Source organism: Melitaea cinxia, chromosome 29 (assembly GCF_905220565.1).
Source record: "Melitaea cinxia chromosome 29, ilMelCinx1.1, whole genome shotgun sequence".
Lineage (NCBI taxonomy): Eukaryota > Metazoa > Arthropoda > Insecta > Lepidoptera > Nymphalidae > Melitaea > Melitaea cinxia.
Genome location: NC_059422.1, coordinates 2,193,950 through 2,266,038, shown reverse-complemented (window position 1 = coordinate 2,266,038; position 72,089 = coordinate 2,193,950). Strand labels below are relative to the sequence as shown.

The window sequence follows — 72,089 nt, the reverse complement described above, 5'->3', positions numbered from 1 at the left end:
ACAAAGCCAGTACTGCGGTCACCAACCCGCCTGCCCGGCGTGGTGACTATGGGCAAAACACATGAGTTCACGTTATTTTTGACGTAAACTTATGGAGGCCTATGTCCAGCAGTGGACTGTATAGGCTGTAATGATGATGATGATGATATAAATAACTTGAAACAGAACGATATATTCAACAGTCACAGGTCACTATGGTAATAAGGTGCATTGTTATCAAGAAAATAATTACACATTGGAATAGGAAGACTAATTGAATATGTATATTTAATTTAAATGACAAAATCATTAATGTTAATGATTGATGAAACCTCGATTGTTTGGAGTTTTGGGAAATTAACGTTTGTAGTGATGTCAATGAAAAATAAAAAATAAATATGCAAGTGTGTGTGTACTTATGTACACACGTAAGAAGTTATACTTCATTGGCTAGCTAACGTCACGTTGCTAACTTCTTCGGTGACTAGCTAACTTCAGGGTGTCGGTTTTTTTTGTGACAGTGTGCGCGCGCATCGTAGAAATTTACTCTCATCAGTTTTCCCTAACGCCCCAAAAGTAGTATTACTTAAAAAAAACCGACTTCAGTTTACGTCGACAAGTGTAGTGCAATACACATTATAAGGGATAACTCAAAAACCACTCGTCTGATTTCGATTAAATTCAGTGGGAGCACACACTCTATTATTTAAAAAATCATCAAGCTCGGTACACCCAATAAAAAGGTTACACGGTAAAGGTTTACACATAAAAACAACATACAGTCGAATTGAGAATCTCCTCCTTTTTTGAAGTTGGTTTAAAATGACAAAAAGTAATTAAAAAAGTAATACACGACAGACCTTATATTTAGTTATATTGTTCTGAGTATCTCACACACATTATGCAATAGATAAGTAGGTACATACAAATATGGCCGCCGGTGCCGACGGACACCAACAATACCGACTTCAATTATCAGTAAATATCAATTAACACCGACAAGTAATACAACGTAAGTAGACGAAAAAATAGTCAAGTAAATACGCATTATCAAAGATTACTCCAAAAGTTGTAATCAGATCTCGATGAAAATTTAAATGTGACCACATAACAAACATCGGCTTTCGATTAAATTAAAAATCATCGAAATCAGTACACCCAGTAAAAAGGGATCCCATCATCAGATCCTGGTTTCCTTATCATGGAACCAAACTTCCCTAGTTGTCCCATTGGGATATCTCCTTTCTAACAAAAAAAGCATTTTGAAAATCGGTTCATAAACGACGGAGTTATCCCCGAACATACGTACATAAAAAAGTATATATATATACAATATACACGGTCGAATTGAGTAACCTCCTCCTTTTTTTGAAGTAGGTTAAAAAAGTGGTAACATTTTTGTTTATGTAATAAATTTTGAAACTATTTAAAATAAACTTTAATTATTTAACAATGTCCATCCAATGTTTAATCTATTTAATTATCAAAACGTATTCTGCATGTGTCTACTTCCGTGGTAACCTGTAGCTATTATGGCGGCTCAAGATACAAGCGTAGCTTAGTTTGGGCCCACTAGCAAATACTGTATAAAAAATAGGTATATATAGATTTAAGATTTTTTTTTTCGTTAGCACTACTTAAAGTCATAAAATAAGATATAAGTTGAAAAAAATAATACACTCCTAAAGAATTTTTTGCTGAAACAATTACTACGAGTATATTCGTTGACTACTAAGTCATTTCAACATGTATCATAGTCAGTGTATTGATTCCATGATAATGTAGATCAAAATCAGTTCAGCTAATAAAAAATATATACATAAATAAATATATCTCATACGTTGCTGAAAACATGTGCATTATAGGCTAGTACATTGCTAAAAGTAGGTCTAGGCTGTAATGCATAGGAGTGAAACATTCTAGTAAGTAAAATATTCGACAAACTGAAAATAGAAGTACAAATTATTGATATAATTACTTCTGAATTTCAAGGTATGATCCACTATAATAATAAAATAACGTTTTAGACATAACACACTAACCTCTTTGCCTAAAAAACATAAAAATAAAATTGAATCCTATGTCATAGTCGACCCTTTTTTTAATTTACTGGGGAATGTATTGACGCACTTGCCCCGCTGTCAATATAAAGCCAACGGGAGTGTAGGTCTGCCTTACAGACTGAACGAGTCGGACTACCCATTAAAATAGACCTAGGTAATTCATGAGGTACTTGTCCCTTGTATATCTAAGATCGGCCCCCGAGCTCTGCGTGGGCCACGGAAGAGAAGGGTTTTGGTTACTGATACCCTCAGATCCAGCATTTTGATTCGGTCGGTTACCAGAATCGTTCCCATCGCCGACGTGACGAGAGTAATCTCATACTCACCCTACAGCTACCGTAAAAGAGGGCGTGACCGAACTAAATCTATTTAAAACTTACAAGCAAAAACGTCGTTACTCCACAAAAACTTCATACAGTTCTAATCTCTATTGCCAACGAAATAAAGCTCAAACAATTTCCTTTACAAGAATTTGCTAAGCTTCCAAATTCGAAATAGATCTTAGAACTGACCAAATATTATATTACAAATGAATTGGAACTCTATTTCATAACGTATAGAGGTTATATTTTAATGCAGTTTATTCGAATATTAAAAATGTTTTTAATAATATTAAAATGAGTCTTATCGTGTTAGTAACAGAGTTGTTTTTCGTGTGTATATTTCGAGTTAATAGTCGTCAATGCACTGTCAGAAGCAAAGACGATTATGCGATTGTCCTTTGACATTTGGATCAATGGAAATGAAAGATGGCCGCTTTATTGTTTGCTGTCTGACCGTAGGGTGAGTATGAAATTACGAATCATAAAAGTTATTACGATTTTAAGGCAAATTTTCAACAATTTCTTGAATTATGACACGTCGGTACTGTATACACCGAAACTGTTTTTTTTTTAATTTTTATTTAAAATAAAAGGATTGAAAAATTGGCTTATAAATGACCAGATTACGATAAACCTCTGCACGGTCGATACGCATTTGTTACACATGTGAGTAAAGACTACAAAACACTACAATTATTTTATAAAAAAATGCAATTGCAGTATGGCAATTTAAATAAAAAAAGTCATAAATGTGTAATGTAATGTTAATTATGTTAACAATAATATATAATAACCAACAAAAAGTAGAATAACCAATTTAAAAAAAAAACGTAAAAGAAAATTTTTATCTATCACGTTATCTTCCAGACAGCGTTATCTCTCAGATAAATATTTAAAAACTTTATCAGCAAGGGTTAAAATAGGTCTGAAATATCGTAAACTTTCGCCCCGCCCACAGATTAACGTTTTCAAATGGTACAGCTGCTGCGACTGCCCGTCACGCCCCGGCTCTGCCTGGCTTTATTGTGATTAATTGTTTGTTATACTTGTAACTGTTGTTTTTTTATACGACTAGTTCGGCAAACAAGCATACGGCTCACCTGATGGTAAGCGATTACCGTAGCCCATAGACGCCTGCAACACCAGAAGTATCGGGAATCTGTTGCCGACCCTACGCTGGACCCTCGCCAGGAGCACTGGATTTTTTGTTAATATTAAAAAATAAAAATACTCCACAAGAAAAGAAAGCCGCACTATAGTGCACCTTTTTATCTCAGATTTTAAGTTGTTTAAATCCTGGATAAATTAAATAAATTTAAACTAAAACAAAATATAGGAGTTGATATATACATAGTCTAGCCATAAATACTATTACAATAAAAAATAAACAATATATTAAATTTGAATTTGGAATCTGTCATTTTTATATGTTGTTCATTGTGTTTTCTCATTTTCGCGCCAATACATTGTAAAATATTTTTTGATATTAAAATGGAGTTGGGTGATAAGAGAACTGAATCGCTGTGATTGCATTACACAAAGTAGTTTATAGTAGTAGTATTTTTATATTAATGTATTGATTGAACTAACAAACTGTAAAAGTAATAAATGTTATGTGCAATTGAAAAAAAATGTTTTTGAAGTGAAATATCTTTAGGCGCATTAGAGTAAAATTTTTACGGATGAAACGGCAACATTTTTAACCGACTTCCAAAAAAGGAGGAGGTTCTCAATTCGACTGTATTTTTTTTTTTTTTTTTTTTATGTATGTTACACCAGAACTTTTGACCGGGTAGACCGATTTCGACAAATTTTGTTTCAATCGAAAGGTGGTGTGTGCCAATTGGTCCCATTTAAATTTATTTGAGATCTAACAACTACTTTTCGATATCTAAGATTTTATTTTTTTTGTGTTACCCACATTAGGAATTCTAAACATTTTTGAGTATCATATCAAAAATTGACCGCTCCAGCGGGGTTCGAACCCGCGCCTCCGACATACCGTGTCGGCGCTCTAGCCAATTAAGCTATGGAACGATGCACCCGCCCGAGCGAAATTTTCGATATGATAATTTTTAATTTCGGTTTAACTACTTTTCGAGTTATATCTAATAATGCGTTTTTACTTGACGCTTTTTTCGTCGACCTACGTTGTATTATACCGCATAACTTTCTATTGGATGTACCGATTTTGATAATTCTTTTTTAGTTGGAAAGGGGATATTCCTAGTTTGGTACCGTGATAAGGAAACCAGGATCTGATGATGGGATCCCAGAGAAATCGTGGGAAACTCTCGAAAATCCGTAATAACTTTTTATTGGGTGTACCGATTTTGATAATTTTTAATTTAATCGAAAGCTGATGTTTATCATGTGGTCACATATAAATTTTATCGAGATCTGATAAGTACTTTTTGAGTAATCATTGATAACGCGTAGTTGCTTGACTTTTTTTTCGTCGATCTACGTTGTATTACTTGTCGATGTAATTGAAGTCGGTTTTTTTTCGTTTGCGAGCAAACTCAATTATTTTCGATGGCGCTGGAACGGAAATCTAAAGCTAGATTAATATAAATCTTAGATTTGTATAAATGTAAACGAGACTTAAAAATTAGTTTGCCAAAAAAGTGTCACTTCTGACATGTACCTCCACTTTGTACGCACGCACTTTTTTTTCTTTGTAACAATATTTAGAGCAAGACTATGTATACCTAAATATATTTTTAGTAATACAGTTACAGTCGACAGTCAAGGTAGCCAAAGGTCACCTAAATTAGGCCACTTAACCATTATAATAATTATTAATAATATATAAAAATACAATTAAAATTATTAATGCGAATTTTAGCAACCAACCGATCAAACTCACTACCCTACGATAATTACCGGTGTCACTAACAAACTACAATGGACAAATCTGGAGGCGTGGCTGAACATTTGGCGATGCGACTTTAAGGGCGCGATAGGCATTAATTGTTAACAATAAGCCATTGTCGCTCGATTAACAGGCAACTGAGCAGATGGATGCATTTGTTAAAATTGTTATTTCATAATATCCCATAAGGAATTAAATAATAAGTATTAATTGTCGTACTAGTTTTGCAATTAGTTATATGACAAGCAATAAATAATACAAAAAAGGCTAAAAATTAGAAAATAAGAGTAATATAAGAATATAAATGAATTATGTCGACACCTCCAGGAAATAGTATACACTAACCAAATATTCGCATTCAGCCTGTAACATCCCACTGGTGGGTAAGCGTCTTTGTCCAAGTAGGAGAAGGATCGATACTTAATCCATCACGCTATTCCACTGTGGTAGGGTTGGCAGATATTTTCCCTACTATGAGTAACGATCGCTATCAGGTATTTATGATAACAACTGGGACCGACGGCTTAACATGATTTCCGAGGCACGGCGGGAAGACACATGAAGACAGACATCTAAACTGGAAAAAAAAATATTTCCTCGGCCTCCAAAAGTTCGCGACAAAAATGGCGTGAACTCATGTGTTTTGCTAAAAAATATTTTTACAAATACAAATATCCATCCCGAGCAGGAATCGAACCCGCAAACAATCAGTGTTTTAGGCAATTACCCGCAACTACACTATGACGAAAAAGCGTTACGACCCACTGATGGTAAGTGATTTTATCATAGTGTATAGACGCCTCTAATACTTACAATGCCAGAAGCATCTCAAGCACGACCTTACCCCAGCTCTTACCACAGTATATCTATGAAGCTCAGCCCCCTTAGCACAGGGACACAACACCACTTGAGAACAGTGGTATTTAAATACAACCACCTGTCAGGTTTGGGTTTCCAGTCGGATCCTTTAAATTTTGAAGAAGATATTTGCGTCCAAGCTCTACTTCTATAAATTCTTTTATACCGAAAAAAAAAATAATAATAAAAAGTGGACGAAAAAATTAACAAACGTACCATTCTCCATTACGATTTTCGAAGGTTCCCCTCGATTTCTCTGGGATGCCATCATCAGCTCTTGGTTTCCTTATCATAGTACTACCCTTGGGATATCTCCTTTCCAAAAAAAAGAATCATCAAAATCGGTTCATAAAAAAATAAAGTTATTTGCGAACACCCATAAAATAATATATACGGTCGAATTGGGAATCCTTATTCTGAAGTCGGTTAAAAACGTCAATTTTCGCCTATCTAAAATATTTATGATAATCTTAGTGATCATAAGTATTATTTGAATGATATAACTATGTGATGACGAAAGAATTATAATAACACCAATCTCCTTCATGTTTTCTCCATTCTACGTGACAGTGTCGAAAACATTCGTACTGTCTTGGCGCTATTGGAAGCCACTATCTAAGTAATGTATAAAAAAAGTGTGTGTGTCAGCTGCGACGCACGACTGGAGTTTACTCCTTCAGATCGACTGTCTAAATAGGCACAAAAAAGGCTTGCTTGTCTAAGAAAAAGATTAATACCATATCAAATGGTAAATAACGAATCAAATAACGCCATCTATCGGAACTCAATAGGGCTTAAAACAAAAACGTAACGAGGCCATTCGTTCAATAGATTTTGCTCGTCATATTTTTTTCATACCGGGGGCCTTATAAGAAAATCGAGGATTAACTCCAATAATTTAAAAAACCAAGTCATTAACATACCTCTTAATCATAAATATCAATTAATCAATATTAAAGTTAATTTAGGTACTACATTTTTAAAGCTCTTATTCCTAAAGCCTTGCCAAAGTGTGAACAAAAGCTATAATGTAATTCAATGGCAAGTAGTCAGTGGTTCGTGATGTTTACGCGTGCCGCTAAATCTATTTTCGTGTCATATTTGTGATGCTAATTTCGGTATGCGATGCTCTACAACGGCAGCGCTACGCCACTCAGTATTAGTTATGTAATATTTCGATAGAATAATTTTATCGATACAGTAATTGTATCGATAAACTATTAATGTCTAAATATGTGATCTCTTTCAATGTGAATTTTATTCTCTTTGTGTATACAAATTTGTACACAAATTTTATTATTACAACAAATATTATATTTAATATGGTTGATAAGCGAAGAGTTTCCACCAACACCCTTAGAAACTCTCGCTTGATTGTTGATTAATGGGTCGGATACAACACGCGGTACTGTTTAAAACGGTCCACAATAGGAGAGCTTCCTCAGCTTGGATATTTCAAAGGTTATAAACAAGCATACGGTGCACCTGTTAGTAGGTAAGCGAATACCGACGCCTATGGACACCTACAATACCAGAAGCATTGCAAGTGCGTTGCCGAACCTTGTCCTGACCCACCCCAGGAGCTCTCAACCTTACTCACATAGGAATACGATACTATTTGAGAGCATGGACATCAGCCTAGAATATCCCACTGCTGGGCATAGGCCTCTTTTCCCATGTAGGAGAAGGATCAGAGCTTAATCCACCACGCTGTTCCAGTGCGGGTTATATTATCATTGCCTGTTATTTTACTGTAATCTTCTGCAAGGTTGAAGTACATCCCCAGTTAATCAACTCCAGAGTTGGAACAGAGTATTTCCTACTGTGCCCTATCTCAATATTCATGTTTTAATTTTACATTATATAAATAGACAGCTTAGGTTTTATTTGTTTATATAATTTTTTCTGCACCTTCAAAAGTTTAAGTGTGGCGTTATGTAGCCCTCAAATTTTGTCTTTTCGTATTACTATTACATAACATCTATAGAAACTAATGTTTACGCGAATTTCACTCATTATAACGTAATAACTTTTTAACCGACTTCCAAAAAAGTAGGAGGTTCTCAATTCGACTGTATTTTTTTTTTATGTATGTTACATCAGAACTTTTGACCGTGTGGACCGATTTCGACAAATTTTTTTTTAATCGAAAGGTGGTGTGTGCCAATTGGTCCCATTTAAATTTATTTGAGATCTAACAACTACTTTTTGAGTTAAATCTAATAATGCGTTTTTCATCATTACAGCCTATACAGTCCACTGCTGGACATAGGCCTCCACAAGCCCACGCCAAAAATAACGTGAACTCATGTGTTTTGCCCATAGTCACCACGCTGGGCAGGCGGGTTGGTGACCGCAGGGCTGGCTTTGTCGCACCGAAGACGCTGCTGCCCGTCTTCGGCCTGTGTATTTCAAAGCCAACAGTTGGATGGTTATCCCGCCATCGGTCGGCTTCTTAAGTTCCAAGGTGGTTGTGGAACCTTGTTATCCCTTAGTCGCCTCTTACGACACCCACGGGAAGAGAGGGGGTGGCTAAATTCTTTAGTGCCGTAGCCACACAGCACAATGCGTTTTTACTTGACGCTTTTTTCGTCGACCTACGTTGTATTATACCGCATAACTTTCTACTGGATGTACCGATTTTGATAATTCTTTTTTTGTTTGAAAGGAGATATCCCAAATTTAGTACCATGATAAGGAAACCAGGATCTGATAATGGGATCCCAGAGAAATGGAGGGAAACTCTTGAAAATCCACAATAACTTTTTAGTGGGTGTACCGATTTTGATAATTCTTTTTTTGTTAGAAAGAAAATATCCTTAGTTTAGTACCATGATAAGGAAACCAGGATCTGATGATGGGATCCCAGAGAAATCGAGGGAACTTCTTGAAAATCCGCAATAACTTTTTACTGGGTGTACCGATTTTGATAATTTTTAATTTAATCGATAGCTGATGTTTGTCATGTGGTTACATATAAATTTTATTGAGATCTGATAACTACTTTTTGAGTAATCTTTAATAACGCGTAGTTACTTGACTATTTTTGCGTCGATCTACATTGTATTACTCGTCGATGTAATTGAAGTTGGTTTTTTTTTTCGTTTGCGAGCAAACACAATTATTTGAAATTTTATCGCGGGTAAGTATTTTAGATGCCCGAAGTATCGGATACTTTATAGGATACGGGAGGATTGAGGTATCAGATAAAAAAAGTACTAATAAATCAAATCTAAATAAAATCAATATAAATTATTGCATAACTCAAAAAATATTTATTTCTCGACAGTTCACATCACTATATCTTATATCAAACGGTGCATAAAATTCATACCGCTGTCTACCCTCAGAAATCTGACAACTTACCCCACCGGAGGGGTAGATCCACCCTTTAGAAGTACTTACATTTATACGTATAATCGTTTTGCAACTCTTAAAATACCGACTTATTAATTTTATATCACTAGTGAATTAAATTAATTGATTTTATAAGTTTTGTTTTTACTTAACTACGGATAAAGGTAAAAGATAGAATTTATTTATTTTTACTTTATGGCACAATTAAAATTACATTAAAGAAAATAAAAGACTACACGACTAAAATAAAATTTACGTAACGTAGCTCTCTCTCTCTATCTTCACTAACTTATATCTCCCTCTCAACTTCCGTTCATGTCACCTTATCACACTTTTCGTTTCACTCATGTTACGCATTCACCAGCTTACTGCCCAAGTCAAGCGAGCATAACGAAATTTTACTTCAAACAAATTTCTAACTTACAAAAGTGCTAAGGCGGTGGTCTTATCATTATATCGAACAACTTCTGTCAATAGAGAAAATATTATTGACAACATAAAGAGTAAAGTATAAGAACTAATTACTTAAACCGCATAAACAGTACTCGTATAGGGACGTCGGAAGTGAAAAGAATGTCGATATATCGATGTGTCGATATTTATAAAAATTGATATCGAATTTCGAGGAAAAAATTTCGATAAATCGATTTATCGGTTAAATTTTCAAAAGGTTATGCGTTTTTAAAATAACAGTGTATTTAGCTCAACATTGTGAATAGTAATTTTTATACTAAACTAGCTGACCCAGTCACGCGTTGTTGTGGTTCTAAGATAGGCTACTTAATGCTTTTATACGTAACAACTGACTGTTAAAGCTACATTTTTTCAATAAATATGTGTAAAATAAATAACACCAAGACTCGTTCTCACTAAAGAACTGCGCCTAAAAGCAAGTCAAACAAATGTATAACCACAAATATGTGCCTCAAAAGGGGATCACACAGCTAATCAGATGCTTAAAATGTTAACTTAAAATCGTTGTAATTCGTCAATCCTGAACTTTGTCACGGTAGTGACCCAATTTGCCACCTTTTAGTAAAAAAGGCTTTTCTGTAACCATAGATTTATGTACATAGATTAAAATAACATTCTATTAACATTCAATTTAAATTTGAATACGAGACTTGCCGCCAATATTTTAATTCAGTTTTTTTGTCGAGTGACGCCGGAGGGTTGTTTTTTTTTTAATTATAAATTAACACAAACTTATGCGTTATTGTTTCACTTTTTTTTTTCTTTTAAATCCGGCGGATTTGATATTTTTTCTATGACATTTTAGTAAAATGTGGCGCCAAGGTTTACGTGATCGAATTTTGTAATTTCGAATTGTAAATACCAAAGTGAAGTTAGAATGAAATATCGACTAAATATGAAAATGTATGTATTTACAATTATGTGTTTTACATATTTTACGCAATTAATATACGATCGAAAAAACTTAGTGGCTTCTAATTTTTATGTTTATATTATAAAAGTTACATATTATATTGTGATTATTGTTATTGCCACGTTTAATAAGCTATTACGAAAAGTTTTTCGACCATTTCCTTAAAGATTCTACATTGATTCTTGATAAAGTTGTTTCAGAGTCCAGACAACGACCAAAAGTCAGTCAATCAGTCGGTTCAGCTTATTACAGACCACTGTTGGACATAGGCCTCCAAAAGGTGGGCCCCCACATCCCATTTTTCCGCAATCCTTATCCAGCCCATACCAGCAATCTTATGTCGATCATCGGTTCAGCGGGCCGGAGGTCGTTCCACACTGCTTTTGCTAAAACGCGGTCTCCACTCCAGGAAACGTCTGCTCCAACGACCATCAGTGCTGCGACACAGGTGACCAGCCCACTGCCACACTATGATTTACAAACCACAATGTTTGTCTGGGTCGTAAACTAAATCATTTTTAATATATATGTATTATCTGTCAATTGAAGTAGAGCATAGTAAAGACAACAGTACAAAGTATTCACAGATACCCTCTTTAAAAAATATTATTTTCTGTATGTTTTACGATTGTTGCATTGTTTCGCCGCACATCGCTATACGATTTTAGTTGTAAAATTAATTTGATGTTCTGATATAAGTGAATATAGTATTCTTTTTTAGAATAAAGTTTTTTTTTAACCCCAAAAAAAACCCTTGCTCCAAATCTCGAGCAGCCCGACTGCGGAACTATTTTAATCTTACAGAAGATCACAGCAAAATAATACTATTCACAAGTAGGTAGTAAGTGTGTTCATTTGGTGAGTATGGTAGACTTTCTGGAGAGTGTTAGATGTTCAGGTCAGCAAAACGCTTTCATAAGCAACAGTAGCCGCTTACCATCAGGTAGGTCCGTAAAGTTGTTTGCCACCATGGCATATAAACATATAACACAGTTCCGCTACCACCTTGGAACTTAAAAAGCCGACCGGTGGCGGGATAACCATCTAACTGCTGGCTTTGAAATACACAGCCAGACAAAGCCAGTACTGCGGTCACCAACCCGCCTGCCCAGCATGGTGACTATGGGCAAAACACATGAGTTCACGTTATTTTTGGCGTAAACTTGTGGAGGCCTATGTCCAGTGGACTGTATAGGCTGTAATGATGATGATGATGATAGCATATAAAAACATTTTTCTTCACATTTATCTATCACTGACCACTGTAATTTAAGCTGACAAAATAACGTACTTTCGAAGTAGTTCGTATTCAAAACGAGGCACAATAAACAATAACAATTTAAATAACTCTGACAGAGCTAATAAAGCAATCAATATCATATTTATAATTCCACATGTGACCACTTGCTTTTGTTGCACCGCGTGCGTTGTACGGTGTACCGAGCATTTCTTTTAATATCTTTACGATGCCGACTCACGCGTTCGAGGAATAATCATGTTGTGAATTGCTTTGATTGATTTATGTAACTATGTTTTAAGCCCGATTTTGTCTATGCTGTTTGGTATTCTGTGTACGGGATTGAATTATTTTTTATAATTGTTTTATTTATTTATTAATATTTTATTGCACAATACATTAAAGAATTGTACAAAAGGCGGGCTTAATGCTAAAAGCATTCTCTACCAGCCAACCTCAGGACGAGCAAATGTTTGTAGGTGTGCAAAATTGAGTATTAGTAAAATTATATATATTATATATTATTATATTAAAACCAAATCATGTAAAAAGAGGACGGATTTTTAAAATAATTTTGGTGGATAGTATCTAATTGAATACTGGAAACTAAAACAGTAATAAATAATATGTTTGTCTATCTGTCTATTTAATTATTTTAAATGAAACTAGCCACGGCTTACAGCTTATTCTTAATGTAGGTAGTGTAGTATTTTATCTTACAGGGCTAATGAAAGGTGTGAGTGTCACACATGGTTTGGTCCAGATAAGGTATGATAGAAGTCATTTTCCGAACATTACAGAAGTACCTCGACCTTACAGAAGATTACAGCTAAATAATACTGCTCTCAATCAATGTTGCGTTCCTGTGGATGGTTACTGGGTAGTAAAATATATTTAAATTTTAATCTATTTTTATGTCATACATACCTATAGTACCTATTCATAATAAATAAAGAAATGAACGCTTCACACTCAACCCCGCCCTCCAGTAGTTTTGATTCACCTGATGGTAAGCGGTTACCGTAGCCTATAAACGCTAAATGCTAAACGCCTGCAACACCAGAAGCATCGAAACCACGTTGCTACTTCCAATCCCCCCAGCTCTGATCATCTTACTCACCAACAGGAACACAACGCTGCTTGAAAGCAGTATTATTTAGCTGTGATCTTCTGTAAGGTCGAGGTATTACCCCATTCTGGCTGCTCCATTTTTTGGGCAGGAAATTTCCTGCTGTGCCCTACCTCGGTTAATAAATAATAAAATTAATAATAGAGAGATTATTAAAAACGGCCGTTAATGTCTTTCGCTTAAATCTTGGATAGATACAACAATAGTTTATTCGAGTTTCATTGTCGGCAGCCATTTTAAATTTTATAGACGTGTCAAAACAATGCAATTCAATTTAGAAATATTCGTTTCGTCGACGGATGTCGGTTTTTGGCGCGAATCAAAGGTGTCTTAACTGTGTGTCACTCGAATGTAAAAATAGGGCTTACGTTGTTATACTTAGTGCTGTAATGTTTTTTAATTTTATTGTAATGGTGACGAAATTTATTTTATTTATTTTAACTTATTTTATACCTTAAAACAAGTTTAGTATTACATTAAAGAAATGTAATATTCGTGTGTAAATTATAATTTACTAGCGACCCGCCCCGGCTTCGCACGATTGTAAAAACTACCAGTATTCCTCTACTATATTATGCATGTATTATACACATAAACCTTCCTCTTCAATCACTCTATCTATAAAAAAAAAACGCATCAAAATCCGTTGCGTAGTTTTAAAGATTTAAGCATACATAGGGACAGAGAAAGCGACTTTGTTTTATACTATGTAGTGATTAGTTATTTTTTCTTTCTTCTATAATACAGTAATAATTGCAGAAAAAATCGAAACAACCAATATAAAACAAATCCCTACAAAAACTGGTATATTTCAAATGAAACAGCTTATTTTTTATTGTTCAAGACTTATCCTAAAAACCCAAGTAACCCCTATTTAAATGCAATTCAATTCTCCGTTATATGGGTCTTGCTGCGTCAAAATCTATTTAAAGTTAACCACTTTAGTTTTTTTTATATTAAAGACGATTTATAAACAGCCAAGTTGACACAATCTTGACAGGTAATAATCTATTTAAAGCAATTAGTACCTACAGTTTTTTTTTTATTTCAAGATAATTTCTAATCAGCCAGGTTGACACATAAATTCCAACGTACAATAATGATCTATTTAAAATGGCTACCATGTCGGTAGTCCATGTAATATGTAAATGCAATAATTGGAATCGCCTGTCGGTCTGTAACAAAGTGCACACGTAGAGAATGATTCCGTTGCAGCGATACAGCGATATTGATTCTTGGGATTTGGACTTTTATTATAAACGTGTGCTGCTTTGTCTTGGTTATTAATAATTTCTTGAATATTATAAAGTTAATTTAATAATTGACTCATTCATTTTTAAATAGCTTCGAAAAAAGGGGGAGGTTTTCAATTGTACCGATTTTGATGATTCTTTTTTTGTCGAAAGCTGGTGATTGTTATGTGGTCTAATTTAAATCTGATCAAGTCTTGACGGGTAATTTTTGACTCATTGCTAATAATGCTTATGTAATAGAAATACATATAATTAATAATTTTATTTGCTCGCAAAGGAAAAATCCTTTTTTTAATTTACATCGACAAGTAATATTACTTACGTCGGTAGGCAAAAAAAAATATGAATTAAATATGCATTATTGGGGGTGATGCGTACCCATCACATCTCCACATGTCAAGCACCAGCTTTCGATTTTAGAAAAACATACCTAGGAATTGAGAACCTCTTTCTTTTTAATATTGGTTAAAATTAATACTCAACCAATTTTGTTATTAAGTAAACACATCACATAATAAGTACCTAATAAAGATAAATTTTACGACATTTTTGGGTGTTTTACGATGTGTAGACAATAAAATTTTCGCTACCGTCCCATCTGCGTGTAATAAAATACTCATTTGGTAAGTGTTACCAGTACCGCTTTTAATTTTATTTTCATAATTTAATACGTTTTTCTAAGTGGCTTGTAATATTTTTATTTTTGGTAAAATATTTTATAGAAATTTTTGCGATTAGCCTCATTATTAATTCAATAAAAATGAATTAAAAATTATATTTTTATTAAGCTTTTATTACCCGTAAATGGGTTCCCTTGCGATACCAAAAAAGTAAAGTAAAAAGTAAAGTTAGTAATAGTATGTAGTCATAAATGCTTTTTTACTATTTAAATGTTTTTTTACTTCGGAAAAATTATTTATTTTCGTATAAATTTTTAAAATTAAAAATATAAAAATTATAAAGAGGTAAAGTTTCTAACTTTGTTTGTAAGGGGTAATCTTTGCAAATATACTAATCCGATCATGAAAATTCTTTCACTAACAGAAAGCTACACTATTCAGGAGTGATATAGGCTATATTTTATTGTTGTTGAACAAAAAATTCAGTGAAAAATAATAGTATATTTAAATCAAGTCGAAGAAATATGAGCGAGTTAAAAATTACTATATATTTGCATTACAAAAATAATTAGCACCCAACAAAGTGGTTAGTAATATAATAAATCTAAAAAACTTTTATTTACCTATATGTATATTTATGACGTTTTAATTTTTTATTATCACATCTTGGTAATATGAAAACAAGCAATAACCCAAAAAAAAAACAATGATGTCACCCAAAACTTCCCGCAAATAACTGTCAATATGACATTTCAACTTTTTTTAATTGCATTTGTCGCTCGCATGCGGCTCGCGTCCGTCGGCGGTATAAAGGAGCACCCACACGTGCAGCGTATGATAATGTATGCGTGCTTAATTGTCATCATCGTCATTGCATGCCGGCCTTTTGTGGCTCTGTGACCGTTTAATGGTTTATTATTTTCTTATTTTATTAGAATGTTATTATTGATTTTTCAATTTCATTATTTTTTTGTACATTTCCTCTTGATATATATTCGGGTTTGCTGCATCAGCCGATTCCCAGAACTAACCTAAAAAAATTATACGACGACTACGACTAAGGGATAGCACAGTTCCACTACCACCTTGAAACTTAAAAAGCCGATCGTTGCGCGATGACGGGATAACCATTCAACTGTTTTGGCTTTGATATCCAGGCAGAATATCGGTAGCAGCGTCTTCGGTGCGACAAAGCCAGCCCTGCGGTCACCAATCCGCCTGCCTAGCGTGGTGACTATGGGCAACAAAACATGAGTTCGTGCCATTTTTGAACGAACTTGTAGAGGTCTATGTCCAGCAATGGGCTGCAATAGGCTGAAGTGATGAAACATATTGATATAAAATATTGTTCATATACATGTTGTATTAATTTTGCGAGTTTTAATCACTGGTGTGACATTATCATGAGTGCACGTGACGCGTCCGTGATAGTTTAATTGTTTTAATTAAATATTGTTTGAAATGTTTAATATAACATTTTAATTTTTAAATATCATGGTAACCGTTCACACTTTATTTTTATTTACTCGGTAATATTGAATATGATACTTATTTAAATATATGCACTACCTAATGTGGAATTTGCGTGATAGGTACCTACTAAAACGGGTATCTAAATCGTAAGGAAATTTTTTAATATAAACACTTTGACTCCAAATAGACATTTCAATTTGAACTTTATTACAAGTAAAATAAAAAAGTTTGACGTCGAGAAGTGGGCGCAGGCACAGGTCAGATAGTAAGTTATTATTTTCTAGAATATCCACGTCAATCCGCCTCTTTCGTGACTTCTTCTATTGTCTAAATCATTCATGCTACATTAATAGTATTGGAAGCCAGTAAACCAAACTAATGAATTTGATAACCAAAAATATCGATTTCAATTACATCGAAATGTCATACAACGTAAGTGGACGAAAAAATAATCGAGTAAATTAATGACTTGCTTGTAATTGTGTTTTTTTTTTTCAAAGTGAAATAAAGAATATATGTAGATATATGTAAATACGAGCTATCAAAGATTACTCAAAAAGTTGTCATCAAATTTCGATTAAATTTTAATGAGACTACAAGTTAAGCGTCAGCTTTCGATTAAAACAAGAATCATCAAAATCGGTACCTATACGCAGTGAAAAGTTATGCGGTATACAAAATGCAATCCGATTCGAGAACTTCCTCCTTTTTTGAAAGTCGATTAAAAGCTTTAAAAAATAACTGAAAACCGGTTCTATCTAGATCAATGCAGTACATACCGATACAAACAAGTTCTAGAACAGATTAATTATATGTAGATACGTATTTTGTCTAGCCTGTTTGTTGAAGGCACTGGCCTTGCTTTTCGCTCCAAGTTTGAAGGTTTAATTATTTAATTAATTTAATATAAGAAAAATTATATCAATATTTCTGTCAGCTGTTACCTTAAAGACAAGCGTTATATTACCTTAGTAACAGACCACCACGTGTATATGTTAGGCACATAGAACACATATATTAGTTAGTATGTCCTCTTCAACCTTATAATTGTATTTTAATAAGTGATAAACAATTCAATATACCGATACTTCGGTTATCCTGATAGATTTCGTGAGCCGCGTGCCTTCACGCGTGTAGGGTCGGCAAAACAGTATTTATTTTATTTGGAAAGAAAACATTATATTTTCTTATATTAATTATAATATATTATAGGTATGCTGTGTGGTTACGGCATCAAAGAATATAGCCACCCCCTCTCTACAACTACTACCTTGGAACTTAAAAAGCCGACCGATGGCGGGATAACCTGGCTTTGAAATACACCGGCTGAAGACGGGCAGCAGCGTCATCGGTGCGACAAAGCCAGCCCTGCGGTCACCAACCCGCCTGCCCAGCGTGGTGACTATGGGCAAAACACATTTGACTTCACGCCATTTTTGGCGTGAACTTGTGGAGACCATGTCCAGTAGTGGACTGCGAAAGGCTGCTGTGATGTGCGATGATAGGTATGCCAATACAAATGTATTATTATTATTTTTTTATTAATGTATACTCAATAACGTAGAGAGAAATAAACCCAAGTGAATATTATACTTATGGACTTGAAAAAAAATCATTCAAAACAATATTTCTAAACCACGTGTCACAATTAAAATCTATATAATCTATATACTAACATGAAAAAGCCATAAAAAGAATACAAAGTCCCCGACTCCCTGTCTGTTATTAGTCGTATCTATATTTAGAATATTATTATGTATAATAGATACCTAGCCACCAAACAAACCGACGCATTGGCGCAACGGTCACAGTACTGGTTTGTGGCTGTCGCGCTGGCGGTTGCGGGTTCGATCCCCGCACATGGCTAACATTTGTATTGGCCATACAGATGTTTGCCGTGGTCTGGGTGTTTGTGCAGTCCTTGTGGGTGTTACCACCGTACCTCGTAGAGCGCGTTAAGCCGTCAGTCCCGGTTGTTATCACACAGTTACACCTGATAGCGATCGCTACTCATAGTAGGGAATATATCCGCCAAACCGCATTGGAGCAGCGTGGTGGAATAAGTTCTGATCCTTCTCATTGATGATGATCTCTTCTTGTATTATAATATTAATGACTACTTAAATGACCATATATGACATGGTTTTTCCTGTTTATTAATTCATTTTTTTTTTCTTTATCCTATTGACATGAATTGTTTTGTTTTTTGACATTTTATAAATTAAAATGAACTATTTATGTTACATTTAAAAAAAAATTGCACACCGAAAATCGGTAGAATATGTTGGCTAACTATGTAATTTGACAACTTGTATACCATATTCTTGCAAAATAAATAAATTATTATTATTATAAATTATTATTATTATACTGAATGTCACTCCGCCCGCCCAATACATAATAGATACATATATTATAATAACTACTTATATAAATAATATAGTAAATTATTATTATTATTATTATTATTCTCCTACATGGGGAAAGAGGCCTATGCCCAGCTGTGGGATATTACAGACTGAAGCAGCGCCACATAAATCCTTCTTCGTATTTATATATATAATCGACCTACATTTATAAATATTGTTCTTCTATCGATACCACCGCGTAGGCGTCCGGTTACCTCTCCGCAGCGTGAACAAATCTCTTTATTATGATAATCATCATTGTCTATGGCGACGGATGTTATGTATTAATTACATATTTCGGATATTAAGTAATCAATACTAAGACTATAATCGTTTTAATGAAGATACATTTAGAGTCATGTTTAATAAAAAAAATACAACTGTCAATTTGATTGTAGATAATAAATATTTGATGTTTTGAAACAATGAAGTATAGATACTTTTTCTTTTTAATTTTGTGTTATCTGCTTTAACATGTTACTGCGTTGTAATAATATTAATAACAAAAACAAAAAAGTATGTTCTAATTTGTTGTCCATTTCTTTCTTTTTTAACCGACTTCAAAAAAGAAGGATGTTACTCAATTCGACTGTGTGTATATATATAATTATACATACATACATATATATAATGTATGTTCGGGGATAACTTCGTCGTTTATGAACCGATTTTATAATTCTTTTTTTTTTTTTTCTGGAAAGGAGATATCCCTAGTGTGGTACAAAACGAAGAAGACGAAGAAGGAAACTAGGATCTGATGATGGAATCCCAGAGAAATCGAGCGAAACCCTCAAAAATCGTAGTGACGACTAGTTCGTTTGTTAATTAGTTTCGTCTACTTACGTGTATTACTTGTCGATGTATTACTTGTCTTGCTCAAAAACCGTAAAAAAAAAACCGACCTCAATTATGAGGTCGGTTTTTTTTTACCGTTTTTGAGCAAGCACAAATTATATTAGTACGCTTTTTACAAAGTACTATTTTTATATGGATAATTTACTATTTTTTAATCACTAGAGCTAAAAAATAAGTACAGATTGCATTTTATAGTAAGGGCTCAATCGATGCAAATTATAGCTTACTATTTTAAAATAGTTTAATGTTTTCTATCAAACAACTATAACTGCATTTATTTACATCTGATGAACAAAATGACCATAAACAAAATCGAAATTATATTTAATTATATATAATACCCTTATAAATAGCGTCGTTTAAAGTACGTAATAAAGTACTTGAATAGAAGTTTCTAGAATCATAGCCACCGTAGTAATGTAACTATTTTCCTCTATGTTGTGACGTCATTATAATTCTAGTAATAAAAAAATGGGGCATTAAACAGTTATTCGTGTTTTACCCACTACATAGGGAACTCTAAAACAATTGGCTTCATTAATAGAATGCCAATTACAAAAACAATTAACTACCAAATGCATTGTTATGACAAATTAGTTTGAAACAATGTCCGCCATTTACGGCGCCAAATAAATTCAAAATGGCCGACAATTACCTGTCATTTAGCGATCTGAATAATTTCGTCTACACTCGTCAACAACTAAGTAATGCAAATAAATAAACGCGCAACTATATTCCTTAATATATTTACGTAAATATTATAATTGTTTGTAAGGTAGTTTTTTTAAGGTGATCGCTAGGATGTGTGGTGATTGTATGCAAAAATAATTTGTGCATCACTAAACGACGATCATACAAATTGCATTTTAAATGTGATTCAATCTGTTTCTAAGAACTAATTTAACTGTTAACGGATATTTTTATTACTGTCCGTCCATATGTCATGTTTTCTATGAGTCATGGCTTATTCCTGTTGAACCTTTCATTGTTTTGATTTTCTATTGTGAGATACTTTGTTAGCAGTGTCACGTTTTTAGACATTTGCGTTTTCTCTAGAATAGGTCGTAGTTTGATGCTTCATAGCTCTATAGTGTAATGGTAGGTAAAGAAAAAGACTAAGAATAAGAAATAAATAATAAACAGTTTTGATACTTATGTGGGTTGGCCACATAAACGGGAAAACTATTCATAAAGTATCCCTACACCTGTATATTTGTTGCAGCATTGCGTAAAATCTCGTGTATGCTTCATCCTTCATCTTGATACGACATCTAATCCCGAGCAGCCCGACTGGTGAAGTACCCCGACCATTCAAAATATCACAGCTAAACACTACTGCTCTCACCCAGTGTTGTGATCCTTGTGTGAGTAAGGTGACCAAAACTGGTGACAGTTTACAGACAGGGGGGTAGGGTCAGGCAAACACTCTTGCAATGCTACGGTAAACGCTTACTATTTATTGATGTATTAGGTTGAGCAGCGGCTGTTTACATTTATTCATAAAATATAATATTGAAAAAAAAGTACACTACAACAGATACTCTTGTTACACACGTCGCCGGTGACGGTGGGGTTAGTGCGTAAAGGCACTTCCCAGCGTCAAAAAAAAAACGATCCACGGTAATCTCTCACTATCACTCTTTTGACTAGCCCGTTGGCGCAGTTTGTAGCGACCCTGCTCTCTGCTCCGGGGGTTGTGGTTTCGATTCCCGCCCAGAGTCTGGGTGTAATATATACATATATATATATATATTTATTTACGTATTATTTGTATGTATGTTTATCTAAAAAAAATAGGTATATGATAAGTATTTTGCTATATCATTTGGCTGTTACCTACAACAAAAGCCTTGCTTACCGTAGGAACAGACAACCGTGTGTGTCTTTGTGTGTTGTAGATCTTATACTATTAAACAAACAATTCTTGTATATATATATATAATCTGAATCTCCCTACCCCTTATAGCTCAGCGGTATGAAAACAAATGTGGGCCGATTCTCAGACCAACCCGATATGCACACAAAATTTCATAAAAATCGGCCCAGCCGTTTCAGAGTAGTATTTTAATCGTAACTCACATTATGACATGAGAATTTTATATATCAGATAAGGAATAACTCAAAAATTACTCGTTAGGTAGATGTCGATCGAATTTGAATGGGACAACGCGACAAACACCAAGCTTTCGATTAAAGAAATCATCAAAATCGGTACACCCAGTACGTGAAAAGATACGTATGAGGTAACATACATGAAAAAAAACAGTCGAATTAAGAACCTTCAGTAAAAAAATCTCAGTATTCCTATCATCAGTTACTCTACGCTACCGTCAATTGTCTACCAGTCCACGTGTAACGCCTCGTTTCTAATGAATCGATCGTAAATCAACTTAATTGTGCCGCGGAACCGAATGCCACGACCAGCTATCAGTTTTAATACCATTTTTAGTAGTCAACGTCATTGAATACGAATGCTATGATTGTAAAGCCAGGTTCCTAGTATATTTTTAAAAAAAATGGGTCGTTAAGACCGAATATGACCGGAACTGTCTACACCTCATCATGTCACCGTCTGTCAGATAAATTAATTGGACTAATTCATAGTACATACTGCCAATTTATTTAAGTTTATTTTATGTAAATTTAATACTGTATTTCACACAACATATGTACTAATCAGATCAGCCATTAGAAAATAACTAAACTTATTCTAAATACGACTTTAATTTTCTGTTGTTAACTGAGATTCAGAAATTACATAGGATTAGCAAGTTGAAGTGTCAATCGGCTGGGAACATGTGTCGCAAGACCGATGGTCGTTGGAGCAGACGTTTTCTGGAGTGGAGACTGCGTCTTGGCAAACGTAGTGTGGGACGTCGACGATCTATGTAAGATTGCCGGCGTAGGCTGGATGAGGCTTACGAAAAATCGGTCTAACGCGAACTTTTGAGGGCCTATGTCCAGCTGTGAACTGCGATAGGCTGAAGTGTGCTGGTGTGGGATACATTTATAGACTAAAACTTTCTCTTTTGCTCAAAATATGGAGCAGCTCGACTGGGGTAGTACCTCGATCTTACAGTAGATCACAGCTAAATAATACTGTTTTCAAGCAGTGTTGTGTTTCTGTGGTGAGCAAGGTGACCAGAACTTTTGGGGGGATTGGGGGTAGGGTCGACAAGCAACGCGTTGCGATGCTTGTAGTTTTGCAGGCGTCTATAGACTAACGGCCGAACCCAATATTCAATCTATCTCTGGTTATGTCCTACTAGAGACAGAAATATCTATCTATCATTCATTTTACTGACCCAATAAACTTGTCGACGATAGGCAATCTTATCCTTCAAAGCTGTCTATCGACGAGAGGGAGGATAGCTTACTAGAGATAACAGTTCGTATGAAAATGACAGTGTAAGCGTCCCAATAATAATAGAGTTCTATCTGTCAGTAACGTTGGTTATCTTTAGTAACAACAATATCCGATCTATAGTTTTCGGGGGATAACTAAGATTTATTAATTGAAAAAGTATTTTCTTTGTTTAAAATAAAATTAATTTCGAGTGAAAAATAATGGCAGACTCAAGTTCAAGTAGCAGTTCAAGTGATATTGCTCTTTTGCAACAATTAATTGAATAAAAATAATATGTTTCTTGTGAAATAATACTTACTTTACTCATCTTGTGAATAAAACAAACAATTTGGTGAATGATTGTACCTATAATTTGCAATTATTTGTATAATTTGAATTTTGATTTGTAAAAAAATTATACAAATTCAAACGAAACGACGATTCAATAAAGCGTAATGGCGTCGTAGCGTCTTTTCGTGTCGTGTTAAAACGTTCCGTTACTAGATTTACCATGGATTCCATATTAAAATAATATCATTTATTATAAATTAAAAAGTCTGTGTAAAAATTAATTTGTCCATATTTTTATAAAACAAGATTACTTTAATATGAATAAAATTTGTATGACAAATTTAAATACTACAAAACATCTGTGTAACATAACTGAGGCCGTCTGTAACGCTGTGTATACTGGAATGTAAGGAAGAGCTCAGGTAGCCGGTCTATCTACAGCTAACTGGAGATAGTAGTCCCCTATGCGAATTATTGGGACAACTACAAAGGATAGATAGTTAGTTATTAGCAGTCGATGATAACTACCTATCTCTATCTTTAGATTGAATATTGGGTTCGGCCGTATATCTATATTAAATGAGCCGTACGCTTGTTTGTTGACCCAGTTGTATAAAAAAAACTATCAGTAACTTATATGCCAGATAAACCTTATCAGCTACTGGCGAAACCAGACTTAAGTGTGCTAAATAATAGACCCGAATTTTCAAACTTGGGAATCGAACCCAATATTAAGTTCTAAGTATCTCATTACGATTCAACCTTCGTACGAATCGGAAGCAATGATCGATTTTAATACCGATTCAAAACGATTACATCACCGGTTATTATGTAGAAATTTAAATACTAGCGTTAGCACATGACTTCACTTAAAGAAATTTGTTAAAAAAACTGTATTTTGATTCGTGCATTTTGCAAATGCTTAAGTTACGTGCGTGTGCAAAAAAGCATGTCTGCGATTTGTGCGATGTCCCACAATATTTCTTTCTCTTAATCATTTTTAGCTGATTTGAAAAACGGAGGCGGCTCTAAATTTGGTTATACTTTTTGTGTGTGTTACCTCATAACTTTATACTAGATGTACCGATTTTAGTGATGATTTTTTAATCGAAAACCAGTGGTTTTCATGTGGCCTTTGATTTTTATTTGAATAAGTGAAATTGACCGTAAAGATTTTTTTTATCCATATATACAGCCCTCACGGAAAAGGATTAAATACGGCCCACCCGATAACGCTACGGAAACAATCTTGAATAAATCGCTATAGTCTGGGCGTTTGTGTTGGTTTTGTTTTTTTTTTTTTTTTTTTTTTATAATATATATACACATCCACGGGCTTATTAACCCATGTCCTTTTTTATCCTAAAAACATGCAATTTTTATTTTTATTTTTTTTTTTTCTATTTCAAGGTAGGCGTTACTCAGCAACATCGCTGTTCAAGTCAGACTATGTTTTTAATGTCTCCAAAAGAGACGTGAGTCCACCGACCGGTTCTTAATCTAATGTTTGACCCTTTTTTTTTTTTTTTCTTTTTGTATTATTATTATTTTCTTATCATACTATACTTATATCTAGCTTAATCTTACGTTATTTACATGCGTAATAATCGTTTTCTTAAAAATATATATATTTTTTTAATATTATCTATGTTACTACCAACTTACTCCTCCCAAGCAAAGCAACCTATTCGAATTTTATTTTGACATCTCGAGAATACTCTCAACGACGGCGGTGTCTCTATTATGAATCGCCATCTTGAGACTATGCTCGAGGATGTCTTTTTCCGTAGCCTCCGCCGCCCTCCCGACGAAACGACAGATCGCGTCATCTCTGTAGTCGGTGTAGTAGACACAGGCCTTGGTGTGTCTAGTCACCGCGACTATCGCGTGCGAAACGCTGTCATGTATTCGCAGCCTCCCACTCCTCGTCTGGATGACGATGACACTCTCACTCGTCTGGCCCTGCGCCTCGTGGATAGTCAAGACACGCGACCCCTCCCCTTTCCCGTATCCCCGGTCCACCAGCAACTTCTTCTCTTCCTGCGTGAAGACCAGGTATAGGGTCCAGTTCTGTCTTGCAGAGATTCGCGCGCCCGTGAAGCTTTCCACGCGCAGGGAACGTATTATTGGACTTGAGCTATAAATATCATTGTAGACCTCGCTGATGGCGAAGGCGACATCCTTGGGGTTTCGGTGCGTACAAGACAGCTCCCACGATATGCCTGTTATCAGGGTTGGTCTGCTGTACCGCGTCTTGAACAGGTTTTCCCTGTCGATGTACGGCAGCTGGTTGATATCTCCGATGAGGACCACCTTCTTGGCCCCTGATAGTCGGGCTGCCATCACTATGGCCCCGAAGTGGTTCATGAGGGCTTCATCTACCGTAAGACAGCTGATTTTTGCGCCCCCTCGAAAACCATTGACCAGTACGGAGGCCATAGTGCGCACCTTAGATTTGGCTTTAACGCCATAGCGGTGTGCCAGCTTCTCCTTAAGTTCTTTGGCAGCCTCGACTGTGGTCGTGATGACGACTTCCTCGTCCTCATCGAATTCCCCGACTATGCGAGTTGTCTTGCCACATCCTGGAACCCCATTTATCCATTCCAGTGATGGTAGCCCCCAGACCACGGAAGAAGCATCGGCGTCACGGTCCCCCGTGATGGTTAGAGCCATCCGGAGTATCCGATCATCCAGCATTACTCTCGTGCATCTGGCCACTACCACCACCGGGTCCCCTGGTGGTGTATTGAAGATCTGAGGCTCTTGTTCCTGCCCCTCAGACTCGACTGCGCTCACGAAGCCTGCTGTGATGTTATATGCAGCCATATACCTCCCCGACATATTTCCTTTGAGTATCTGTCGAGTGTCGTTGTTGTAAATGGCTGCTTCGGCTTCTTCGAGTTCCACCTCCAGTAACTTTAGGTTGTTGTACTGGTAGGTCTGCATGATCTTATTGCATGTGGCCAGGTTCACCTCTCGGTTTGCCATTGTTATGGCCAGGAACTCGGTAAGTGCATTTTGCGCGTGTTCAGACGGCGTGGACGCTGGTCGAAGTCTTGGTGGTGTTACTTGCCCCATATCGGCCCTTGTTCGATCAGTTGGTAGCGCCTCCGGGTACTTCGAACTTTCGTCCTCGGTGAACCTTTTCAACGCCTTAATTTGCCGCTCTCTTGTATCAACTTGATTGGGGGACAAGTGGGGCGGTTTTTTGCCTCGTTTTGGGGAGATCGTCGATTGGATAAACTTCGCCATCGACATCAGACTCGGTTTCGGTGTGGCTTTTGTCAGATTGCTTAACTCAGCCTTTTGGGCCTCGACCTGTTTCTGTAGGCGCTCCGATCCGCTGGGTTGGTTTTGTGTTTGTTCTGAACGCAAACACACCCGTGGAGAAATTTTCATCCTTATATGATTGTGGACTAGGAATTTGAGTTTATGTGGATAGATAGAATTCAACATCCTATTTAGAGCCGTTGAATGTAAAACGTTATAATTTATTATTACTTTTGCTCGACTGAAAAACATCAAACAAAATGAACGAAAGTACGATAATACGAAGCATTTGTAACAACGACTTATTTCGTACATTCACAGCAACGCAAGTATTCAATAGATGAGTCATGTGTAAATATTGACTGATTTCTCACGATTGTTCGTGATGTATGATCTAATAGGAAAATTAAACCCACAATGAGAGATTTCTTAATATTTTCCTAGTATTAGAACTATCGTGATGTCCATATTGATTAAATTACACGAAATCGGATGTTTTTAATGTCCATAATCTAGCCCCTCATTATATCTTTTTACTCTCTTACGGCTTACATTAAATATAATTTCATGTCATGACATTTCTTCGTGTGTTTACTTTTGTATGGATGTATTTTTTTTAATATTTTCTTTGTAGTATGTATATATGTATATATATATATATATATATATATATATAAGTATATCTCTGTATTTATATCAGTATGTTTATTTTCCTTGTACTGTTTTATAGTCCTACCTTAACACTTACTTTTTACTATTTTTACGCCTTAAGGTTGACTGCTAGATAAGGCTGTACGTCCTTAAGTCCGCCTTTTGCGCAACCTGTTATTCTCGATGTGTTGTTAAGTTGTTTTTTTTTTTGAGTTGTGTAATAAAGTTTAAATAAGTAAATAAATAAATAACCTCTTGAATCAAATCTTAAATGTAAATGAAAATTAATCACCGAAATGTGGTGAAGTTAAAATCAAAATAAAATCTACTTCTAATAGGCTTCAGAAGCAATTGTTAACCATCATTTTACAAATAAAAATTGTATGTGCTTAAATTAATTATATATTGTTTTCTAATGCTTACGCGAATTTCACTCATTTTAAGGCGTCAACTCGTAATCCACACAACACACTATGTGATGACACACATAATATATCTGCCTAATACCTATCTAATTATCTAATGATTATAATAAATATAATGATATTAAGTTATAAAAAACATTATTAGATATATATTATACATATTGAAACATCGACAAACACGCTGTACTTTATATATAATACTCGTATAAATTTATTGAACAATAATAAAAAATTGATCCATAGCTGTGACTATTGTAAGCGCGCCATTCCATCGGTCCAAATACAACAATGTAACTATATATACTTATAAATATTATAGAGGGAAACCTGTTATTGGCCTTATTTTTTTTTTGTAATTTGGTTATAGTATGTATTAACTGAAACGCTGTTGGTTTTCTTAATAAATAAATAAATAATGAAACCACTTTTGCGAGGACTGGTTCTCCCGCGACCATAGTTGCTGTAAAGTATCCGAAACGTCGGACATGTAAAAAAACTAATAAACTGCGATAAAATCCGAAAAAGTTGTTAATAAATTAATTATAGTTAGTTTGACTAGCCCGTTGGCGCAGTTTGTAGTGACCCTGCTTTCTGCTCCGAGGGTTGTGGGTTCGATTCCAACCCCGAGTCTGGGTGTAATATATATACATATTTATTTATATGTGTATATATGTATTATTTATAAGTATGTTTATCGAAAAAAAAAATGTAGCTATATACCAGTTGGCTGTTACCTACAACACAAGCATTAAGTTGCTTACTTTAGGAACAGACGACCGGGTGTGTATTGTGTAGATACTTATTATTATTATTCTTATTATTATTATTAATAGTTAAAAGTGAAGCTACTACCAGAAGTATCTTTACAGAGTAGCTCGTATATACGTATATTTTTTTTTTCTTGTCAAAAGTGGTCCAAGGTCATTTAGATCACTGACGAATATATTTTGAGTCATCTCTAAATATACCTACTTGACTTTTTTTTCGTCTACGTTGTATTACTGGACGATGTAATTGAAGTAATTTTTTTTTGTTTGTTTGCAAAAAGACAATTTTTTTTCTCGGATGTCAGACAAAAATGTTTTAATATAGAAATAAATTATTTTCATAACGAATGTACTGATTGCGCAGGAAATTTGCAGTTAAATGCCATATTTGCTGTAAATATTAATATTCGCATTTATTATTGCCATGCTCAGCTGTATTATTATAATTAATATTAATTGTTTGTTACGCAAACACACAATGCTTTATGAATTATTTTTGCTGAAAATGTCAATTGCAAGATCACACTTTCTTATACATCGGTGCTTTAATAAATGTTAAAAATATTAAAATTTATTATATTCATTCTTTTTGTTTCGAATCAAAATAAAAGAATACTAACTGCCACTAAAAATAGTAATTAAAATTAAAAATATCACAAAAAAGTATATCGACTATTGACAATATAAAATAGAATTTACAACCGGAAGTAAAAGCAATTACATTATTTAGGATTACATAACTGAGACCTTAATCCGGCGATGACTCGCTAGAAATAAAACAATACCTGGCCATAGACAACCGCCAAATTTCCAAACAAACGCTCGACAGGTACGATATCATCTCAAAAACAAAAGATGTCTATGGTAAGGAGAAAAAGGTTTGTTTGTCTGTCTGTTTGTTGATTTATTTTTTAGTTGTGTCTTTTTACACAATTGATATTAGGGTTTAATAAACAGATTAAATAAATCGAAAAATAATACTAATACGAAATTTACTGAAAATAGCTTTTTTGAAAAAAAAAACTAAGAATTATTATAAAACAAAATTAATGAATGATGATTATATCATCATTAAATCATCATTTTTAAAATACTGTAGAGATTAGTTTTCATGGATTTTCAAAAAAAATAATTAAAACTTATTTTTTACAAATCAGTTACTCGCTAAAGTTACAAGTAAACCCGTCATCCACAATATAGTCGCTATTAAAGAGGAAAGTGACAAAACAATATGTAAATATCATTATTATTGGTGCAACGTCATCAAAGCAATTTGTTCTGGGCCCGCCATTATCTATTGGAACACGAGATGAGTAGAGTCGACTGCTTTACTTTTAAAATGTAAACCTGGCCACTTTTTGTTTTATTTTTCTTTCTATTAAACAAACATTGACCTAAAAAAAACTTAAAAAAAGAAATTTTGCAAGTATATACATTTCGGTTTCATTTTTATTTTTATGGATATAGAATGTAACTTAAAAATTAAATAAACGGCTAAAACAAAGAAATGAAATTTATTGAATTAGAATTAAAAGTTTAATAATCTTTTCTATTTACTGAATAGTTAAATATTGAATATTACTTTTGACTAACCCTTTGACGCAGTTTGTAGTGACCTAATTTTCTGTTCTGGGGTTTTGGGTTCGATTTTCACCTCTAGTCTAGGTGAAATATATATATTTACTTATTTATGAATTAGTTATATGTAAATTTTATTGAAAAAAAATTATGTAGCTATACCAGTCGACTGTTATATATAACACAAGCATTAGGTTTACTTTAGGAACAGACGACTGTGTGTGTATGTTGTAGATATTTTTTTTATATTTATGTAATTGCTAATTTTATGATAAAACACATTTTTAAACAGTATCTAAAGTTATTGATACTGCAACGAAGAATCCTCTTTTCTGTTGTATCAATATCTTCCTTGAAGTATTCTATAATCGGTGGTAATTTCTCTTTTGACGATGAATTATTAAAACTAAGATAATTTTAATTCGTAAAATAACAATAAGTAAGTGCGTTTGAATTAAAATAACTAGTTTCAAATTTCGATTTTGATTTTAACATAAAACTTATTTGTATTTAGTCCTATTTGCGTATTGTTACATTTCTTTACATTATTATTTTTCTACAAGTTATTTTAATCAAACTGGTAATTCTTAAGTAAAAAAATTTGCATAAAAAATATTAATATTCATACAAATATATTATGAAGAAAATTAAGATCCAAAAAAGGTTTTACCAATTATCAAAAAAAAAAAAACAAAAAAAACTGTCAAATAAAATAAATCTGCCCCTGTCTCTGTCATCGATTTACATTTCGAAATTGTATCGTCATAGACAATAATGATGGTATCTATGGCGTTTAGCATAAACAAGTTGGCTCGCAATGATCTATTAGACAATGACCACGCCTGGCCTCACTCGGGAAGAGTTAATACAACAAACTACGCCTCGCGGCTTCACGCGCGTAATTTACGATCCCGTGGGAATATCGGGATTTAAAGTATAATAAGTATTATTTTAGCTCTTTAGCTATCTACGGTCCAGGGCCGGTTCTACCATATGGCTTTTTAGGCTTCAGCCCCCTTTCAGGGCCCCGTGAATTCAAAGCTAACTCAAGCTAAAGTCAAAAATAGACGATAATGCAAAAGAATCCATAATTTTATCAAATTAAAGAGATTGAATGGTTGGCAGCTCTGCGAATCCTACGATTAATCAAACCCATTCAATTCATTTAATTCAAGTCTACATTCAGGTGTTGGTACTTCGAACTGACAGTTAAAATGTTCGGCTGCCATTACACATTCATCTCAATCGTGGTAAAATTAAATGGGCCTACTAAGTAGTATTTATTTATTTATTTATTTAATATTATGTTTCACTCCGGGTTTCCAGCTATCTACATACCAAGTTTTATTTCAATCAGCTTAGAGGTTTTTGTCGTGAAAAAGTTCCAGACCCCGTCTTCACAAAACATATGCATTTGTAATGATCGGTCTGAGATTTTTTTATACTTATGCATAGAAATATGCATAAGTATAAAAAAATCTGGTCTCATCAAACTGGTAATTGGTTGCTGCTGGTGTCCCCCAGTGTGGTGTGCTCTCCCCTCTCTTATTTTCTATATTTATTAATTCCATTTGTAATATTATAACTTCTCTCTATCACCTCTATGCAGACGATCTCCAAATATACTCTCATTCTACTGTAAGTGACTTGCCTCAATGTGTTTCTCGTATAAATGGTGATCTACTTGCCATTACCACATGGAGTAAAGCTTACGGATTAGTAGTAAATCCAACCAAAACTAAGACTATAATTATAGGAAGTTCTAAATTAATTAGCCGTATAAATCGATCTCAACTACCTCCTGTAATTTTTAATGGTATTGTAATTCCATATAGTGAAAGTGTGTAGAATCTTGGCGTTATTTTTGATCAACATCTATCATGGGGCCCACAGATTTGTGAAGTCAGTCGTAAAGTTTTTGCTTCGGCTGGATCTCTTCGCAGGCTGCGTAATCTACTTCCAATTCCCACCAAAATTGCTCTTGCAAATAGTCTTCTATTACCAATTCTGGACTACGCAGACACATGTTATCTTGACATTACTGAAGAGCAGATTAATAAACTTGAGCGAATCCAGAATTTATGTATACGATTCGTATTTGGACTTCGTAAATATGATCATATCTCTGAATTCCGTAAAAAACTTAAGTGGCTCCCTATTCGCTTTCGCAGGAATACGCATATTCTTAACTTACTTTACTCTATTCTATTTAACCCTGTTGCACCTGCTTATCTAAAGCAACGATTTAAATTTCTTAGTGATATCCATGAACGCAGTCTTCGTTCTGAGAATACCTTACTTCTTGAAATTCCCCCTCACTCCTCTTCCTTTTATTCTAAATCTTTCACTGTTCAAGCTTCTCGACTTTGAAATTCTTTACCCTTGCATATTAGATGTGTACAATCGCTTTCTATTTTTAAAAAGGCTGTCAAGAAGCATTATCTTGATATTCAACGTGAATAAAATTATATATATATATACATATGTATGTATGTTTGTATGTATGTGTTTGTGTATGTATATGTTTATGTATATATGTATGTATATGTGTATGTATGTATGTATGTATGTATGTATGTACGTATGTATGTATTTATGTATATGTTTATGTATGTATGTATGTAAATAAGTAAATATATTCAAACGTTTATGTCTCAATTTGTACACCTAGACTGACACAATACCATCTCCTCTGCCCCTAGGTTGCCTGGAAGAGATCGCTTTTTAGCGATAAGGCCGCCCTTTGTGCCTGATGATACTCTGTTTAAGTTCATAATATGTATTATTTCTGTTTTGGTGTACAATAAAGTGTATTGTTATGTTGTTATGTTATGTTATTTCATAAATTTAATTTTTTTTGTACTGTCGCGGTTTTATGACAGTTGCAACAGAGCCATCTAGTGACGAATAGATTTTTTCAAGGTCACATGAAAAATCATAGACAAAAAATCTTATATACAAAATAAATGCCAATATACTGAAAATCTATTTTAATCAATAAAAAAAATCAATTTAATTACACTTATGTTTAGTTAAATATTTCGAAGTATTTTTATTTTTTATAATTTAAGTAATACACAAATGCGGTCGCTATGTGATAATCTGATAAGACATTTTAAAAATAAACACGTCAGTCAGTACAAATTGTCAAAATTCGTTGTGTCATGTCATCGTAATATTTTTGTAGCGGTGAGCAAGCATAAAATTACTAAAAAAATTGCAAAATAAGTGCGTGAAGTTTAGAATTACGACCGAAAAAGTGGAATAAGCACATCCAAAATGAATTGGTTCGGCGGAAGTATGGCCGAGGCGGTCACACTTTCGAAACAGAAAAATGCCATTTTCGTGGTATTTGTCGAAGGTAATGTATGTTTAGAGTTAATTTAGTTACTAATAGATATTCATTATAGTTAAAATGTTCACACTACTTGGTAAATGTCTTGTAATAAAATTAATAATTACGTCACAAATCTTATTTATTTAATAACAACAAACGGAGCTAATTCTTATTTTATCAATATTTCATGAACTTATTAATTTCCAAAAATAAGTGTAGTCCCATAACGTCTGTAACGACTTAGGCCATATAAACATACCACACAACAAGTGAAAGTCACAAAGGTTAAGGCACATACATTTTTGAAACGTTTGTTTAACACTAAGGGCCTGTTTCACCACTTGTAGATAACGCTATTTGACGGAAGACAGTATCCGACAGTAAAAAGTTTTTATACATTATTCTTTCTTACCATCGAATTCTAGTATATTTGAGATTTATTTCTATTCACATATGTTAAACTTAAAATTGCAGTTTATAAATTGTGGTGAAACTGAGTTAGGGCACAGCCGGGAATTTCCTGCTCAAAATATGGAGCAGCAGACTGGGGTAGTACCTCGACCTTACAGACGATCAAAGCCTAATAATACTGTTTTCAAGCAGTGTTGTGTTCCAGTTAGTGAGTAAGGTGACCAAAGCTCCTTGGGGGGTATTGGGGATAGGGTTGGCAACACGCTTGCTATGCTTCTGGTGTGGCAGAAGTCTACGCTACAGTAAACGCTTACCATCAAGTGTGCCGCACGCTTGTTTGCTGACTTAGTTATATAAAAAGAAAAAACCTGTCCTGCTGCCCTATTCAACCCACTGTCAAAGTCTATTTGTATCGTCATCTGTTAAATGGTGTTATCCACAACTGGTATACTCTAATCATTGTAGAGTAGGATTACATAGCGACTAAATAATTTAGAAAATTTATCAAGTTAGTAAGTAAGTTGAAATAAAATGAAAACCTGTAATTTAATAATTTAATAACTTAAAGAAAATTTTAAAAGCAGTCCTTAGACTATTCGCTATAACCTGTGTTAAAAAAAAACTTACATAGTTTGATCAGACATTATTCAAATAAATGGAAAATATCCATATACAACAATCCAAACTATTCACTTCTAATTTTAAATTCTATTATTATTGATTAAATAAATACAAATAAAGAAATTTTATTTTATTTTAAAATATATGCAAATGCCAAAACATATTGTATCAGTTAATTTCATTACTGATATAAGCATGTGCTAGTCAAATGACAAAACTATCAAAAACTATTAATCCGATGAGGAGTTTTCAAGATATTCATTAGTATTACGACGTATTGGCGCATCGGTCACAGCAGTGGCTGTTGAGCTGGAGGTTGTTGATTCGATCCCCGCTCACGACAGACATTTGTATTGGCCATATAGATGTTTGTCGTGATCTGTGCGTTTGTGCTTTGTTATTGTGTGTATGGTTCTAATACAGGAGTAAATCTTAGTGGGGGCCATTGAGTGTGAAGCGTTTATTTATTACTATTTCACTATTCTGTCTGTTTGTTTGTCTGGGTGTTGTGTGTCTGGGTGTTTGTGCAGTCCTTGTGGGTCTCCCCACCGTGCCTCGGAGAGCACGTTAAGCCGTCGGTCCCGGTTATTATCATGTAAAGCTGATAGCGATCGTTACTCATAGTAGGGAATATATCCGCCAACCCGCATTGGAGCAGCGTGGTGGATTAAGCTCTGATCCTTCTCCTACATGGGGAAAGAGGCCTATGTAGTGGGATATTACAGGCTGAAGCGTATTAATATTTTACTGATGAAAGTATTTTTCAAACTCGATATAATAGTTTTTGAATTTAGACATTATAAAAATCCTAATTCCACCATGCTGCCCGCATCTGTCTACCCGCAGTAGACTTGGTGGCTATGCCATCTCCTACATGAACGAAGTGCAGGATTAATTGTGAAATATTGAAAAATACAAAAATATAAATATTTTTTCTTTATAATACATCGTATATAAGTAATAAACCAGTTAGTGACAATTTGTTGACTAATTCTACTTTATGTCTGCCTTTTTTTTTAATTAATATAAAAATTCCCACAATAGTAATAATTCCCACACAACGCAACTGAAACTTAAGATTTGTATGTTTCTATTTAATCTAAATTAAGATTACAGAAGTGTCTGGCAATGTTTCGTGACCGTCATTGTTCTGTGTATGTTGTCTGTATACATAAATAATTTATAAATTTTAAATAAATAGCCTTTAAAATTTCAACGTAAAAATAAAACTCATGGAAAGCCAAGTTATGATTAATAATAAATTTAGATGAAAAAATCGAAATTCAAATAAAAAATAACATTATTCAAATAGGCTTCAAAAGCATCTTCTGCCGCGGGGAGCACGTAGCTGTCCGTTCCGGTTGTTATCACAGCACCTGATAGCGATCGTTACTCATAGTAGGGAATATACTTGCCAACCCGCAGTAAAGATCTGTCTCCTACACGGAGAATGAGGCCTATGCCCAGCAGTGGGATGTTACAGACTGAATTAATAAATCATTATTCATAATAATTACAGGAGACAACGATCTCTCAAAGGAGCTAGCAACGACTATAGATGACGGTGTGGTGATGAAGAGACTTGCTGATCCGACCAACTTCCTGGCAGTGAAACTCAAGAGCGGCTCGGATAATTACACATTCTTTGCCCAAATCTGTATCCTTTTTAAAAAATATATTTATAGACTCAGTACTTCATTTTATAAGTCTGGACGGTCTAGCTGTAGTTAGAGATTGCTCTTTTTTTTTTTTTGAAGATGTTAGACTTATCTTAGGGCCGTCGCAAACTGGAAGACTTGTTACCGCGACAAGACGCGGCGTTGTCGTTTGCATCTGGCGTCTTGTAGTGACAAGTAGCGAGCGCTCGCGACTAGCTTGTAAATGTCTCATTTCTGGGTTATCGTATTCGTATTTATAATTAAATCCCACAAAGAATTTTACAAAGGTTTCAACATAAATTCAAAGTGTTTATTGTAAAGAAATTAATAGATAAATCGTATTATTCGGTGCAGGATTACATAGTTGATATAGGTGTGTGGACTTAGTGGCGCTGAATTTGATGCAAGATATTACTAATTTTGTACTAAAACAATTTATATATTATTTTCAAAAGAGTAACTGCGGACTTTCTTGCCGATTCTTCTGAATCTACATTCCGAATCGGTGGTAGCTTTACTTTTAACAATAATAATCACTTTAAAATTTTAATTTGTAAAATGACGATTCGAAAGTGCTTTTGAAGCCTATTTGAATAAGGTTATTAGTTATTATTAGACTCTGACGCCAAATGTGTGGAGCTTTGGACAAAATATATATAAGTTGTCGGCCGCCTGTCGTCGCGTCTACCCTGTGGAATAACTCCGATATAAAATGTTAAGTTCCATTGGGGATCCTGATAAATATATCTGGATCGAAAAGTGCCCAGATTAAAATTGTATTTTAACGTATTAAATTTGAATAAAGTATTTGAAACCCTATTTCAAACACACAATAGTTTACAATAACTTGCCGTCAAATATCGTTTTTTATTTGGATCTATCTAGAACTTTCAGCGGGATAGTCGCCGAGCTGTCGCTGTCGCGTGTCGTATAGTGTGCGCCCTACATTTAATAATAATAATAATAATAAATACTCTTTATTGTACACTACAAAGAAATGTTACAAAAAGGGATACATACGAAGAAAGATGTACAAAGGCGGTCTTATCGCTAAGAGCGATTTCTTCCAGACAACCTTAGGGTATAGGACAGGGCATATAAAATGAGAAGCGGTAGGGAAGTGTACAAATAGTTGATAAAGAATTGGCAAGGAGTTTACAAGCTATATGATATAAAAATAAGTAAATATACTACATATAATACATATATATATACATATAATACACATATAATACACATATATATATATCCACATAATTATACATTTACATAAACACTACATATACATAACTTCATACATACACCATATATACTACATACACAAATACTACATAATATATTGCGAAGATGATATTTAACAATTATTTAGGGACAAAAAATGAGCCTTTAGATATTTTTTAAAACAGAATAGAGATTGAGCTTGCCTAATAGAAAGAGGAAGATTGTTCCAAAGCTGTACAGCTTTAACAGAGAAAGAGTTTGAATAAAAGGAAGTAGTATGGGAAGGAGTTTTGAGTATTAAGGTTGAAGATGACCTGAGTGAACGCTCATGAGTGTCACAGAGAAACTCGAAGCGATTTTTTAGGTAAAGAGGAGTATCTGGATGGAAAAGCACACAATAAAGCAAAGAGAGGATGTGAGTATTCCTGCGAGAGCGGATAGGCAGCCACTTGAGTTGATTACGAAAATCGGATACATGGTCATATTTGCGAAGACCAAATATAAACCGTATGCAGAGATTCTGGAGGCGCTCAAGCTTATTTAGCTGCTCCTCCTTAAGATCTAGGTAACAAATATCAGCATAGTCAAGAATTGGTAGTAGGAGTGACTGTGCTAACGCAATTTTGGTAGACAAAGGAAGGAAGTATTGAAGCCGGCGGAGGGATCCGATAGCTGCGAATAACTTGCGACTTAACTCACTTAGTTGATGTGTCCACGAGAGGTGACTGTCAAATATTACACCAAGGTTTTTTACTTTTTCGCTGTAATTAATCACAGTGTTATTAAAAATGACGGGTGGTATAAGTATACATTTAGAAGTTTTAATTTAATAATTGTTATAATACTTCAATGAAGGTTACAGTATTATACATTAAACATTATATGGGCTAGTCTCGAAATAAAAATTTTTATTATTATTATTATATATTATATTATTACTAGATAACCTTGCGAATTTTGTGCCGCATAATTTTTTTTTCGTGAACATAATAATTATAAGGTGGGTGACCCAAATAAAGCCTACCTTAATTTTTTTATTACCTAACTAGCGGGTTTATTATAATAATGCACTGGCAATTTGAAATACTCATATTTATTAATTAAACTTTATAATAAATGAAACAAAATTGCTTTAGAAACAAAAATCACACTTTTGTGAACACAAATAACTAAAATGTCACTTTGGCCTTTTTGGGAACCCTGTGTCTTAATAAAGCCTTAATAAAAACAAGTAAGCAATCAACTTCTTAATCATTATTAATTAAATATTAAATATAAATCTAATAAAATATTAAATCTAATGAGATCCAATTAATTGCTTTTGGTAATTTTAAATCAGATTTAACAAGTTTCTCATCATGTAAAAGTATTATGTTAAGCAGCCTTTTTCACCTTTTTTTTTAAACAATCTCCTGAACAGTAAAATATTTTATCGGCGGGTGTGAGTCCAACACACACCTCATGATACCAAACGCTACAAGTAAGACATTGTCGCATATCGTCAACTCGATCTTCTTTACAAGCTGGACAGTACCAAGAAGGTTTATTATCTGTGTTAATTTTTATCATGGATGAAGTACCAGGAACATTTTCTACTTTTGACGACGGTACTGTAATCTGTGATGTTGAATTCGTAGTATTGTCACCAAACAAATCTTTTGTTACCTCTTGAGCCCTGTAATTCAGAGACTTCTTGCGTGGAGCAGTCGCTAAAACTTTAAACTTAGGAGTTGGTAAAAATGCATGAATCTCACACGTGGTCGATTGATTGTCTACCTTATGTGGAGTTCCAGCATTCGGATTGTTTTTTGAGAGCAAGGACAGTGGCAAATTCTCAGTATCTGTGCCTGACCCATCTGAATCTTCCACATTTGTAGTTGAAATGTCTTGTTCCCCCGATTCATCAGATAAGACAGTAATATTCTCACTGTTTGTAGGATTTGGAAGTTCTGACAACGCAGAAGGTGCAAACGCTTCTTCAGGAATAGCATCTGGGTTATATGGATATAACCCTGTAGCGCGAAACCCGTTCGAGATATTGGTAATAGTCATACATTTCGGCCATACTTGTGAGAAAATGACATTGAAGCTTGTCTTGTTAAGAGTTCTTTCTGGATGCTGACTGACATATTTAATCAACTCTTGGTCCCAATGGTGCTCATATGAGCGATAAACAGATTTATCCATGGGCTGTAACTCGTGTGTGGTATTTGACGGAAGACAATATAAAGTAATGCCACATTTTTCAGCTTCCTTGACAATAGTAAAGTCCAGGTGGCATTTTGCTCCATCAAATATGAGGACACATGGCCCTGATGTTCTGTATTTATGCAAATGATTAATAAATTCTATGAAAGTTCCTGTCGTCATACTTCCTTTTGGCGTCATCTTCACCAGAGAGCCTGGAGGTAAATTGTCTTGGAATTCTGGCTTTAGTCTCTTGCCCTTGAACAATATCATTGGCGGAATAGCTGATCCTATAGCATTTCCGCAGCCTACCACAGTCACACTTTCAGCATGCTCATTCGCTATTTGATGTACTCTTTTTCTCCCTTTGGCTGTTAGAACTTCCTGCTGATGATGCAAAGATATGCGACAATTTTTTTCATCGACGTTGTAAATGCTTTCAGGTTTATGTTCAATTCCAAGTCTGTCCAGCACACTTTTGTACTTGGAAAAGTGATCGCCAACGATATCTTTATTTAATTTTTGAGCACGAGCTGGATTCATCATCTGTGCTTTACGACGTGCTAATTCAGGGTGTCGTTTGAGAAATAGCCTCAACCATTTCTTCCCCGCGGCATTTTTGGCATCATTGAAAGTGTTTGGAATTTTCTTAATTTTACAGAATGAAAAAGCCTGTACGCGTAACATCTTTGAAGTCATCGGCACTCCAACATAGCCAACCGTATGATTCTTCTGACAAGTCCAGCTTCTTGTTCTGTAGTCAATATAGCCGATCGACCTAGCTTTCGTGTAGTCGAACCACTCGCTAGATGGTTGCGTAGGGTTCTTCTTGGGATGTTGTATCTAGCTGCAGCAGCATACGTAGATAAAATACCCCTTTCTACCATTTTAACAGCATTTTCCATCTGTTGCGAAGTCCATTGAGCCCTTTTTTTCCTTGTGGTAGAAACTGGTGATTCGTTTTCCATGATATTACTGAAAACAAGGGTTTACTATTTTACTGTGATACTTTTCTAACTGACAGAAATCATTGTCCTAATAAGGCGTATACCTATGCCATTATAAGGCCTAGATATTTTATTTGTAGGCTTTATTAGGGCATTGCACATTGTCAAATAAAACAACAATTATATAGAATATACCGTAATTACAGCTTTTTCATTTATGTGAGAAGATGGCTACACGTATTATAATTATCTTATAGATTAAACACAGCAATCGTGCACAAATAAAAATAAAAATACTTACTGTTTACTCTACCAGAATTTTATAACAACAAGCGTGCGCTCCGCGTCGTGTTTGTTTTCGACTGCAGGTTCCAACACGTTCGCGGCACGGGCCACTTGCTGTGCTTGTGTGCGTTAGTTAATGTACACGCACACTTTTACAAACATTGGCGGCCATTTGAAATCGTGAAGCGCGAAATTTAAAAAATAGGCTTTATTAGGACATAGGCTTTATTTGGGTCACCAACCTTATATATATATATATATATATATATATATATCAAAATAAAATATAGCCTATGTTTAAAGTTGGACAAAGTTACATATCTGTGCAAAATTTTATTAAAATCGGTTAAGTAGTTTAGGAGTTCATCGCGTACAAACGACGTGACGCGTAATTTATATAAAGATTTATCCGCCAACCCGCATTACAGCAGCGTGGTGAATTAAGCTCTGATCCTTCTCCTATATGGGAAAAGAGGTCTATGCCCAGCGGTGGGATATTACATAATGAGCATGATGATGTTCATACATCATGGCTGAAGCGTTATAATATTTACTTTACTGTCTGCACTGCTGAAAAATAATCTTATTAAGACAACCTTTTAAAATTAAGTAGTTATTGTTATACATACATGTTATATAATACAACTAATAAAATAAGCATTTATAGTAAATATGTATGTGCATATAACATTGAATGTCCTTAACACACTACAAGATCAATTTGTACCTGTTCCATCACTGTTCTTCATCGGGAGGAACGGTACCCCATTAGAAGTTGTTTGTGCCGGGATTGAGCCACAAAACTTGGCTACCAGAATCGATAGAATCTTACAGGAACACAGTAAGTTTTATTACCTTCTATTATTTTGTTTTGAAATACTAAGAACAAATGACCTTTGCTAACATATATCAGTAATTATAGAAATATATAAACTTCTAAAATATAATATATTTTGTTTTTTTTTTTTTTTTTTTTTGTATCACTAGGTCGGCAAACAACCATACGGCTCACCTGATGGTAAGAGATTACCGTAGCTTATAGAAGCCTGTAACACAAGAAGCATCGCAAGCGCGCTGCTGACTCAATCCCTAATCCCCCCCAGGAGCTCTGTACTATTAATCATTAAACATAGTTAGTAGAAGTAGTCTAGAACTAATTTTAATTAATTTTGCCATTTAATTCAAATGTTGCCACCTTAAGTATACAGACCGCTTGATAGTAAGCTGTTACCCTAGCTTGTAAATGGCCGCATCGTCAAGAGTATTGCAAGTTAATGACCTTATTTAATTAAACATAAAAAAACTGAATTGCTTTATATTATGAATAATCTAGCTGACCCAGCAAACTGTTTCGCCATATATGTATGTATTAAAGTGAATTAATCCCCCCCCCCCTTCCTGTAACTTAGGGATATGAAAAGTAGATGTTGGCCGATTCTCAAACCTATCCGATGTGCACGCAAAATTTCATAGAACTTTGTCCAGCCGTTTCGGAGAAGTATTGTTAGTGACATAGTGACATAGTGACACAAGAATTGTATATATAGATGAGTTCATTGATATTTGTTGATTGGTCATTTATCAAACAATATTTTACTTATTTAATACTTTATTCCATACTTTAAAAATTACATAAAAGAAAATAACTAACTTAAGAGCGCTAAGGCTGACTCATCAACAATCCTCTATAACAGATGGTGGTAACATGACGACATAACATAACAAACAACATGACATGACATTTTTTTTATTCCTTAAAAAAATAATAGGTTTTGTCAAACAGTGACCATGTCACCTCAATCGTTCTTAACTAAATTAACATCGTCTCCTTAAATATATTAGGCCTAATTTATAAACATTTCTAGCCTCTTCAGAAGTTAGTGAAGCTAAGATACTGTTGAATACCACATTATTTAAATTATATTCTGGGTACTGCATAAAAAATAAACTTCTTTCAGTTTCGATTTGCACACATTTCATTAAAACATGATATGTATCCTCTGTGCTGTGTGGCTACGGTACTAAAGAATATAGCCACCCCCTCTCTTCTCGTGGGTGTCGTAAGAGGCGACTGAGGGATAACACAGTTCCACTACCACCTTGGAATTTAAAAAGCCGAACGGTGGCGGGATAACCGTCCAACTGCTGGCTTTGAAATACACAGGCCGAAAACGGGCAGCAGCGTCTTCGGTACGACAAAGCCAGCCCTGCGGTCACCAACCCGCCTGCTCAGCGTGGTGACTATGGGCAAAGCACATGAGTTCACGTTATTTTTGGCGTAAACTTGTGGAGACCTATGTCCAGCAGTGAACTGTATAGGCTGTAATGATGATGATGACGATGATGCATCCTCTTCTCTGTCGCAATCTTACATGACATTTATAAACCTAACTTTTATTTTTCAGGGAAAGAAAGCCCAAACACTTCAGTAGAGCCATCAACATCATCGAGCAATGTAAAAGATCAAACGGCAAACTTCTTACAGTTTGAATCGACAGCGACTAAGGCTCAAGAATCTGAACCGGTCCCGAGCAGTTCTGATGTCTCAAAATCGCCAGAAAAACCTCAAAGTCCAGAAATATCAAAATCTGCTCTGTCAGAGGAATCAGGTAGTGTATATAAGGTTTAAAACTATTTGCTTAAACATTGAGTTGAAAACTACAAGAAAAAAACAAGTCTGCTTAAGGCCACACGGCTGAAGTAAAATTTCTTTAGCTCCATCTAACTTATATCTCCCTCTCAACTTCCGTTCGCCTCGCCGATCACACTTTTCGAGTGTAGTCGTCTCCTAGTCGTTTGTAACGATGAACAATTTGATTTTGAACTTTATTTTTCGACTAGCTGCCGATCTTCGAAAACCAATATATATATATATTTTCTGGTATATTTTATATATGAAATTTTCCTTTATAGAAACAAAAATAAATCTAATTAGCTGCATGTATATAACACTTCGCCAATTAATTTTAATTCATCATGATATCTGATATTATTATAATGCATATAAGCTGCAGCCGCCACCTCGTTCGTGATTGTACATTTTGACTTTCATCCATCATAGTTTTACGTTTTGGCACCTTTTGAGTATTGAATAAGGGAAGAAATTTAGTGTTTTTTTTTTTGTCAGTCTTACTATTGTTTTATTAGCACTGAAATAAAAATAATTTATTTTCAGAATCCGGCCCAGCTGCAAAGATAGCGAAGACAGAACACAACGAAATGACTAAGTCGGGGGTGGAGTATGAAGTAGTTTGTGAAGGAGACGTCTGCGTCCGGCGCCCTAAGGGGGCCCAACCGGGACCCAGTGGGGCTAGCCCTGCCAGCCCTGTCGCTCAAGTATGTTATATCGCCTAGCTATTGTCTTAAATATTGAAGTTCTAGTTAACTAGTTGCCGGTAAAGATTATCTGATAAGTAGTACTACTCCTACAGTAGTTGTAGGTGACTAAGGCTTTACAAACGGGGGATTTACATATTCTGGGCTTGTTTACTATTTATCCCTCATCAGGGCTTGTTTAATATTTATCCCTCCTAAGGGCTTGTTTACTGTTTCTTCTGGAAACTTTTAGGAGATAGATTAACTACAAAAGTACTTTTTCTTATATAACTACTAGCTGACTCGGCAAACGTTATCTTGCCGCTAAACGCTATTTAAAAATAGGGTTTGGTGGTAGAAGGGTGAAAATTTAGGGTTGTATGTATCTTTCAACGCCAAATCATAATAAAGAATAAATAATTTATCTAAAAATTAAAAAAAAATTTTTGGTGTGGACTACCCTTAACATTTAGGGGGATGAAAAATAGATGTTGTTCGATTCTCAGACCTACCCAACATGCACACAAAATATCATGAGAATTGGTCAAGCCGTTTCGGAGGAGTTTAACTACAAACACCGCGACACGAGAATTTTATATATTAGATTTTAACAATTATTTTTGTCCTATAGCAACCGCCAGCGGCAACAGAAAGCTCGTCCAGCACAGAAGAGAAGATCGAAAAAGCGAAGGAGCTGATAGAAATAAGAAGGAGAGAGAAGGCGGATAAAGAGAAAGAGGTAGGGTATAACTTCCATGCAGCGCATTGTTATATAGAGCCTAGATGTTACAACTAACTAAATAAATAGGCTTTATTACAACATATATACTATGTCAGGAATTACTATATAGAAGGATTTGATTAGCTTGGAATAAATATATATTTTTACAGTTATCTAACCGACTCGGTGGACTTCCGCCATATTTTTACCGCCAATAATGAATAGTAAAAAAAGAAGTATCTACATTTATGCAGTCCTTCGGGAGTTGTGCGCGTACATACATTTTCGACAATTCAATTTTATTTTTATTATATATTTCTTCATATAAATTTATTCGACTATAATTTTGGTTTTGGTAATTTTTAGAGAGTGTAGCTGTATGATCGATTCAACCTGTAATATCCCACTGCTGGGACTCTTTCTCCATGTAGGAGAAAGATTGGAGCCACCACGCTCTCCACTGCGGGGTGTGCATATGTTCCCTGCAATGAGTAACGATCGCTATCAGGTATTTATGATGATAACCGGGACCGACGGCTTAACGGAATGGTAAGGAATTTCAAAAAGCGAGACATCGAAACCGGAAATAAATATTTGTACAGTTACAAATATCCATCCAGAGCTGGAATCGAATCCGCAAACCGTCGGTGTCTTAGGCGTCCACTCATAATTATCACCATCATTCCAGCCTATACAGTCCACTGCTGGACATAGGCCTCCAAAAGTTTACGCCAAAAATAACGTGAACTCATGTGTGTTGCCCATAGTCATCACGCTGGGCAGGCGGGTTGGTGACCGCAGGGCTGGCTTTGTCGCACCGAAGACGCTGCTGCCCGTCTTCGGTCTGTGTATTTCAAAGCTAGCAGTTGGATGGTTATCCCGCGACCGGTCGGCTTTTTAAGTTCCAAGGTGGTAGTGGAACTGTGTTATCCCTTAGTCGCCTCTTACGACACCCACGGGAAGAGAGGGGGTGGCTGTATTCTTTAGTACCGTAGCCACACAGTACTCGCTCGCACTACTACAATATAGTGCGTTCAACGAGTCGAGATACCAAACGTAAACAAACCAAATGCGAGGTCATTCAACTATGCAGGGTTTTGTAACCTTTTTTTTACTTACATAAATTTTTTAAATGTAAAATATATTTATATTTTGATAATTACTAAATTAAATATAATTAGGTATATAAGATTGGATACATACATACATATAATCACGCCTCTTTCCCGTAGGGGTAGGCAGAGACCACTTCTTTCCACTTGCTACGATCCTTACATACTTGTTTCGCTTCATCCACTTTCATTATTCCCTTCATACATGCTCGTCGGTTTAGGGTACTCTTGACCTGGCCTTTTTTCAAGACGTCCCCGATTTGGTCTTGAAATGTCCGCCTAGGTCTACCCCTTCCAACACTTCCACTCACACTCGCCTTATACACTTTTTTCGTCAGTCGTTCTTCATTCATTCTCTCGACATGACCAAACCATCTCAGCATACCTTTCTCAATTTTTGTCACTACATCTTCTTTCAGACCACACCGTTTCTTTATCTCACTATTTCTCATCCTGTCACTCAGTTTAACTCCTATCATACTTCTTAACGCTCTCATCTCAACTGCATTTATTCTGCTTTCATGTCTCTTCTGCCATACCCAACTTTCGCTTCCGTACATGAGTGTCGGAAGCAACACCCCCTCATGCACAGCCAAACGAGCCTTTTTAGATACCTTCCGACTGCTCATAAAGGAGTTCAAAGCTCCGTTCACCATGTTTCCTGCATTCACTCTTCTTTCAATATCACTCTCACACTTTCCATCTCTTGTAAACTTCGAACCCAGATACACAAACTCTTTCACCTGTTCAATTTGTTCATCTCCAATCACGATATTACAGTCTGTCACAACCTCATCTCTTTCAAACACCATCACTTTCGTCTTCTTTACATTCATCTTCATTCCCTTTCTAACAAAAGCTCCACTCATAGCAGTTACCATCTCCTGCAACTCCTCGGCCGAGGACGCAAGTAGTACTTGGTCATCAGCATAGAGAAGACATTTGACGAGTAACTCACCCATTCTCAACCCACTTTCATTCTCTTTTAACTCTGTCAAGCAATTGTCCATGAACAAGTTAAACAGCCACGGTGACGCTACACATCCCTGTCTAACACCTTTTTCGATATTAAACCATTCAGTGTATGCCCCGTTTATCCTCACACAAGCACTAGAATCCCTATAAAGAGATTGTAGTGCTCGCATGAGTGCGCCGCTCAAACCGTACACGGACAATGCTGACCACAATTCATTCCTCACCACTCTATCATAGGCCTTTTCCAAATCCACGAACGCGCAATAGACCTTTTTGTTTTTTGCTAAAAACTTTTCGGCTATGCACCGCAAGGAAAAGACCTGATCCGTACATCCCATTCCCTTTCTAAATCCCGCTTGTGCATCCCATACTTTTTCATCTGTTTCATTCACAACCCTTTCAATCAACACTTTCGCATACAATTTACCGACGACGCTGAGAAGGCTTATACCGCGGTAATTTATGCAGTCCTGCCGTGACCCTTTTCCCTTATACAACGGCACGATTACGGCTTTGCACCAGTCTTCCGGTACTTGCCCATTTCGCCAGCACAAATTGAAAAGGCAGTACAGCTGGCTAGCCACTATACCCTGTCCAGCCCTCAGCATCTCGACGGTGATCCTGTCATACCCTGCAGCCTTACCTAATCTCATACTTTTCAGCGCTTTCACTATTTCATCCATGCTTATCTCACTTTCATCGACATTTATACTACTCTCAATGGAAGGTGCCGGATGTTGTACCTGCACTTCCTCTCTTTCAAACACACTTTCAAAATACTCTTTCCATCTCTTTAACACACATTCTTCTCCATTTATAACGCTCCCATCTTGACTCCTGATTGTGCTCAGCTCCGAGGGAGAAATTTTTCCTCTGGCTGTTTTGATGGATTTCCAGAAAAACTTAATGTTTGACTGAAAATCTTCAGTGAGCCTCCTATCAAAATCATCCTTTCGTTCTTCTTTCTTTCTAGACACCACTTCTTTCGCTACTGATTTCAATCTTTTATACTTCGTTCTTGCTTCCTTTACCTCGTCATCCGTTGCCTTTTGAACCTTTTGGTTAGCTTTTGTTGCTAACCAATCCAACCACGCTTTCTTCTTTTCTTGCACAGCCTTTTGTACATCTTTATCCATCCACACATTATAGTTCTTTCTTCCTTTCCTTCTTTTAGCTACCCCGCACACCTCAATAGCACTATTCACGACCCCTTTCTTAAAAGTCTCCCACAAATTCTCAATCACACCTATCTCTTCTATGCCTTTAAAACTTTCTTTCAGTTTCTCTACATACTCATCTTTCTTTTCTTTTCCTTGTAGGTTTTCCACTTTTATTCTGGCTAAAACACTCGTAGGCTCGGCCCCTCGGTGGCGCCATCGTTTAAAGAGGCCACGTATTCGGGCTATGACCAGGAAGTGGTCTGTGTCGAGACCAACACCGCGGTATGCCCGAGTGTCAAGCACTTTCTTTCTCAGTCTTTCATCCACAATTACAAAATCAATCATACTTCTAGACTCACCCTCATCTCTTGTATACAAATGGATCTTTTTGTGTTCAAACATTGTGTTGACCACGCAAAGATTCCATTCCAAGCATACTTCAAGCAGACTTCTCCCATTGTCATTCACTCTTTGGTCCCCAAACGTACCCAGAACTCTTTCATACCCATCACGCTTTACTCCAACCCACCCATTAAAGTCCCCTAACATTACGATCCGTTCATTTTCTCCGCATTTATTCAAGACCTCTCTCATGCTATCCCAAAATTCCTCTCTCTCTTGTTGGTCTTTTAATGACCCACCTACGCGCAGATCCGTCGGTGCATAGACCCCAAGGATAAACAAGCGAGTGAGTCCGACTTTCAACCTAATCCAGAGGAGTCTTGGGCTTACACATTCATGCTCCATCACACATTCAACCATTCGAGAGGAAAGGATCACACCAACTCCCTGACAGGCTCGGCTGGTTTGGGGGACTCCCGACCAGTATGCCGTGTAGGGTCCATGTACCGTGGTGTCACACCCTTTCCTCTTGGTTTCATTCACGCACAAAATATCTATGAATCTTTCATCCATCATCTGACATACTTCATCTACCTTACCATCCATTCCTCCTCTTACATTCAACGTAGCAAAGCGGCTCTCCATGGGCCGCTTTTCGCCCCCGCGAGAAACGAGACGTGATGGGTGGCGAACCACACCGCCGCCATTTTTATGAATAAAATTTTTTCGGTTATCCATTGCGTTCCCACGAGTAGCTAGGGAAAAGTTTGTCCACCCTGGCAGAGCCCCGCATGTCAGGGTAAGGCTGGCCTTATTCTGGGTCGCCCGGTCCCAGGGCAATATGGCACGCTTACGACTAGGCTTGCCCCTAGCCATGCATCCATCCGCGCGGCAGACGTTGGATTGGCGGGGAGGGTAGGAATAGGGAAAGGGATACTTCTTAAATAATTACTATCGAAGTATAAAAATCATCCCGAGCGCTTCAGGACACGGAATGAAATAAAAATAAATAATACAAAATCAAAGGGTCGTCTGCGATCCGATTGTTTTCAAGGCCAGTTAAAATATCGTTCGACAACAACAAACAAGATAGAAAGAGATAGACTATAGTTTGTTTGCTCCGTCGTCGCTACGAAAAAAATGATGGGCTTTGTTTACGTTTGGTATCTCTTTTCGTTAAACAGACTTTTGAGGAGTTGTTGTAGCTGTAAAATTAGATATATACCAGAAAGTACCTTCTAACCGTCAATTGAACCTCGTAATATTATTTAAGTTAGCGTTAGGAATTTCAATTTTTTTTTGATCAGCTGTGAAATTTGATATATTTCAATAAGTCCTATTTTCTGTCGGTCTAATTAAATATTTTTATCTCGTAGCTGGAGAGACAGAAAGAGTTAGAACGCAGAGCGGTCGGGCAAGGAGTCGCGGAGTTGAAGCGGTGGCAAGCTGAACAGGAGATGAAACAGATTCAGGTACTGGGCTGGGATATCCCACTATTGGGCAATAATCCTTCTCCTGGGCAAAGATTCCTCCATTGGGATAAAGGATAACAAATTGGTCTTGTAGCCGTATTGTGGATTTTTTGCTTGGCATAAGTGTGTGAAGTTAAATTTACTGGCGCAGTTTGTAGTGAGACTGCTTTCTGATCTGGAGGTTGCGGGTTTGACTCTCGCCCCGAATCTGGGTGTACTATAGCTATTTTTGAGTGAGCTGGTGAATGCGTGACCAGTGCATTACGAAAAGTGTAATCGGGCGAGGCGAACGAAAGTTGAGATGGAGATATATGTTAGTGAAGATAGAAAAAAAGAGGGTTACGTTTCGTATATTACTGTAGGGGCAAGAGAGAAAGGTGCGAGCACACATTTTCTTTCTCTCTTTCTCATAATTTGAATTATTAAATATATACCTACATAGATATCGATGGAGATATAAAGTTTTACTTCAATTGTGTGGTCTAAAAGCTAACTCGTTTTTTATGTGTTTATTGAAAAAAAAAAAATGTAACAACTATTCCCTATAACACAAGTATTAAGTTGTCTACCTTTTTTATTTGACGCCAAATCTTCAACTTGGGAGATAAGGAGAGAGGAGATTAGGACTATTCCTCTCGTACTTCCGTTCCGCATACTTGACTTTCCTTACATCCACGGTATTCATGTCATTTTGGATTTTATTGACTTTTTATTGTTATAAAGTTTATTCATATAGAAAAAAAAAACAAAGAAAGACCAAAAAAGATTTAGAACAGACGACCGCGTGTATATTTCAAAGATATATATATAAAAATATATATATATAAATATAACTAAGTCGGCAAACAAACGTAAGGCTCACCTGATGGTGAGCGATTACCGTAGCTTATAGACGCCTGCAACACCAGAAGCATCGCAAACGCGTTGCCGACCCTACCCCCAATTCACCAACACAACACTGCTTGAAAGCAATATTATTTAGCTGTGATCTTCTGTAAGGTCGAGGTACTACCCCACTCGGGCTGCTCCATTTATTTAACAGGAAATTTATTTCGTTTTAACTTTTTATATCGCAGGAAGAAAGGAAACGCGAGAGAATGGAGAATAATCTGGCAAGACAGCGCATATTGGATCAGATAGCGCAGGACCGGGCCGAGAGGAGAGCCCGGGAACAACCGCCAGCTCCCTCACCCGTGACTGCGCCAGTGACAGGTCAGTACCTGGGTACCTGTGTGAAATACCTTCGCAAGGGGGGTGTATAATATGGTATGTATGTATAATTTTATATTCTATTGTAATTTATATAACAACCGGCTGACTCGGCAAACGTTGTCTTGTCGCTAAACGCTATTTAAAAATAATGGTTGGTTGTATGTATTTTTTTTACGCCGAATCATAATAAAATAAAAAATAAATAATTTATCTAAAGACTAGCTGACCCCGCAAACGTTGTTTTGCCATATTATTTTATTGACCTTCTCAACCCCCCCCCCCCCCCCCCCCCTATAACTTAGGGGTATGAAAAATAGATGTTGGCTGATTCTCAGACCTACCCGACACCTACCGATATGCCCACAAAATTTTATTAAAATCGGTGGAGCCGTTTCGGAGGGGTTCAATGTTTAACACCATGACACGAGAATTTTATATATTAGATTAAAAAAAATTAGGGGTAGACTACCCTTAACATTTAGGGGGATGAAAAAAAGATGTTGTTCGATTCTCAGACCTACCCGATATGCACTCAAAATTTCATGAGAATTGGTCAAGCCGATTCGGAGGAGTTTAATTACAAACACCGCGACACGAGAATTTTATATATTAGATTATTTGTTCACTTCCTAACTGCTTTTCTATATCCCGTTGGTTGGTTACCCAAAGGTTGTCTGGAAGAATTCGCTCTTATAGCGATAAGACCGCCTTTGTACATCTTCCTCACATCTCCAACTCGTCGTGTGGCGTGTTTTTTAACCTACACTGAAATAGACCTATTTTCCACATTGTCATATTTTATAGCCTATATTGAAATAGACTTATTTTTGCTTGCGTCGATCTATAGACTCTCTATATAGTAGGAAGCCACATTGCGATGTTTTATAGCCTATATTGAACTAGACCTTTTTTTTGCGTCGGTCTATAGACTCGCTATATAGTAGGAATCCACATTGTGATATTTTATAGCCTATGTCAAAGGGTGATTGTCCTCAGCGGCGGCAGTGGGCGACGTAGCGGGGCGAGCTCGTGTACAATTTAAACTACCGGATGGTTCTGCACATACAGCCCACTTTGATAGTGGAGATACCCTCGCTGACCTACAGCAGTATGTGGCCGACAACCTCCATGTAAGTCTTTATAAATATTTGTTTTATGTGTTTTGTTCATACAACTATGTCGCCAAACAGGCATCACAAGCGTCGCAAGCGCGTTGCCGACCTTACCCATGACCCTGTCCAGTAGCTTAGCTCACTCACCACAGGAACACGACACTGCTTGACAGCAGTATTATTTAGCTGTGATCTTTTGTAAGGTCGAGGTACTACCCCAGTCGGGCTGTTCCAAATCTCGAGCCGGATATGTTCTTCTGTGTCCTGTCTCGATAAATTTGTTTCATGTGTTAATTTATACAAATGCATATATGCTTTGATTTTTATCCATATATAAAACAATAAATGTTGACTGCTAACCATCAGACGAACAGAACGCTTGTTTTCAATTTAATACTACAAAAAAAACGAGTGTGCTTTAGATCACACGATTGAAGTAAAACTTCTTTAGCTCCATGTAACTTATATCTCCCTCTCGACTTCCGTTCGCCTCGCCCGATCACACTTTTCGTAACGCTCTCGTCCCGCATTCACCAGCTCACTCCCCATGTCGAGCGTGCGTAAAGAAGTTTTACATCGAAAAGTGATAGAAAGTTAGTGTTGTTTCGTGACGTAACCCCCCCCCCAGCTGCCGCCGTCGTCGTTCTCCCTGTGGACGGCGTTCCCGCGGCGCGAGCTGACGCAGCGCGACGCCAGCCTGCTGCAGCTGCAGCTGGCGCCGTCCGCCGCGCTGCTGGTGCTGCGCGCGCCGCCCGCCCCGCCCGCCGCGCCGCCCGCCGCGCCCCTCGCCGCCGTGCTCGGTCACTACACACACACACACTACACTATGTTAGCCTGCTGCAGCTGGCGCCGTCCGCCGCGCTGCTGGTGCTGCGCGCGCCGCCCGCCCCGCCCGCCGCGCCCCTCGCCGCCGTGCTCGGTCACTACACACACACACACTACACTATGTTAGCCTGCTGCAGCTGGCGCCGTCCGCCGCGCTGCTGGTGCTGCGCGCGCCGCCCGCCCCGCCCGCCGCGCCGCCCGCCGCGCCCCTCGCCGCCGTGCTCGGTCACTACACACACACACACTACACTATGTTAGCCTGCTGCAGCTGGCGCCGTCCGCCGCGCTGCTGGTGCTGCGCGCGCCGCCCGCCCCGCCCGCCGCGCCGCCCGCCGCGCCCCTCGCCGCCGTGCTCGGTCACTACACACACACACACTACACTATGTTAGCCTGCTGCAGCTGGCGCCGTCCGCCGCGCTGCTGGTGCTGCGCGCGCCGCCCGCCCCGCCCGCCGCGCCGCCCGCCGCGCCCCTCGCCGCCGTGCTCGGTCACTACACACACACACACTACACTATGTTAGCCTGCTGCAGCTGGCGCCGTCCGCCGCGCTGCTGGTGCTGCGCGCGCCGCCCGCCCCGCCCGCCGCGCCCCTCGCCGCCGTGCTCGGTCACTACACACACACACACTACACTATGTTAGCCTGCTGCAGCTGGCGCCGTCCGCCGCGCTGCTGGTGCTGCGCGCGCCGCCCGCCCCGCCCGCCGCGCCCCTCGCCGCCGTGCTCGGTCACTACACACACACACACTACACTATGTTAGCCTGCTGCAGCTGGCGCCGTCCGCCGCGCTGCTGGTGCTGCGCGCGCCGCCCGCCCCGCCCGCCGCGCCGCCCGCCGCGCCCCTCGCCGCCGTGCTCGGTCACTACACACACACACACTACACTATGTTAGCCTGCTGCAGCTGGCGCCGTCCGCCGCGCTGCTGGTGCTGCGCGCGCCGCCCGCCCCGCCCGCCGCGCCCCTCGCCGCCGTGCTCGGTCACTACACACACACACACTACACTATGTTAGCCTGCTGCAGCTGGCGCCGTCCGCCGCGCTGCTGGTGCTGCGCGCGCCGCCCGCCCCGCCCGCCGCGCCCCTCGCCGCCGTGCTCGGTCACTACACACACACACACTACACTATGTTAGCCTGCTGCAGCTGGCGCCGTCCGCCGCGCTGCTGGTGCTGCGCGCGCCGCCCGCCCCGCCCGCCGCGCCGCCCGCCGCGCCCCTCGCCGCCGTGCTCGGTCACTACACACACACACACTACACTATGTTAGCCTGCTGCAGCTGGCGCCGTCCGCCGCGCTGCTGGTGCTGCGCGCGCCGCCCGCCCCGCCCGCCGCGCCGCCCGCCGCGCCCCTCGCCGCCGTGCTCGGTCACTACACACACACACACTACACTATGTTAGCCTGCTGCAGCTGGCGCCGTCCGCCGCGCTGCTGGTGCTGCGCGCGCCGCCCGCCCCGCCCGCCGCGCCCCTCGCCGCCGTGCTCGGTCACTACACACACACACACTACACTATGTTAGCCTGCTGCAGCTGGCGCCGTCCGCCGCGCTGCTGGTGCTGCGCGCGCCGCCCGCCCCGCCCGCCGCGCCCCTCGCCGCCGTGCTCGGTCACTACACACACACACACTACACTATGTTAGCCTGCTGCAGCTGGCGCCGTCCGCCGCGCTGCTGGTGCTGCGCGCGCCGCCCGCCCCGCCCGCCGCGCCGCCCGCCGCGCCCCTCGCCGCCGTGCTCGGTCACTACACACACACACACTACACTATGTTAGCCTGCTGCAGCTGGCGCCGTCCGCCGCGCTGCTGGTGCTGCGCGCGCCGCCCGCCCCGCCCGCCGCGCCCCTCGCCGCCGTGCTCGGTCACTACACACACACACACTACACTATGTTAGCCTGCTGCAGCTGGCGCCGTCCGCCGCGCTGCTGGTGCTGCGCGCGCCGCCCGCCCCGCCCGCCGCGCCGCCCGCCGCGCCCCTCGCCGCCGTGCTCGGTCACTACACACACACACACTACACTATGTTAGCCTGCTGCAGCTGGCGCCGTCCGCCGCGCTGCTGGTGCTGCGCGCGCCGCCCGCCCCGCCCGCCGCGCCCCTCGCCGCCGTGCTCGGTCACTACACACACACACACTACACTATGTTAGCCTGCTGCAGCTGGCGCCGTCCGCCGCGCTGCTGGTGCTGCGCGCGCCGCCCGCCCCGCCCGCCGCGCCCCTCGCCGCCGTGCTCGGTCACTACACACACACACACTACACTATGTTAGCCTGCTGCAGCTGGCGCCGTCCGCCGCGCTGCTGGTGCTGCGCGCGCCGCCCGCCCCGCCCGCCGCGCCGCCCGCCGCGCCCCTCGCCGCCGTGCTCGGTCACTACACACACACACACTACACTATGTTAGCCTGCTGCAGCTGGCGCCGTCCGCCGCGCTGCTGGTGCTGCGCGCGCCGCCCGCCCCGCCCGCCGCGCCCCTCGCCGCCGTGCTCGGTCACTACACACACACACACTACACTATGTTAGCCTGCTGCAGCTGGCGCCGTCCGCCGCGCTGCTGGTGCTGCGCGCGCCGCCCGCCCCGCCCGCCGCCCCGCCCGCCGCGCCCCTCGCCGCCGTGCTCGGTCACTACACACACACACACTACACTATGTTAGCCTGCTGCAGCTGGCGCCGTCCGCCGCGCTGCTGGTGCTGCGCGCGCCGCCCGCCCCGCCCGCCGCGCCGCCCGCCGCGCCCCTCGCCGCCGTGCTCGGTCACTACACACACACACACTACACTATGTTAGCCTGCTGCAGCTGGCGCCGTCCGCCGCGCTGCTGGTGCTGCGCGCGCCGCCCGCCCCGCCCGCCGCGCCGCCCGCCGCGCCCCTCGCCGCCGTGCTCGGTCACTACACACACACACACTACACTATGTTAGCCTGCTGCAGCTGGCGCCGTCCGCCGCGCTGCTGGTGCTGCGCGCGCCGCCCGCCCCGCCCGCCGCGCCCCCCGCCGCGCCCCTCGCCGCCGGGCTCGGTCACTACACACACACACACTACACTATGTTAGCCTGCTGCAGCTGGCGCCGTCCGCCGCGCTGCTGGTGCTGCGCGCGCCGCCCGCCCCGCCCGCCGCGCCCCTCGCCGCCGTGCTCGGTCACTACACACACACACACTACACTATGTTAGCCTGCTGCAGCTGGCGCCGTCCGCCGCGCTGCTGGTGCTGCGCGCGCCGCCCGCCCCGCCCGCCGCGCCCCTCGCCGCCGTGCTCGGTCACTACACACACACACACTACACTATGTTAGCCTGCTGCAGCTGGCGCCGTCCGCCGCGCTGCTGGTGCTGCGCGCGCCGCCCGCCCCGCCCGCCGCGCCGCCCGCCGCGCCCCTCGCCGCCGTGCTCGGTCACTACACACACACACACTACACTATGTTAGCCTGCTGCAGCTGGCGCCGTCCGCCGCGCTGCTGGTGCTGCGCGCGCCGCCCGCCCCGCCCGCCGCGCCGCCCGCCGCGCCCCTCGCCGCCGTGCTCGGTCACTACACACACACACACTACACTATGTTAGCCTGCTGCAGCTGGCGCCGTCCGCCGCGCTGCTGGTGCTGCGCGCGCCGCCCGCCCCGCCCGCCGCGCCCCTCGCCGCCGTGCTCGGTCACTACACACACACACACTACACTATGTTAGCCTGCTGCAGCTGGCGCCGTCCGCCGCGCTGCTGGTGCTGCGCGCGCCGCCCGCCCCGCCCGCCGCGCCGCCCGCCGCGCCCCTCGCCGCCGTGCTCGGTCACTACACACACACACACTACACTATGTTAGCCTGCTGCAGCTGGCGCCGTCCGCCGCGCTGCTGGTGCTGCGCGCGCCGCCCGCCCCGCCCGCCGCGCCGCCCGCCGCGCCCCTCGCCGCCGTGCTCGGTCACTACACACACACACACTACACTATGTTAGCCTGCTGCAGCTGGCGCCGTCCGCCGCGCTGCTGGTGCTGCGCGCGCCGCCCGCCCCGCCCGCCGCGCCCCTCGCCGCCGTGCTCGGTCACTACACACACACACACTACACTATGTTAGCCTGCTGCAGCTGGCGCCGTCCGCCGCGCTGCTGGTGCTGCGCGCGCCGCCCGCCCCGCCCGCCGCGCCCCTCGCCGCCGTGCTCGGTCACTACACACACACACACTACACTATGTTAGCCTGCTGCAGCTGGCGCCGTCCGCCGCGCTGCTGGTGCTGCGCGCGCCGCCCGCCCCGCCCGCCGCGCCGCCCGCCGCGCCCCTCGCCGCCGTGCTCGGTCACTACACACACACACACTACACTATGTTAGCCTGCTGCAGCTGGCGCCGTCCGCCGCGCTGCTGGTGCTGCGCGCGCCGCCCGCCCCGCCCGCCGCGCCCCTCGCCGCCGTGCTCGGTCACTACACACACACACACTACACTATGTTAGCCTGCTGCAGCTGGCGCCGTCCGCCGCGCTGCTGGTGCTGCGCGCGCCGCCCGCCCCGCCCGCCGCGCCGCCCGCCGCGCCCCTCGCCGCCGTGCTCGGTCACTACACACACACACACTACACTATGTTAGCCTGCTGCAGCTGGCGCCGTCCGCCGCGCTGCTGGTGCTGCGCGCGCCGCCCGCCCCGCCCGCCGCGCCCCTCGCCGCCGTGCTCGGTCACTACACACACACACACTACACTATGTTAGCCTGCTGCAGCTGGCGCCGTCCGCCGCGCTGCTGGTGCTGCGCGCGCCGCCCGCCCCGCCCGCCGCGCCGCCCGCCGCGCCCCTCGCCGCCGTGCTCGGTCACTACACACACACACACTACACTATGTTAGCCTGCTGCAGCTGGCGCCGTCCGCCGCGCTGCTGGTGCTGCGCGCGCCGCCCGCCCCGCCCGCCGCGCCCCTCGCCGCCGTGCTCGGTCACTACACACACACACACTACACTATGTTAGCCTGCTGCAGCTGGCGCCGTCCGCCGCGCTGCTGGTGCTGCGCGCGCCGCCCGCCCCGCCCGCCGCGCCGCCCGCCGCGCCCCTCGCCGCCGTGCTCGGTCACTACTGACACACACACACTACATTATATTAGCCTGCTGCAGCTGCAGCTGGCGCCGTCCTCCGCGCCCCTCGCCGCCGTGCTCGGTCACTACACACACATACACACACGCACAAAACACACCCATACACACACGCACAAAACACACCCATACACACACGCACAAAACACACCCATACACACACGCACAAAACACACCCATACATACACGCACAAAACACACCCATACACACGCACAAAACACACCCATACACACACGCACAAATCACACCCATACATACACGCACAAAACACACCCATACACACACGCACAAAACACACCCATACACACACGCACAAAACACACCCATATACACACGCACAAAACACACCCATACACACACGCACAAAACACACCCATACATACACGCACAAAACACACCCATACACACACGCACAAAACACACCCATACACACACGCACAAAACACACCCATACACACACGCACAAAACACACCCATACACACACGCACAAAACACACCCATACACACACGCACAAAACACACCCACTACTAGCTCGCCAAACAAGCGTACGGCTCACCTGGTGGTAAGCGCTTACTTGTAGACGCCTAGAACGCCAGAAGCGTCGCAAGCTCGTTGTCGACCCCCCCCCCTCCCCAGGCGCTCTGGTCACCTTAATCGCCATAGCTACACAACACTGCTTGAAAGTAGTATCGATTAGCCGTGATCTTCTGTAAGGTGCGGGGCGCTTCCCTATTCGAGCTGGTCCATATTTTGAGTAGAATGTTCTGCCATGCCCTATCTTAGTTAAAAATATACGAGGATATACTCTTAAACGTACGTACACTGGACTAATAGACGATCGCAATTTTTATTTATTTATTGTCTCATTCGTAATATATCTTTCGTTATATATTTAGTTTCATTCTAAATCTAATTTAGTAAAAAAAATGTGTGTGTGTGTCATGTACGCACATAAGAAGTTATACTTCATTGGCTAGCTAACTTCACGTTGCTAACTTCTTCGTCGACTAAATTTAGAGTGTCGGTTTTTTGACACTCATCATTTTCCCCTAACACTCCAAAAAAAGTATAACTTCAAAAAAGAAGTACTATATTGTTATAATAATAATATGTAATATCCTTTTTTTATTAATAACTACATATATGTATATATATATACATATATATACATATATATATATATATATATATATATATATATATATATATTTGAATTCTAAATATCAAGTATATCGGTCTCATTACTTCGCAAGTACATGACTAGAATTGAAACATTTGAATGTACACATATATCCTATACTTTAAAAAAAACACAAAAATAAACTTTTTTTTTTCATATTTACAGCGTTCATCACGCAACTATTCACATCACTGATCCTGAATCCAACGTATCAGATATACAACTGGTTTCACGGCCGCTTCATCGGAGCCCCCCCGACCATCCCACCAGATCCCTCGAACACCCCCAACTCCCCCAATCCCCCGGGTCTGAGACGGAGGGGCAACATCCACAGACTAACGGGCGACAGTTCTGCGGATGATGATAATAATACCTGGAATGGTAACTCTACACAACAGATGTAATAGTCAGCGGCGGTTAGTAAATGATAAATAAGTATTTTAAAGTTAATCGGTTTTTTATCGAATCAGCCTGTAATATCCCACTGCTGGATAGGCCTCTTTCTTCATGTAGGAGAAGAATTGGAGCTTAATCCACCACACCGCTCCACTACCGGTTAGCGGATATACTCGCTATCCTATTATGAATAATTATTGTTATCAAGTGTATATTATAACAACTGGGACTGACGGCTCAACGTGCTCTCCGAGGCACGGTGGGGAGACCCCACAAGGAAAGAAATATTTGTACAATAATAAATATGTATCACGAGCAGGAATCGAACTGTGTAAACGAATGCTGTAAACGGAATGAAATACTGAGTTCAAATATTTGAAATGTAGAACGCCGAATTGAAATATTTAATTTTTGTTACTAATATGTTTATTTCAAAAACTTTTGATTTATGTAATTTTGTTTCTTTACCTTTAACAATTTATTTTTTTTATTTCAGGTAACCCAATGTTACCATAAAAGAAAAAAAGTACTGCAGTGCAGCCAACTTATAGAAATGAATATATTCCAAAACCACACATTGAATATTGCTAGATAATAAAAACATCCTGAAAATTAAATAATAAAATTTTATATAATCTGTGTAATAGATAGATTTAATAAACGTTGCCTTCTATGTAAACAATAATAATATCGATTTTTTTTTAAATATGTAACACAAAAAATGTTTATTGTTATTAATTTTTCTTAATTTTTTATTTTTACAACTGGCAATTTTGTATTATATTTATTTTATGAATATAATTTTACTACAGAGTAAATTATTTAAAAAAAAGCGGCATTTATATTTAGTTGATCGGTTCGGTTAGAGTTTCCATTTCTAGAATAGTTTTAAATGTTTAGGTTTTATTTTTGACTTATGAAAAAAGGAGAAATAAAAGTTATTTATATAGAACTTGTTTTATTTATGTCATCTTTTTTTAGTCACGCTAAATCGATAAAAAATGGTTTGTCTGTGTCACAAATAACATAAAACAGTAAAAAAAATATTATGGATATTTTTTCAAAAGTTTCTACAAAAACTTTTTAATATATCATTACAGCCTATACAGTTCACTGCTGGACATAGGCCTCCACAAGTTTACGCCAAAAATAACGTGAACTCATGTGTTTTGCCCATAGTCACCACGCTGGGCAGGCGGGTTGGTGACCGCAGTACTGGCTTTGTCGCACCGAAGACGCTGCTGCCCGTCTTCGGCCTGTGTATTTCAAAGCCAGCAGTTGGATGGTTATCCCGCCATCGGTCGGCTTCTTAAGTTCCAAGGTGGTTGTGGAACCTTGTTATCCCTTAGTCGCCTCTTACGACACCCACGGGAAGAGAGGGGGTGGCTAAATTCTTTAGTGCCGTAGCCACACAGCACTTTTTTTAATATAATCTAGCACAAAATGGCTGCTTTAAAATTCTTATATTATAACCTTTGCCCCTATTTTCTGTCTAGTTATAAATACGTTATTCTTTTTTAATTTAAAACTTTTATTCGCCTTGTTTGCAATATTACATTGGTTAATAAACGTTATTCAACCAGATAATTAAATTGGACAACTATTTATATTCTATGTCATAAATATCTTATATCTATTCCTGACCTGAATGATTCCTAACTTTAGCTTCTCTCGTTCCTTGAAGAAATTAATCCTATTTGATATTGGCAAATGTATGTACGAGAATTGCCAGAATAATAAAAAAAATAACCTATTCATATTATTAACATTTTTAACCGATCCACCAAAAAAGGATAAGATTCTCAGTTCGATTGTATTTTTTTTTATCTGTGTTACTTCAGAACTTTTGACTGGGTGGACCGATTTCGATAAAAAAAAATCAATAGAAAGGTGGTGTCATTTTTGTCATTTGGTCCCATTTAAATTTATTTGAGATCTAACAACAAGTACTTTTCGAGCTACATCTAATAATCCGTTTTTACGACCTACGTTGTACCGCATAACTTTTTACTGGATACCGAAAGCTGATGTTTATCATGGGGTCACATTTAAATTTCATCGAAATCTGATTGCGACTTTTTGAGTAATCATTGATAACGCGTATTTACTTGACTATTTTTTCGTTTACCCACGTTATATTAGGTACTTGTCGATGTAATATAAGTCGGTTTTTTTTTAATTTGCGAGCAAATACAATTATTCAGTTGTAAATATAATAAACAATTTTATTAACACTGATTCTCGATTCCAAGTTATAACGAAGTTAAATTGTGCATGTCGTAATACGCTTTCACAAAGTCAAAGTTGATTCAGTTCACGCGTCCGGGAGTTTTACTTTTAAACGAAATTGTATTTTAGCAATTGTTAGTGAAATTAGGAATAAAAAGATGTTCTTATACTTATTTATTTTACTATAGTAATTTCGTTATTAGGATTATTGAAATAAAACTTCTGTACGCACGCTTGACTTGAGGAGTAAGCTGGTGAATGCGTGACGAGAGCGTTACGAAAAGTGTGATCGGGTGAGGCGAACGAAGCAAGAGAGGTGCGCGCACACATTTTCTCTCTTTCTCTCATTACCTGCTACTTTTCGTATATCTAAGACAAAGTGCAAGCCCATTGTGCAGAAGTTTTACTTCAGTCGTGTAATCTAAAGTATGGTCACGCTCATTTTTCATACCACTAGCCTTACTTAAAAAGTTAACTCTAAAAATATATGCTTTGTAGTTTTTCTGTATTTCCCTCTTTACATATTTATAGATACACGGCAGGGGTTTGTGTCTTGCGCTGGCGGATGCGGGTTCGATCCCCGCACATGACAAACATTTGTATTGGAGAATGACGAAAACGGCCATCGCAGAGGTTTTAGTGGGTAAGAATTCCACATAACCCGGTTCTACCCCAAGAGCCGGGCATCTTCTTAAAGATTTACTCTACTTAAACAAAAAAAGGCAACCACTTACCATCAGGTGAGTCGTACGCTTGGTTGCCGACCCAGTTGTATAAAAAAAATGTTTCATAATTAAAATCAATGTATTAGTTATTCAATGATGCAATATCGCATCGTGAAAACATAACATCACACAATCAGTAAACCGTGAAACTTCCTCGTCACTTTCCCTCATTGTTGGTTTAAATAATTACGACTGGACACGTAATGTTCATATCTAATCATTCGTTTTTACTTCAAAATGTATCAAATCGAATAAAAAAAATTTGAATTAGAATTTATTGTGGAAGCCCCTCTTTTGTGGCCCCCCGTAAATTCGGCCCTGCCAGTTGTAAATAAAATATATACCCTGTTATTCTGAGATACAGTTTTATCTTACTAGTTCAGATGACAGGTGCACCTTAATTGTGAATACATTTATTGATATCACCTTAATTGTAAAAGTGTGAATTATACCTTTATTTGTTACGAATAAAACACTTTTTTATGAATATAATGCACCACACAGAAACATTACCCGCATTGACTCGTCTCTAAAGGTCAACGTCTTTAAATATACCCATTTCGCGTAACCTCGACTCTTGACCTACTGCTGAATAAGCGAACTGATCATAATTGTGACAAATGACCTGATCAACTCGCGACATTATAGAGCGTGTTTTATTAACTTGGATATCGAAAATTATTAATGCACAAGATATACAGCAATTTTTTTTTACCAAACCTTGTCCTTAAATTCAAATAAGTGTATTTGCTCGCTAACGAAAACAAACCAACTTCGATTCTCATCGACAAAAAAGATAGTCGAAAAAATAGTCAACTAAATACGCATTATTCGACGACGTATTATCGCAGCGGTCACAGCACTAGCTGTTGAGCTGGCGTTCGCGAGTTCGATCCCCGCTTACGACAGACATTTGTATTGGCCATATAGATGTTTGTTGTGGTCTGAGCGTTTGTGTTTGTGTTGTGTGTTTCCGGACCCCGAAACAGGAGAAAATCTAAGTGGGAGCCGTAGAGTGTGAAGCATTTATTTATTTTATTTTATATTATTAGGAATTACTAAGAAATACTAGTCACATTTCGATCAAATTTAAATGCGTCCATGTAGTCCCAACATCTACATCTTTCAAAAAAAAAGTAGATATCTCAATACGATTGAATTTTTTTGTGTGTAACCTAAGAACTTTTTACTGGGTGAAACGATTTTAATTATTCTTTTTTTTAATCAAAAGCTGATGCTTGTCATGTCCTATTTCGTTGACGACTACCTACTTTTTGAGCTATTTCTAAAAATGCATATATAATTAAATACTTTGTATTTATTACCGCTCATGAAAATTATAGTCGGTTTTTTATTTATTTACGGGTAAACACGATTAGTCGCATTTCGTCTGGGAGTATCATAAACATTGTGACATAAATATCCCTTAACACTTTAACCTTTATCTCTTTCCATCGGGTGTTAACCTACATATAACACATTAAATAAATGTGACTTCAACCGGTTTTTAGTAATAATTGAATCTTAAGGAACAAGTGTTACGCAACAGTCATAGACCTCCCCAAGTTCGCGCCCGACATCCCGGTTTTCCGCAATCCTTATCCGGCCTACACCAGCAATCTTACGTAGATCGTCGGTCCAACGGACCGGAGGACGTCCCAGACTGCGTTTGCCAAGACGCGGTCTCCACTCCAGGACACGTCTGCTCCAGCGACCATCGGTCCTGCGACACAAATGACCAGCCCACTACCACTTCAGCTTGCTTGCAAGCTATAAGTAATAAATATATTTATTTGTCTATGAGATTTCTTTTTTAAATCTGGGTTACCAGTCACTTATGTTGTGTATAGCTAAATCCAATGAAATACTTTTTTTTCTTTAGAAATAAAAATAATGTGACAAAAACATTAAATACGTTTCAGCCTGTAACATCTCACTGCTGGACATAGGCCCCTTTTTCTGTGTAGGAGAATGATTGGAGGCTTATCCAAATCAAAAATATTATTTAAATATTCTATTTATCTTTAACAACAAAAACGACATATCGAAATGTGTGCATTTTTTAACAAAGTTTATATTAAAAAAAAAAGTTGTTTATGAATAAAAATGTCGGTGCTAAGCTCCCGCTCCCGAGTCAGTGGACTCTGTGTGTATATTAATAGATACATATTTAAAAAAAATATGCTTCAGCCTGTAATATCCCACTACTGGGCATAGGCCTCTTAAAAAAATATATTTATTCAATTAATTTAAATTTCCAATTAAATTAATGACTATATCTAGCAATCGTCGAACATGGCTTTAGATATTGTAAAAGTTTCTCTATTATTATTATTAAATAAAATTGACGTACAGAAATAATTTAATAAGAACGTAGACAGTGTCCTCATTTTCACGCATTTATAAACACACAAATGCGTGTAGTTCTAATACGCTGACGGTCGCGGGTTCGATTTTCGCTCGGAACAGATATTTTTATTTGGATAAATATATGTTCCTCGTCTGTTTGTATATCCTTGTGGGTCTCACTACCGTGTTTCGGGGAGCACGTTAAGCTGTCAATCTCGGTAGTTATTATAAATATTTAATACGCTTCAGCCTGTAATATTACACTGCTGGGTATAGGCCTCATTCTTCATGTAGGAGAAGGATAAAGCTTAGTCCACCACACTGCTCCAATGCAGGTTTGCGGCTATATCCCCTGCTATAAGTAACGATCGCTATCAGATGTGTAATTGTTGTGAGGAAATTATCCGTCATCACGCATTAGAGCGGCGTGGTAGTTTAAATTCCAACCCATTTTCTACAAGGAGAACATCCTAAATTCAGCAATGTGACGTTACAGGATGAAGAGGTCGATAAATCAAAATACACGTTAATATTTAAGTCTCCATTCTTAATCATACTAATAATTATTATTAGAATTTCATATTATAACTAGCTGTCCCCGCAAACCTTGTTTTGCCATAAATATTATTAACCCCTTACCCCCCTCCCCCTTATAACTTGGGGGTATGAAAAATAGCTGTTCGCCGACTCAGACCTACCCGATATAACATTAACGTAACTAACATAGTGACACGAGAATTTTATATATAAGAATAACTATATATTAAAATAATCACTTATATATCATCATCACCATCATCATCATCATCATCATCATCATCATCATCATCACCATCGTCATCATCATCATCATCATCATCATCATCATCATCATAATAAAATCATATTTCTAAACCTACAAAATTTCCCGCCTTTGACGACTATTTTTCGTCGCCATTTTGAAATTTGTATAGATACAAAGGGAGTAATTTCGAAAGCTTCAACTAGAATTTAAAATTCAAAAACGTAAAAACGGTTTTAAAGAAAAACTTTCTATTTTTGTAAAAGATTCGACTACAAAAGCATACGCTAATTTACCCAATAGGTAAGTTATCTGTGACAGTACGAGACACGCATGACCAAAAAGCGAAAGTTTTTTTTTTATGTAACAGACAGAATAAAGCAGGTTGGAAGAGATAACGGTACACCGTGTATCAATATTAGAAGTGGAATGTGTGAATTAATAGTTTGCTAATAATTATGTGACAATATAACATTAGCAAGAGACGAGATCATTTTCTTATTAGAGGTCAAAAGTTAGTTAACATGTCATTATTAATTAAATATTTGAAACAAACAGTAATCCATGTTTAGAGGCCGTCTATAAAATACGTCGCATATTTTAACGTTTGTGCATTTGAACATTTTAAGATATTTGGTTACATAATAACTGACAAAGCCTCCAACTTTTTTCATAGGAGAATTATATCTACAGACACTCAACGTCCCCCGCGCTAAGATTTATTTCCGTGTCCGAAAACACACAAATACACAAGCACAAACGCCCAGACCATGACCTACCAACACAACTGTTTACAAAGAATTGAAATCGAACTTACGACCATCAGCGTAATAGCCAGGACTGTAACTGCTGTGACACCATCATTAAAAAGTCATCAAGATTCGTATATTTTTATGTCATCAGTTGATATTTGTACGTATGAGATTAATATTAATAATAATAAATCGTTGTAAAGTCAAGCACGACACATCATTTCTTTCAATGTCGTTTTACTGTTTTACACTGGCGTTTAAACATTGTTTCCTTTTGTCTTTTTGTGTTATAAATTGAACAACAATTTTAAGTAATTTTTTGAAGTAAAACTTCTTTACACGCTTGACTTGGGGAGTAAGCTAGTGAATGCGTGACGAGAGCGTTACGAAAAGTGTGATCGGGCGAGGCGAACGAAGCAAGAGAGGTGCGCGCACACATTTTCTCTCTTTCTCTCATTGCCTATTACCGATCGGGTGAATAGAATTCGAGAGGGAGATATAAGTAGTGAAGATAGAAAGTTTTACTTTAATCGTGTGGTCTAAACCACACTCGTTTTTTCGTATTACAAATTGTAGAATAATAATTTACCACTTTTAAACGTAAGTCACTGCCATTATTAAATTAAGATTCCAGATTCCTTCCTATTTACAGTTAAATAAACTATTTTGATTTGATTTGATTTTGATCATTTCTGTAATATCCACTACTAAGTAATAATAACCTAAATAAAAGTTATTTTAAGTAATTTCAGTATACTTCTAATTTGTCCTAGTAACAGACGTTTAATATCAACTATTGGACAATGGCACATTTCTCCATTATGAAAATTGGGGTTGGAACTTTATCTATATCACTGTTAAGTATTTTGAGGTTTCTTTTCGAAAGTCACTTGTCGTAAAACCTCTTATACTGACATAAAAACAAGTTATTCTCATATAATCCGTACACAACTCCATTGGGAGACCATGGATCGATCATCATTACATCATCATCACTTAGGCCAATCGCACTCCACTACTGAACATTAGCTATTCCCAATACGCGCCAGACATCCCAGTTTTCCACAATCCTCATCAAGCCTACACCGGCAATCTTACGTAGATCGTCGGTCCAACGGGCCGGATGACGTCCCACACTGCGTTAGCCAACATTGTTATTACACTCCGGATCGATCACTCTGAGTGTAATAACGTACGAAATTTTTGGCACAACGACAATTGATTCATGGTACAGCGATAAATCACTTATAAAACACACATATACGATCACAATACTATAACTAGCGGGTTGTTCTAATTCAACGCGTATCACCATCGCCAGTGTGAAAGCAAAACAAACTACAGAGAAAGAAGAAAGGAGGGGACCATTACTCCGGTTTTACTGTCTGTTAGTTGTGACGCAGCGTCGATGCCGTTATGACGTCCGCACTAACACACACAATCACTTCCGTAACGTAAAAAATATTAATAAATAAAAATGGATTTAAAAGATATAATAAAGTGGTTTATACCGTGTTTTCATCTATTATTATATCATTTAAATAAAATGAAATTACCTCTGTCCGTTTGTTTGTTTTTACTCTTCACGTGTCCCAGTTACGGTAAAGTGTACCGCAGTGACTTGAGTGTTAACGATAGTAATACCAAAAATGTAGATTTATATTATAAAAATGAAGACCAAAGTCATCGGTTTATTCCGGAAATTAGAAGCCTTGTGAACTTTGAGGATGGTTCGGTTGGTAAGTTTGGATATTTTTTATTTTTTTTTTCGATTTTTTTTAAAGATTTTCGTTTTTTTTTTTAATAAGTATATACTGTAAAAAAATACAGAATAGTTGTGTTTGCTAGCAAAAGAAAAAATCACTTTTTGAAATGGACTTCAATTACATCGACAAGTAAAACCTACAACGTAAGTAGACGAAAAAAATTAACAAACGCACTAGTAGTCATCACGATTTGCGAGGGTTTGTCTCGATTTCTCTGGGATTCCATCATCAAATCCTGGTTTCCTTATCATGGTACCACACTTGGGATATCTCCTTTCCAACAAAAAAAGAATTATCAAAATCGGTTCATAAACGACAAAGTTATCCCCGAACATACATAAAATATATATACAATCGAATTGGTAAATCTCCTCCTTTTTTGAAGAAAATATGCACAAAGGCTTAATACATAACAGGCGTTATCTTATCGCTAAATTACCATTTTTTTTTTATGGTAAACTTTTTTGTCCTGGCAATAACTTTAAAAAAAATCCAATTCAGTATCAATAGTCGTTCAGAATTTACGCACACATTTCGGACTTTTCGCATACTACAACAAAATATAAATCCACTCATCTTTATCATTAATGTATATTCGTACCGAACAATAAAGCCTTAGCTATTGTATACTTTTTAGTAAAACTTAAATTTATTTTCTGGCAATTTTAAAATCCTATGTGGGGTTTTATTTTACGTATCTAATGTAGGTTTAACATTGCAAATATTGACATTACATATTGACATTGACAAATAACAGACTTCAAATACGCATTATAAGGGATAGATAAAAAAACGGCTCGTCAAATCTCGCTTAAATTTAACTGTGACCACATGACAAGCACCAGTATTTGAATGTCAAAAGAATTGTGGCTACCTACCACATTGAACTATTTACTAGAGTAGTAAAATTCCTAAAGTGTCATCAAAATCGATGCATCTCGCAAAAAGTTTCGAACAACATAAAAAGGCAATCGGTTGAGGATCGATTGGCACGCATTTACGGGCGAAGAGGGGTCAAAAAGAGGTGTAACGGAACGAAATAATGCTGATAAACCTAATTTTGTGGTTAGGTCTATGGAATCTTTTTTTTTTTCGAGAATGGAGCATTACCTTGTATTGCGAGTGGTATGGGGGGTTGAGCGGGACTCCCCCATCCCTCCCTCAACCCTTTTCACCCTTAAATTCGTGCCAAACGATTCTGATTTTTTTTTATCGAAAGGTAGTGTGTGTCATTTGGTCCATTTAATTGAGATCTGACAAGTACTTTTTGAGTTATATCTAATAGTGCGTATTCACTTGACTATTTTTGTTTGCATTACCGAACGATGTGATTGAAGTCAGTTTTTCTTCGTTTGGAAGCAAAAATAATGCAAACATAAAGCTTAGAAAATTCATTTGAAAATATCGATTTATATATTTTCTGATATTCCGATATATCGATATTTCCGTAGTTATTTTATGTATACATATATCGACACCTGATATGAAGAACACTGTATCTGATTTTGTTAAGTTTTCAAGAGAGCGTTTTACAACTTTGTTGCATATAAAAAGTGGCCAAGTGATGTTAAATAAAGCTGCATCCGTAATTAAGTAAATTGTTCTACTGTTAATTTTTGCGTTCTGTAGTATGAACTTGACCACGTTGTTCAACTGATATGATTATTATAGAGAAAACGCATAATGGACACATTGACACGAATTACTCGAAACCTGCGCGATGTCTATGACACAAATACCTACAGATTACATAACAATTATAAACATTGATACAACTGATTAATATATTTATAAACATCTAAGGAAAGTAATTTATTAGAATATTCATTACTTTTTCATTAAGGCACTAAAAACTTAAGCATTCTAAAAAACACGACGGTGTTTTGTTTAAGAAAGATTAACTACACAGATTAACTTTAATATATTTGAAATTTGAATTATCACTTCAGCCTACTGTGAACTCATGTGTGTTGCCCATAGTCACCACGCTTGTCAGGTGGGTTGGTGACCGCAGGGCTGGCTGTGTCGCACCGAAGACGCTGGTTTGAATTAAGAACCAACGAAAAATAAACAAAATTGATTCTTAATAAAATCTTATGTACAAACGTAATTTTACATAATTACCAACAGTAACAAAGAATATTTACATAAACAAAAACTTAATTGAGCTCGGCGGGAAAGATCTTGATCAAAAATTTGGAGCAGTCGGTGTAAGGAACTCGACTGTCTTTGCTGTTGCGTTCCTGTGGTGGGGTAGGTCGACAATGCGAATATTATCCTTGTGTTACAAGTGTCTATTTGTGACAGTAATTGCTTACGATCAGATGAGGCATACGTTTGCAATAGTACTTTAAAAAAATAGAGTGTGTGCTTATGAACACACGGTAGAAGTGAAAAACTTCATTGGCAATCGTAATCAATTTATCATCATCATATGACATCATCATTCCAGCCTATTGCAGTCCACTGCTGGACATAGGCCTCCATAAGTTCGCGCCAAAAATGACGCGAACTCATGTGTGTTGCCCATAGTCACCACGCTGGGCAGGCGGGTTGGTGACCGCAGGGCTGGCTTTGTCGCAACTAAGACGCTGCTGCCCGTCATCGGCCTGTGTTTCAAAGCCAGCGGTTAGATGGTTATCCCGCCATCGGTCGGCTTCTTAAGTTCCAAGGTCAATCAATCAATTTATAATAAATAGTAACTATTAAATTAATGATGACAATTTTCACGTATTAATTGAATATCGACGGCTCTAGTAAGATGAGTGCTTTATGTCAAGTGTCCGGATATACGTATAGCTCAAATGTAAACGCTCAGGTCATGACTAATATTTGTGTGGCCTATACAAATATTTATCACAATGCTGTGTCCACTGCGCCAACGCACTGTGTCGTCTGTCTACATATTTGGAGATATAATTAATTCTAATTTTATTTAATATATATATATATATATATATATATATATGTATCATTTCACATTCTTTTAAACAGCTTATAAATTTAACAAGAGTTGATTGAGTTCTTGGTAGGGAAATACCGTCAACTTGTAAAGGAGCAGTACTCTGGCGGATAAGCATCAAACATTCTTCTGTGGTACATTTTCTGCAGGATAGGAATGGACAGAATTGAATTAAAATATAATTTGAGTGATCTGGAATGTTAGAAAGCAAATAAATCAACAAAAAAAAAAAACACGTATCCGCTATTAATGTTTTAAGCTTTTTTTTTATTTTTTTTTTTTACTTGCTTCCTGTTAGATGAGAATAAATCTTACTTTTTAGAAATTCTTTCAAGGTATGTTAATTTGTCGACGACGTTTTCCTCAACCACCGTACGTGGTGAATTATAAACACATAAAAACCCAGACTCACCCGGATTTGAGAGTGTGACCTGAATTTTTTATATATTATTTATTAATACAGTTTATATATTATTTTCAAATGAGTAACTGCGGAGTTTCTTGTCGATTCTTCTGTGCAGAATCTACATTCCGAATCGGTGGTTGCTTCACTTTAAAAATAATAATCACTTTAAAATTGTAATTTGTAAAATGACGATTCGAAAGTATTCTTCTCGGATTTAAGTATTCTGATCACCACGATATCTACAAATATGCTTGTAATGAAACTGTAATAGGTCCAATTCTGTACATAAGAAATATTTTGTCAATTCTTTTTGGATATAACTCTGCAATTAATCAAAAACTTTACACAAAATGGGCTATTTGACAATGTGAAAAATAAAGTGTAAATTGCTGTTATCAGTATATATTATGAATTTAAAAATGGTTATTCATTGATATAAGCTGGAAAAAATAATTAATTAATTTAACAATA

The 72,089-nt window shown here is 38.4% G+C and overlaps 1 protein-coding gene across 1 annotated transcript; it reads left to right on the top strand.

Moving 5' to 3' along the window:
- The first annotated feature begins 33,280 nt into the window (after positions 1 to 33,280).
- LOC123667699 (UBX domain-containing protein 4) lies at positions 33,281 to 60,336 on the top strand. The gene is made up of 13 exons (XM_045601540.1): positions 33,281 to 33,506; positions 36,034 to 36,171; positions 41,528 to 41,653; positions 43,218 to 43,421; positions 43,988 to 44,148; positions 44,759 to 44,866; positions 49,814 to 49,909; positions 50,986 to 51,139; positions 52,127 to 52,251; positions 52,862 to 52,969; positions 57,259 to 57,295; positions 59,418 to 59,668; positions 60,145 to 60,336. The coding sequence occupies exons 1-12, from the start codon at positions 33,425 to 33,427 to the stop codon at positions 59,654 to 59,656; spliced, it is 1,578 nt and encodes a 525-aa protein (XP_045457496.1). The 5' UTR covers positions 33,281 to 33,424; the 3' UTR covers positions 59,657 to 59,668; positions 60,145 to 60,336.
- Positions 60,337 to 72,089: the final 11,753 nt, after the last annotated feature.

Bases quoted from the DNA above. Each gene is read 5' to 3' on its own strand.
- LOC123667699 (XM_045601540.1), top strand. From the start codon at position 33,425: ATGAATTGGTTCGGCGGAAGTATGGCCGAGGCGGTCACACTTTCGAAA. The intron at 44,149-44,758 runs GTATGTTATATC...TTTGTCCTATAG, and splicing joins CTGCCAGCCCTGTCGCTCAA to CAACCGCCAGCGGCAACAGA. The intron at 44,867-49,813 runs GTAGGGTATAAC...TTTATCTCGTAG, and splicing joins AGGCGGATAAAGAGAAAGAG to CTGGAGAGACAGAAAGAGTT.